The following is a 61,595-nucleotide window of genomic DNA, read 5'->3' as shown; positions in this document are numbered from 1 at the left end:
AGGTGGCATTGCCCAGGATCTTGGGGACTGGGAAGACAGAGAGAGCAGGAAGGGCAGGGCTGAGAGGCCCTTCTCCCCTCTCTGTCCTCCCAAATATAGGACAGTGGCCCTGAGATTTCATCACAGGCAAGGGCAAGCAGGGGTGAAGGCCGCCCCCCTGCCCCACCCCGGAGGTCAGGGGTGAGGGGAGGAGAGGCAACTCGGTGAACCCAGGTCAGGGGGATGGATGTTAGAAGATGTTATCTCAACCTGGGAGATAATATCCAAGGAGGTGGCCTCTGATGTGTGACCACGTGCTGGGCATGGACACGTGTGGGTCTGGCCACATGCAGGCTTGCACACGGGTGATGAAGGAGAAGGGAGACACGGAGGGAAGGAGGAGGGTCAGCTCTGGGCCTGCAGACAGCACTTTGTGGCCCCAATTATGGCAGGCTGGACAAGGCACGACTAGAGGCTGACAGGCCAGAGGGGAGGCTGCTCCAAGTCCAGATGAGAGAGAGAATGCAGGCCTGAGCCGTGAGGCTGTGGTCATGGAGGTGGAGAAGCGGAAGACATGAGGCATTTTCAGGAAGACAAGCTTGCAAACTGTCTTGGGGAGGGTTGGGTGAGACATAGTCTAAAGGAATTTCTGAGATGTTTACTCTGATTACTCAGGTCGGAGGGTCCCGACCAAGGGGAAGTGGAGGACACTCAGGACAGAGATTTGTGAGGGTCTTCAGTGTGGAGGCTAGAAAACTCCAGGGTGAATGAACTTGACCTTGCCCTCCTGCACAAATGGGCAGGCACCTGGTGTTAGTGTTAGTCACCCAGTCATCTCTGACTCTTTGAAACTCCATGGACTGTAGCCTGCCAGGCTCCTCTGTCCGTGGAAGTCTCCAGGTGAGAATACTGGAGTGGGTAGCCACTCCCTTCTCCAGATCAAACCTGGGTCTCCTGCATTGCAGGTGGATTCTTTACCATCTGAGCCACGAGGGAAGACCAGGGGCCTGGTACCCAGCTTGGGAACTCAGTCTCCTCCTGGGAGGTGGAGATGGCACAGTCAGGAAACTGACAGAGAATCAGGGAAAGGATGGCATGGCAAAGTGAGCGGTGAGGAGAGGTGGGAAGAGAGGGAACACGGGGAGATGACAGTGAATAGTCACCCAGGAGTCCTCAGAGGCCCCAGAGAGAGGCCTGCTGGGGGACAGAGTGGGGGACTGGGTAGGGGAGACATAGGAGCCAAGAGGGGGTGAGTGACGAGGGGCCTGATTCTGCTCAGTCTTCACAGCATCCCCCATCTGACCTCCATGCTGCCCAGGGATCTCACACCTGTGCTGTTTTCCCAGAAGACCCGAATATCCAGGTTCTGTGGGGCATCTGGCAGAGAAAGGAATAAAAATCCTGCTGCATTGTGATGGGGGGGTCAGGAGTAAGGGGTGAGGCAGAAGTCTCCGTGTCTTCACCCCAGCTTGTCTCTAAGAAGAGTCCCCAAGTATCCCACCCAGGACCCTTCATCTCTTTCCCCCGCATCCTCCAGGACTCAAGTTCTTGGCTCCCCACTCACGGGACGCATTGAGCCTCATGGTCGCCTCTGTGCTCACACCAGCTCCAGGGAAGGTCACATGACGCGTGAGGTTGGTGCCGTGGTCCTGGGGCCTCGGGGTGAGGGTGAGCACCGAGGAGTCGGGACTCTCGGGGTGCGGGGAGGTCAGGGTGACCCCGGTCCAGGAGAAGGTGGGGGGCGTCCCCCTCTCACAGGCCCATGGCACCGCACAGGTGAGGTGGGTGGGGCGGCCGGATGCTAGGGTCCCCTGGACGTGGATGTCAGGTGTGTCTGTCAGAGCTGAGAGGGGGAGACACAGACCCAGGCCTGGAGGGGGGACCCCTGTGTGCCCCTCAGAGCAGTCTGTTCCCCAGCATCCTGTACCCCTGGGTCCCCCCAGGATGAGAAGACAGGCTGCCCCTCCCACCCTGCCCTGTATGTGTGTCCTCCCCTTGACCCCATCCTTACCCGTCACAAGGACGGAGAGCGGATGCCGTTTATAATTATATCTCACAGTAGGCCCTCTCTCCAACCTAAAGAACTATACTCCTGTGTCCCTCCTCTGGGCGTCTCTGACCTCCAGGGAGCAGTCCTTGGTCCGGGGGTCTCCAAGGAGGAGGAATCGGCCCTGGGTCTCACTTAGCACCGCACGCCCTGGGTTGTTTGTGGCCACTGCGGGATCTCCGTAGTCACGGGCCGGTTTTTGGAACCAGTAGCTGTGAGCTGGGTCAGAGTTGTTCCAGCCTTTCTGGGAATGGGAGACAGAGCAGGCCACGTGGACACACAAGCCCTCCTGCACCGACACGGACCGCGGTGCTTTCATCTGGATCCTGAGCCAGGGACCCTGCGGGAAATCAAGGATCAGCCGAGCCCCTGCCCCGCCCCGCCGTCCACTCACCTGCCCTCAGCAGCGGCAGTGGCAGCATGTCTGAGCTGGAGGGTGTCTGGGTGTCCTGTGTGTGAAAAGAGAAGGGAAGGGAGAGGGAGGTAGGGCTGCGGGGAGACCCGAGGGAAGCTGGGGAGGAGCAAGAGACTGTTCACAGAAGAGGAACTTCAGAGCCGGAGCTCCTCCCCCTCCACACAGAGCAGACAGGACACCCCTGGGCCCAGAGACTCCGGAGACCTGCCCAGAGAGGAGCAGACAAGCAGGGGACCCCCGTCCTGACCCCCATCTGGGGCTTGTCCCTCCAGCACCAGAGCTTGGACCTGTAAAGACACCGAGGGCTGGGACTCAAGCGGCCTCCTAAGGTTCTCCCATCCGAGCTCCGCTGTCTACACCAGGGAGCTGCTCAACTCCACTCTTGACCTGGAGAGTCACAGCCTCACAGAGACCCTCAGGTGGTCATTCCTGCAAGATGCAGGGCTCTTTACGGTCTGTGGGAGCGTCTGGAGCAGAAGACAAGAAGGGGCTCCTGGGTGGAGTGAAGGCAGCAGCCAGCCACCCATTCACGCATCCACCCAGCGGTGAGCGTCTCTGGGTGGTGACCTAGATACCAGAAGGGATACGACTCACCTGGTCTTGGCTGGAGAGATGCCCGCCGCCCGGGGCCCTCACTTCCTCCCCCAACACAGCACTGCTGGGTCTCACCAGCTTTTCGCTGGTGAGACGGCCATGTGTCCTGGCAGCATTCTGGGTCTTTTTTTAAGTGAATATGATTTCTCTCACTCCAATAAAAAACTAACTCTTTTCCAGTAGAGAAACTTGAAACTCTCAACAACAAATCCTTATTCCTCTTTTTCCCATCTCCTGGCCACCCTAGTTCTAATTTTCAGTCTTTAGGAAACTGACACCTTTGATACCTCATAGATGTGGAATCATATACTATTTGGCTTTCTGTGACTGGGTTATTGAAGGTACCATAATGTCCCTAGAGTTCATCCATGTGGTGGCATGTGTCAGAGAGTCCCTCCTTGATTTCCCTGGTGGCTCAGTGGTTTAGAATCCGCCTGACAGTGCAGGGGACACGGGTTCGAGCCTCGGTCAGGAAGCATCCTACATGCTGGAGAGCACCTAAGCCCGTGCCACACAATTACCTGCCTGCCTGCCCTGGAAACCGGGCTGCACAAGGACAAAAGCCACCACAATGACAAATCCCCATGCTACAACCAGACTGTAACCCTAGCTGTCTGCAACCAGAGAAAGCCCACGTGCAGCAACAAAGACTCAGCACAGGCAGAAATGAGTAGAAACTCTTTCCTTTTCCAGGCTGAATAATTTTCCATGGTTGTTGATCCATTCATCGGCTGAGGGGTGCTTGGATTGCTTCCATTGTCTGGCTGTTGTGAACACACTACCAGAAACACGAGTGTGCTAATGTCTCCAAGAGTCCATCCTCTCAATTCTCCTTGGAGATAATCAGAGGCAGAATGGCTGGATCATGCTAATAATATATTTAATTTCCGAGGAAGTACCATTATCTTACCATCTCACCGGCCTACTGCCCCCCTGACTTAACCACGGCTGTGATCAACTTACACTAACTATACGTTTGAAGGTGTTTATCTTGGACCCCTCTCCTGATCTCCAGACATTCCTGTCCAGCTCTCTCCCTGGCATCACAGTTGCATCTCTAAGGGCTTCACAGGAAAAACATGGCATTTCAAAGTCCTACTCTGAAGCCCTCCACGTGACACAACTCCATCTGCCCAGTTGTTCAGAAGAAACATTTGAACAACATCTTTGTTCCAACATCACCTTAGCTCCTCTTTTTCCCTCACTTACCACCTCCACTAAAAAATTTCAGGTACTTCCCTGGTGGTCCAGTGGCTAAACTCCCTGCTCCCTAGACTAGTGGTCTGGGTTTGATACCCCAGTCAGAGGGAGCTAGATCCCATGGGCTACAACTAAGAGTCACACACCGTCCCTGAAGATCCCACATGCTGCAACTAAGACCTGGCTGGGCAAATAAATAAGTAAAGATTTTTAAAAAGAAAAGCAATTCCACTAGCTTGACCTCACAATAGATCCAAATATACCTCCCTGTCTACATGACCTCCCTGGGCCATCACAGCATCACCTCCTGCCTGGGGTGCCCAGCACTCTTGCCACAACTCTTTCTTGCTGCCCTGGATCTTTCTGGGGTCTCCTGGTGGTTCTGAAAGTAAAGAATCCACCTGCAATGCAGGAGACCTGGGTTCACTCCCTGGGTGGGGAAGATCCCCTGGAGAAGGGAGCGGCACCCTGCTCCAGTATTCTTGCCTGGTCAGAGGAGCATGGTGGGCTACAGTCCATGGGGTCACAAAGAGCTGGACACGACTGAGAGGCTAACACTTTAGGGTTGATTCTGTTGTAACAGCCATTGGGATTCTGCTCCTTTCCTTGTGTGATTTTCCTCCAAACATGTCAGCAGCTGATGTGGTCTAATTTTATTTTTAATATATTTTTAAAAATTCAGGTCCACATAATGACAGCACCGTGATGACAGAAGTGCTCCTCATTCCCTTTATTTCAGTAAAATATTCATAGAATAAAAATTATTTTTAAGACAGCATAGGGGACACTTTGGGGAATCCCAGATGGCTCAGTGGTAAAGAATCTGCCTGCCAAGCAGGAGACTTGGGTTGGATCTCTGGGTCAGGAAGATCCCTTGGAGGAGGGCATGGCAACCCACTGCAGCGGACAGAGGAGCCTGCATGGACAGAGGAGCCTGGCGGGCTCCAGTCCATGGTGTTGAAGAAAATGGACATGACTCAGCAACTAAACAGCAACCTGTTACACCTGAGTGGCAGTAAGTGCATCGCCATGTTAGTGCAGCCATCACCACTGTTTCCAGAACGCTGTCATCATCCCAAACAGAAACTCTGCGTGGAGAGGCAGCAGGGGAGAGCCCGCCAGGACTTCGAATCCAGCCCTTGGTGTGGGCCCCTGCGTCCCCTGCGTGGGGAGGAAACAGAGCTGCTCCGACTGTGCGGGAAGTGGACGGGAACCGTCCCTGGCGAGTCCTCTGACCCGAGGGCCGTGTTTCCCAGCGAGAGGAAGCAGGAGATGCTTGGGTTCAGGGACTCAGGGAAGAGATGAGGCTGCTGGAAGGACCAGGGTCAGGACCGGGAGGAGACCGGCTTCAAGATGAGCTGTGCTTAGGAGGAAGGTCGGGGAGCCTTCAGTGATTTGTTGAATCCGTAGAAGGGGGCGGGGATTAAAGGCGGGCAATTTCGCCTAGCACCCTCCCCCGCCTTGCCCCTTCACCCCGCCCCCCTCACCCCCCTTGCGCCCCATCCCCTTCTGGCCTTCAGATGGGGGCTGTCATCAACGGGAGAATAAACCCAGCAGAGCAACGGGTTTGAGGAAGAAAATAGCAGCTGAGTTTTGGCCGCCCCGAGTGTAGCAATCCCAGGAGCCATCCCACTGGAGGTGTGCACTGGGATGTTGGTGGTGAGATGCCCCGTCACTCACCTGAGGGGTTAAAGAGGGGGTTTCCTTTGCCTCTGACACGCCCCCTGCCGGCCTGGCTGACTTCCTTGTGCAGCGCCTCACTCTGCAGGGCAGACCAGGCTCTTGAGTCTTTTCAGATTGGGATTCAAGGGGGATTGGACTCACCCACCCCCCAGCCGTGGTTCAGGGACAGGAGGGGTGGGACAGGGCGGTTGGCCCCACAGACCTGCTGGAGCACAGCAGGGACCTCCATCCCTGACAGTGGGCGGGGGGGCGGGGGGCGGTGAAGCCGGTCCCCAAGCGGAATCCTCGGGTGCCCCTGCACACCCTCCTTCCCTTCAGCCTCCTGCCCTCCCCTCAGCCTGCTCTCCCGGGGCAGTGCTCACAGGAGGCCCAGGAGACAGAGGAGGAGGAGCAGAGTCTTGACAGCCGCTTCCCAGATGGCTACCAGGACCGCCTCTGCCGGGCGCGCTGACCGCCCTGCGGGAGAGCGGACAAGGCCGCGTCGCCCGCTGGTCCGCAGCCTCGTCCTCCCGCTCCCAGGCGGACTGCGGTCCCTGGCCTTCCAGGCTCTCCTCACTCGCCGGATGGAGGCCCCCACGTGCCCGCCTCCCCCCACCCCGCCACCCGCCCGTCCAGCAGTTGTCGTCGGGGGGGCACTCAGGGCCTGCGGGCGGGGCGGGGCCTCCGCGGCAGCCCCCGGACACTCACTCTGCAGCGAGACCCTCAGGGAGACGTGCTGGGAGCCCAGGGCGTGCTGAGCGCGGCAGGTGAACTCCCCCTCGTCTCCCATGAGCACCCGCGGCAGCTCCAGCACCTCCGGGTGGCTGGGCCGTGAGGCGCTGAGGGCCAGGCTCCCCCGGGCCCAGCTGATCCTGGCGGGGGGGTTGCTGTCGACGACGCAGACAAGGCGCAGGGACTGGCCCTCCGAGACTGAAAGAGAGGATCCGTTTCCCTGGGCTATGGCTGCTAGAGAAAAGGAGACCGAGTGTCAGAGAGACCCAGAGACGGGGAGGAAGAGGAAGATATACTTGGAAGAGGGCTGAGAGGGAGCAGCCCACAGACATTGACGGGGAGAATCTCAGGCTCCAGAGTGAGCGTGATCCCCTCAGCACTGCTGTGTGCTCAGTCCGTGCTGATGGGCTCTGCTTGGTGGATCCGGTCCCCAGGAAGCAAACAGGGAGGCTCTTGGCCTACACAGGACACCCCTAAGTGCTGTCAGCCCTGCGGTTAATCCCACATGCCCTTCGTTTAGAACCCACATGGACCCTGAAAACTCTTGTCCCTTATTCATGGTTTCACTTGACACCAATTTACTGAGTTAACAAGCTGTCTCCAAGGAGGCTCAGGCTTCCCTGGTGGCTCAGTGGTAAAGAACCCGCCTGCCAGTGCAGGAGATTCGGGTTCAATCCTTGGGTCGGGAAGATCTCCTGGAGGAGGAAATGGCAGTCCACTCAAGTATTCTTTCCTGGAGAATCCCATGAACAGTGGAGCCTGGTGGGCTAACGTCCATGGGGTCACAAAAGAGTTAAGACATGACTTAGTGATAGCAACTAAACAACAAGGATGCTCACTCTTAGAAACAGTCTGGTGAGGAACTCGGGCCCAGGAGCAGGGGCTCACAACACCACATATTACTTGTGGTGGCAGTGACTCTGGGTGGCAAGAGCCCCTGTGTATGGTAATGTGAATGCTACTGTCAGATCCAGGAGGGCATCCTGGAGAAGGCAACATCTGCAGTCAAGTGTGAAAAGGAAAGCAGGGACGGCAAGACGATGATGAAGGGTTGGAAGGGCATTAAGGGAAGGAGGAACAGAGCTTGCAGAGATGACCAAGGCCTGTGCATATCGGGAAAAAGCACATAGACTTGCAAGTCTGGAGGGAAGGGGTTGGGGTGGATGTGGGGGGCCTTCAGAAATGGGGCCACAGGACAAACAGTGGCATTTGTTTTTGTAAACTCAAAGTGGGAGAAGCAAATGTGATTGATAAATGTAGCTGCGGGTATGCATACATGCTAAGTCACTTCAGTCGTGTCCAACTCTTTGCGACTCTATGGATTAGCCAACCAGGTTCCTCTGTCCATGGGATTCTCCAGGCAAGAATACCAGAGTGGGGCTGCCATACTCTCCTCCAGGGGTCTTCCCAATCCAGAGATTGAACCCAGGTCAATGATTCCTTACCACTGAGCCACAGGCAGATTCCTTACCATCTGAGCCACCAGGGAAACCCAAGAATACTGGAATGGGTAGCCTATCCATCTAAGCACTGTAAACATCACTGTGTATGTATGCTCAGTTGTTCAGCCATGACCCCATGGACTGTAGTCTGCCAGATTCCTCTGTCCATGGAGATTCTCTAGGCAAGAATACTGGAGTGGATTGGCATTCCCTCCTCCAGGGCGTCTTCCCAACCCAGGGATCGAACCCAGGTCTTCCACATTGCAGGTGGACTCTTTACCATCTGAGCCACCAGAGACGCCCACTATATTCAATATCCCATGATAAAGAATATAAAAGAATATTACAATAGTTACAAGATTACTTGTGCAGTGTTTCAGTTAGTAAAATACAATGAACACCACAATTTTCCACTGATAGACGCACAGGGACTCAGAATTCATCCAGGCACTGGAGTACCCCCAGGTCCTGAAGAAGAATAGGGATGTCTGAACTACCGCTATCAAAGGATGCCTAAGATGCTTTAGGCAAGCAAACCAAGGCTCAGAGCAGCTCGTGGACACAGGTAACTTCCCACAAGGGGACTGGGCGTCTGAGGACAGACTCTGCTGAACATTTTGAATTTTTGATCCTGTGAAATACATATGACAAGCCTAGACAGCATATTAAAAAGCAGAGACATCACTTTGCTAACAAAGGTCCATATAGTCAAAGCTATGGTGTCTCAACTAGTCATGTACAGATGTGAGAGTTGGACCATAAAGAAGGCTGAGCGCTGAGGAATTGATGCTTTCGAACTGTGGTGCTAGAGAAGACTCTTGAGAATCCTTTAGACTGCAAGGAGATCAAACCAGTCAATCCTAAAGGAAACCAACACTGACTATTCATTGGAAGGACTGATGCTGAAGCTGAAGCTCCAATACTTTTGCCACCTGATGCAAAGAGCTGACTCAATGGAAAAGACCTGGGAATAACTGAAGGCAGGAGGAGAAGGGGGCGACAGAGGATGAGATGGTTGGATGGCATCATTGACTCAACAGACATGAGTCTGCGAAAACTCCAGGAGATAGTGAAGGACAGGGAAGCCTGGCGTGCTGCAGTTCATGGGGTTGCAAAGAGTTGGACATGACTGAGTGACTGAACAACAATACATAACCTGTCAAAATAGATGTAAATTACAAACTATTGAGAGAGCACTTCCCTGGTGGTCCAGCAGTAAAGAATCCACCTGCCAATGCAGGAAACATGAGTTTGATACCTGGTCCAGGAGGATCCCACATGCTGCAGGGCAACTACTGAGCCTGTGCTCTAGAGCCCGGGAGCTGCAACTACTGAGCCCACGCACTGCAACTACTGCAGCCTGCACACCTAGAATCTGTGCTCTGCAACAAGAGAAGCCACCGCAGTGAGAACCCCTACACCGAAAGCAGAGAGTAGCCCCTGCTTGACACAACTAGAGAAAAGCCTGTGCAGCAACGAAGACCCAGTGCAGCCAAAAATAAAATTTACAATGTAAAACTATTTAAATAAAAAATGTTTTTAAATGTAAAACTATTGGGAGAAAATAAAGAGCAGAGCTTGAGGAGTCAGGTCGTGGGTGGTGAGACACTCTGAGGGGTGGGCTCTGCCCTGTGGATGTCGCCCTGCTCTTGGGGAGCAGAGGAGGAAGTGGACAAGTCCCAGGGGAGTGAGGGGAGGTGGGGACAGCTGGGCATAGCGGCCATGGGGGCAGAGGAGGGGCAGGGACCACTGGGTTCACCCACTAGGAGGCTCTGGTCACTGGGGTGGGTCCAGAGTGAGGCAGGGACCAGCAGAGACCAGCCCAGCCCTGAGCCGGAAGCAGCCTTGCTCCTGACAGCCCAGGAGGGGACCTCCTTCCTACCTGTGTTGTTTCCTTGGAAGACAGTCACAGTCAAGTTCTGTGGAGGGTCTGGGACAGAGAGACATGGCGGATCCACGTCACTGGCGAGGCCTTTGTGGACCTGGGCCCAGTGTCCCCAGGAGCTGCAGAAATGGGGAAAAGGTGGGGGGGCAGGCATCCTCCTACCCCCTCCCAGCCTGGATTCCAGAACCCGGTGTCTGAGGCCCTGGTGCCCCCTTCCCCTCTGCCCTCCGACCCCATCAGGGACCCGGGTGTCCTGGCCCAGCTCTCACAGGACACGTTGAGGCGGACGACCCTCGCTGTGGTCACTTCAGCTCCAGGCAAGGTCACCTGACAGGTGAGCTTGGTGCCGTGGTCCTGGGGCCGTGGAGTCAGGGTGAGCACCGATGAGAGACTTGTCGTGAGAACCTGGGAAGAGACGGTGGCCCCCTTCCAGGAGAAGATGGGGGGCGTGCCCCGCTCACAGGCCCAGGGCACAGAGCAGGTCAGGTTCCCGGGGCGGCCGGACACCAGGGTCCCCGAAATGAGGATGGCAGGTGTGTGGGTGAGGGCTGATGAGAGGAGGGGGGAGACAAGGGATCAGGAAGAGGGTTTGGGGTGTGGCCCCCAGAGAAGCCTCCGACTTCGGTCCAGTCTCTCCCCCTGGGCTGCCGCTTTACCCCAGATGCCCTCCCAGGAGGAGCTCCCATCCCAGGCCTGCCCTGGGACCCTCCCTGTGACCTCTCCTGGACCTCCCCTCACAGCCCGCCTTACCTGTCACATGCAAGGAGAGCTGGTTAGACATATAATTGTTTTTCACACTTCCTCGTTCCATCCGAAAAAAGTATGAACCATTGTCCCTCCTCTTGGCGTCTCTGATCTCCAAGGAGCAGTTGTAGGCCCGGGTGTCCCCGAGGAGATGGAACCGTCCCTGGGTCTCCTCCTGCACTTCTCTGTCTGGGTTGTTTGTGGCCACAGGTGCATCCGTGGATGTCGCCGCCCCTTCCTGAAACCAGTAGCCCAGAGTTGAGGTAAAAATGGCCCAGACATCCCAGGGGTAGGAGAAGGAGCAGGGCACGTGGACACACAGGCCCTCCTCCACCGTCACCAGCTCCGGCACCTGCAGCTTGTAATTCTCCTCAGGCCCCATCTGGCCCTCGGCTCCCTCCCTCCGCCAGAGCAGGGCCACCAGCAGCCGCAGTAGCAGCATGTCTGTAGTTGGCAGCGGCAGATTCCCTCAGGGCAAGCCTCTTTCTTAAGGTTCATTCCGCAGGAAATGGAAGTTGCGAGATCTAGAGGAGGCGCCAGCAGGAAGACGAGGGTGAGGTCAGAAGGAACCTCTGTCAGAGGAGGAACTTCACACCGGAGAACGCTGGCAGCGGAAGAGCCCTGAGGGCTCCGCCACCCACCCACCACCTCACGTCCACTCCTGGGGACGCTGGGCCGAGGAAAGTGAGAGACTTGCACAGGTTCACACTCCATGTTGGGCCAGAGCCCCACCTCCCGCCTCCCTGTCAATGCCCTTCCCCTTGGGGATCATTTTCTGCAAAGCAACAAAGAGTCCCTTCTGGCCAGACCCCCTGAGTCACAGCTTGTAGGTGTTTGTGAAGATCGGTCCAGCCGGGGTGGGACCTAAGGATATGGGAGGTGGGGGCGAGGAGGTCAACTGCTTATCCTCCCTCAGTGTCACATACCCCTGAGGCACGGTCCAGTGGAGAGCCAGTAAGTGTCCCAGCATTTGTAGCTCCCTGTGAAGAGGAGTTGTAATTCTGTGAATATTTGTTTTATGGATTTTGAGGCTCCATTTGTAGATGCATACATGTTTAAAATTTTATATTTGAGGGGGAGAGTGAATTAAACCTTTGCTCTTTATGAAGTGCTCCTTCTTAATGCCTTTGGCATCAAAAACTCACCCAAGGAATTCCTTGGTGGTCCAGTGGTTGGGACTATCACTGCCCAGGACTAGGGTTCAATCCCTGGTGGGGAAACTAAGATCCCTGCAAGCTGCACAGCATGGCTAAAACAAAACAAACGAACGAACGACAACAGCAAAAAACCTTCTCCATCTTATGTTAGGATAACATCAGCTTTTCATGCTTAGTACTTGCACCATGTATCTTCTGACATCTCGTTTCAAGCTTCCTGAGTCCTTAAGTTCTAGTAATGTTTCCTGTAAATATGGGGAGACAGATTTCCTTCATTTGTCCTGTCCTTCGTTCCTCCAAAAGCACAGGGATGTGCTCTGCTTGCTCCTGAGAGGAGAGAGCACGGTGAAGTTGACACACCAAGACTTTCCCCTCATCCTCCAGCAGGGAGCTGGGCGGGGCATCAGGAGCCTAGAAAACTAGGAGTTGGCAGGAGGGGTGTGGCCAGGAGCCTCAGGGTGGGAGGTCACGAGAAGCAAGTGGGATAGTGCGCTTAATCCAGCGGAGTGTCTAGAATATGGTGAGCCCTTGGAGCTGGCTGTGATTGTTTTTGTGGGTTGGGGTTGTAGGGTTACCACAGTTGCCCCCATGACTCCGTGACTGGTTGCCACACAGCCCTTCCGCCTTTCCCCAGAGTTACTTCCTCTCACTGTTCCAGTACGACAGGCTCTGCCCTGCCTCTCCGGCTTTGCTCATGCAAACCCCTCTGCTGGGGGGGCTTTGGTGCTCAGGACACATAGAATTAGGACTGCCCGGCTGGGAACCGCCCACCACTGGGAACCATCAGAACCTATTGGGCGAGAGTCTTGCTCCTGAACACGGGGAAGAATGTTCCTCTTGTGTAGCTGGTGGGTGTGGAGGAAGTGGTGGGAAAGTAGGACAGGCACTGGCGAGGAGGCCCATTAAATGGGTTTATTGTCGGTTTCCATAATGTCTTAGGACATTCCCATTGCTTGCTTGCTTTATTTTTCTGAAACACGTTGCTTTGTCTTCTCTTGAGTTTATAATGCACAATCCTTTCCTTAGATACAGAGTCTTTTTATCCCCTCTGCCATTTTCCAAGATCCTTCTCTATTCCCTTCTCCCCAAGCCAACCAACCGTACTCCTTTCCATGAACTGCTCTTCTTAACTACAACGCAAAGAGTGAAAATAGAATTTAATCCTCAGGAAAGTATGCTGGGTATGAAGAACACATAAAGCATTCCTCTTCAATACTTGAAGTATCTGTGGTCCCCTCTCTAGGGCCTGGGACTTTGTAATACTGAGGGCACCTACGAATGAGAGGATTGTGTAAAATCGTGTTAAGCTCCTTTCCAGCTCTAATGACCTACGATGCAATGTATTCCATGTACATTTTAGAATCCAGCTCATCCAGTTCTACCAGAGCTCTCACTCAGAATTTGAGATTGCACTAAATTTATCCATCTGATCTCCTAACAATATTGAGTCTTCAAATCCATGAACATGGTACATAGCTCCATTTATTTAGGTCTTCTTTCATTTCTTTAAGCAATATTTTAATGTGCTCAGTATACAGGACTTACATACATTTTAATTCATTTCACATTTCATGTAACTGTAAACTGCATCTTTAAAAAAATATTCAATTTCTAATTGCCTTTGGCCAATACATAGAATTACAAAGGAACTTTGCAATTTGAATAAGTACCTTAACACCTGGCTGAACTCTATCCGGGCTTCCCAGGTGGCTCAGTGGCAAAGAATCTGCCTGCCAGTGCAGAAGACGCAGGTTTGATCCCTGGGTTGGTAAGATCCCCTGGAGAAGGAAATGGCAACCCACTCCAGTACTCTTGCCTGGGAAATCCCATGGACAGAGGAGCCTGGCAGGCTACAGTCCATTAGGACATAAACGAGTCAGACACAACTAAGCAACTAAACAAAAACAAACTCTATGCTTGGTGTTAGCAGTTTCTTTGTGGATAATTTTAGAATTTCTAGACACACAATTATTACATCATCTGTGAATAAAGACTGTTTTAGTTCTTTTATGAATCGGATAGCTCTTATTTCTGCTTCTTGCATTTATTGCACTGGAGAGAATCTACAATATATTGCTTAATAGAAGTTGTAAGAGCAGCCATCATTGCCTGATTTCCAGTTCTGTGACTTCTGGGGCTGGCCCCTCCAAGCCTTAGGAGAAGTTGTCAGCAAAAAATTTATGTGTTCAGAGTCCACAAAAAGCTTTGTGTCAGGATCTTCATTACCTGTTTTCTGTGTATACTTTCACTGCTCTTTCACAACAGTCTAGCTAGACAGGAATGGTGTCCCTGCTCACAGAACAGTAAAGTGAGGCACAGAGAGACAAAGTGACTCATTTGATGAGTGACATAAATGAATGTGAACTCAGTTCTTTTGGTCACAGCCCTCCACTCCTGGGCAGCAGATTGGACAAAGGTCCGTCTAGTCAAAGTTGTGGTTTTCCCAGCAGTCATGTACGGATGTGACAATTGGACCATAAAGAAGGCAGAGCACCGAAGAATGAATACTTTTGAATTGTGGTGCTGGAGAAGACTCTTGAGAGTCCCTTGGACAGCAAGGAGATCAAATCAGTCCATCCTAAAGGAAATCAACCCTGAATATTCATTGGAAGGACTGATGCTGAAGCTGAAGCTCCAATACTTTGGCCACTTGATGCGAAGAACTGACTCATTGGAAAAGACCTTGATGCTGGGAAAGATTGAGGGCAGGAGGAGAAGGGGGTGACACAGAATGAGTTGGTTGGATGGCATCAACGACTCAATGGACATGAGTTGAGCAAGCTCAAGAAGATAGTTAGGGAAGATAGCCAGGGAAGCCTGGTGTGTTGCAGTTCAAGAGATTGCAAAGAGTTGGACACGATTTTAGCAGCTGACCAACAACAACTTTTGGTTACAAGTCCTATGGTCTTCCACCCATACCAGGGGATTCTGACCACCGCCAAGAAGGCCATTTGTTTTTAAATGATTGGATACTGAGTGTTACAGGCTGAAAACTCTTGTCCTTATAAGAAGAATGAATTAGGACACAGAAACACACAGAGGGGAGGCCGTATGAGGACATGGGGGGGAAGACAACTGTCTCCAAGCCAAGGAGAGAGGGCTCGGAGGGAACCAAGCCTGCCGACACCTTGACCTCAGACTTTCAGGCTCCAGACCACGAGAAAAGAATTCCTCACTTGTGTATCTTGATCTCTGAGTACTCAGTGTGAGAGCCTTCCTGTTTCTGAGGCTTCGGCTTGTGAAATCGGAGGAAAGCATAGTGAGGCTCTTGTTCATTTCTTGAGATGGGGCCAGCCCCATCGGGGCCAGGGTGGTCTGCAGGGGTGTCTGTCCAGAACTGGGGCTGGCGTTCCTGAGAGGAAGGAGGAGAAAAGATTCAGATCCAGGCAACAGGGTCTGGGAGAACTATGGAGTCAAAGACGATGGAATGGAACTGGAACTGATGGAACTTTTATCATTTGCCCATTCATTTGTTCAAACATAGTTAATTCAGATTGACCAGCCCTGCGTGAGTGTTTACATGAACCACATTATATTGTTTAAAAATGCTAGGAGAGAATACTATTGTCATATGTGTCTTAGAAATAGTAAAACTAAGGCTAAGAGAGATTATAGACATTGTTTTCCTGAAGACACACCTCTATAGATGAACCCCTGAGCCAGGACTTGAAACCAGTTCTTTCCAACTAGGGTGCTGTCCTTTGTTCAGGCTGTGTGTGTAGGAAGTGCTGTGTGTGGAGCGATGGAAAAAGGAGACATAGTCACTCAGATTATGCAGTGTGTGGTTTTATGTGTGTGTGTGTGTTTTTTTTTTTTTTTGAGGGGGTGGTTTTGTTTTTGCCACACCACACGGCTTGCGAAATCTTAGTTCCTTGACCAAGGATCAGATGGATGCCCCGTGCCATGGAAGCTTGGAGTCTTAAGCATTGGACCACAGGGAAATCAGGGAAATCCTGCTTATGGTTTTCTAGGCGAGGCAGCTAATAGACAAATACATTTCAAGGTCTAAATTTGATAGGAGATATTTTGAAATGTAAAGCAAGGGTGGGGGTGGGCAGGTTCTAGAAGACAGAGTAGAGATCAGATCCTGCAATAAAAATGGTAACCAGATACCCTCACTCATATCAGCTCCCTGCCTGCAATACCCTCAGGCTATAGGAGCATGAACTAGAAACCCTCGAACAGCAGCAAAGAGAGGCAGACAGATCATTCTCAGATTAGGAGAAAATGGTTGCTGTTGTTGTTTAGTCACTAAGTCATGATTCTTTTGTGACCCTATGAACTGTAGCCTGCCAGGCTCCTCTGTCCACGGGATTTTCCAGGCAAGAATAGCAGAGTGGATTGCCCTTTCCTCTTCCAGGGGACCTTCCTGACCAAGGGATTGAACCTGCATCTCCTGCCCTGGCAGGCAGATTCTTTACCACTGAGCCACCTGGGAAAGTGAAAGTTGCTCAGTTGTGTCTAACTCTTTGCGACCCCATGGACTATAATCCATGGAATTCTCCAGGCCGGTATACTGGAGTGGATAGCAGTTCCCTTCTCCAGGGGATCTTCCCAAACCAGGGATTGAACCCAGGTCTCCCACATTGCAGGTGAATTCTTTACCAGCTAAGCTACCTGGGAAGTCCGAGAAAATGGTTATTTTACTTTATTTTTTTGGCCATGCCACCCGGCTTGCAGGATCTGAATTCCCCTGACCAGGGGTCAAACCCAGCCCCCCCTGCAGTGAAAGTGCCAAATCCTAACCACTGGGCCACCAGGGAATTCCCATGAAAATGGCTATTTTAGAAGATAGGGAGAAGGCTGCCCATATTAAGGAAAAGCAAGGTGAAAATAAGTAAGTTAATAGTTTAAATCTACTATAGCCAAAACACAGAAAGGAAAAAAATGTGTCTGTTAATAACTGTGACTGAAGTATCTGTATACAGATGAATCTCACCAATCAAAAGATAGAGACAGCGACTTTTATTAGCAAGTGAAATTTAACTACATAGTTAATCAATGATTTATTCCAGGAATATTGGAATCACCTACTGTGAGTTACGAGCTAGGCTTTCCTCTAGGTGTTGGGAAGACATCAGGGAATAAAGTAATAACAACAGCAACAAACTGCCTTTGGGACTTACTAGAGGAGGGAAAGGTTCTGATTGGTTATCAGGAGAACTTGCTTCATACATACCAGAGACTCTTCTAATCATGCCTCATAACTACTCTGATCTTCCCTGGTGGCTCAGATGGTAGAGAATCTGCAGGCCGTGAGGGAGACCTGGGTTTGATTCCTGGGTCAGGAAGATGCCCTGGAAAAGGGAATGGCTACCCACTCCAGTATTCTTGCCTTGTTACAATAAGTTTTAACCACTGGACCACCAGGGAAGTCCCAATATTAATAATATTCCCATGTCACAGGAAATAAATAGAGGTCAGGAAGAGGACATCATTTATCCAAGGTCACACAGCTTGTAAATAAGGATTTGAATGCAAGCAGTCCAGCTCCAGAGTACATGTTTTGAATCATGATGCTATACTGACCCAATGAGACCCTCATTTAAAAAAAGATAAAAAGAAGGTCACTGAAAAATTGAAAGCAAAATAACACAAAAGATATCTCATGATTTCTGACAAGATAGGGATTGAACACACACTAAGGATTCCATTACCCAAGATTAACCAAGAAGAAACTGCAGGGGGAAATATGTAAACTAAATTTAAAACCTGATTTTCTGTCTTCTTGTTCTGCCAGTTCCTGAGAGAGGAGCTTTGAGATAATCAACCCTAACTGTGGATGTGCCTATTTCTCCCTGCAACTCTGTCTGCATTCGTTGATTTATTTTGAGAGACAATGCTCCATTATTGGGGGCATCCACATGTAGGATTTTACATCTTTTAATAAATCACTAGAGGCCATATATAGAGAGTGAGCATTGCCTGATTCCATTTATATGACACTCGAGAATGGACAAAGTGAATCAATAATGATAGAAATCAGTGATTGCTGGAAAGGGGTGGGGGTTGAACGAGAAGGGGAATAAAAGAATTTGGGGCCCTGATGGAAATGTTCCCTATCTTGACTGGGGACATGGTTACAAGATGTATGCGTCTGTCAAAGTTTGTTTAACTTCGTACTTAAACGGTGTAAATACCTCTATATGGGCTTCCCTGGTGACTCAATGGTAAAGAATCTGCCTGCCACTGCAGGAGACCTGGGTTCGATCCCTGGGTGGGGAAGATCCTCTGGAGAGGAAATGGTAACCCACTCCAGTATTCTTGCCTGGAGAATACCATGGACAGAGGAGTCTGGCGAGCTATGGTCCATGGGGTCGCAAAAGAGTCAGACACAAGTTCATGACTACACAACGACGATATCTCATTAAAGCTGAAAGTAAATAACAGGGTGGTAGATTTGAAAGATACCCATCAGGAGTGATGAACTGTGGCGCTGGGGTGCATCAGGCTGTCTACCTACTTCCTATCCTCAGTGAGTCTGACATAGGCTAGGTTTGGGCCAATTCTCTTTCCCATAATCAACGTATGAAGAAAAGGCTAAAGCTCTAGGAGAATATGATAATCTGACATACCAAGCAAAATACCCCCCAACCAACCAACTAAAACGATCTACATATTTCATCAGAAGCAGCAGTGCTAGAGTAGTTGAATCAGTAGTTTTAAACAACCCCACGTGGAATTCCAGGGAGTGCTGGATGTTAATAGGGAAATGCCAAGGGCTCGGACCAGGGATACCACCCACAAGGGATAAACTGAATGGGACCGCCTGCCCCATTACTCACCCTGGAGCCTGAGCCCACGGCCTGGTTCGTATCATCCATGCTTTGCACTGGCTGGGTCTTTCTGCGGGTCTTCACTCTAAAGGAACAGCCCCGGGCGTTTCAGCCTGCTAATTTGGGTCACGGGGTAGGCAGCCCATCCCCTCCTCCCTACGAAGAGCAGGGAATGAGGGAGGCGCTGGCAGTGGATCCAGTGTCCAGGTCCTGCCACCTGGACAACCCAAGAGCTGGACTAGGGCTGGGGAAGAAACCTCCAGGCTTGGTCCAGTTGCTTACGGGCTGATTCATGCCATCACTCAGCCTTCTTTCTCTGTCTCGGGGCTTTCCAACCAGTCCCCCGGCCCTCCAGCTCAGGTTTTCTGAGATTCCGTGACCCTGAGCCCTTCCCACCCTGGGCTTCTCCCTCCACCATGGAGCCCCCTCTCACCTGAAGATGAGATACAGGCAGAGAGAAAGCAGGACTGTGACGCTAGCTCCCCCAACTGCTCCTAGGACCTTGCCAGCCCTGGGCTGTGGTTTACCTGTAGACAATTTGAATCTTGTTTAAACTCCAACCCCAATACATGGCATCTTCCCAACAGACCACCCCTCTCTGTGTTGTTAGTGTACCTGCCTCCCCCTTGACTTCCCATCCAAGACTCAGTCACTGGACGTTTCCATTGCCCTGTAGACCCTGGGGCCAGCCCCTTCCCCTGGACTCAGGACTGAGAACCTTCCACCACCGGCCATGCCAGCTGGGGCCCTGGGGTGCCCCTCCTCCGAGCTCCATCCCTCTGGGGCTGTTTAGGTTGACTTGCGCTTCCCTCCCGCAAGTTCATATGTTGAATTCTCCTCACCCCTAGTCACTCAGAATGTCACCTATATGGAGAGGAGATCTTTACTGAAGTAGTCAAGTTAAAATGAAGGCCCAGCAGGGCCCCCTGGTGGCTCAGTGAGAAGGAGTGTGCCAGCCAATGTGGGAGACACAGGATCGATCCCTGGTCCAGGAAGATCTCACATGCCTCAGAGCAGCTAAGCCCCTGCGCCACAACTATTGAGTCTGTCCTCTAGAGCCCGAGAGCTGTAATGACTGAAGCCCTCGCTCCCTAGAGCCCGTGCTCTGCAACAAGAGAAGCCACCTCAGCAAGCACCACAACTCGAGAGTAGCCCCCGCTCTCCACAATTAGAGAAAGCCCCCATAGCAACAAAGACCCAGCACAGCCAGAGATAAATTATTTAATTAAAAAACATGAGATCAGCAGGGGCTAATCTGATATGACTGATGTCCTAAAAAGGGGAAATTTGGACACAGACGCAGGCAGGCAGAATAATGCCATGTAAACATGAAAGCGGGGTTGGGGAGGCTTCCCAGGTGGTGCTAATGAAAAAGAACCTGCCCCCCAATGCAGGAGACCCTCATCCAGGCAGAACCTGCCCTCCAGTGGAGGAGGGGTCGAGCAGCCGTGGGGGTGCTGTGGGTTCGATCCCTGGGTCAGGAAGATTCCCCTGGAGGAGGGCATGGCAACCCATTCCAGTATTCTCGCCTGGAGAATCCCACGGACAGAGGAGCCTGGCGGGCTGCAGTCCACGGGGCCACAAAGAGTCGAACATGACTGAAGCGACTGAGCACTCACAGACACAAACACGAAAGCAGAGATGGGGGTGACGCTCCTACGAGCCAAGGAACACCAAAGGTTGCCAGCAAAACTGCCAGAAGTCGTGGGGAGAGTCCTGGAACAAATCTCACAGCCTGCAATGAAATCAACCCTGCTGACACCTCGATCCCAGGCTTCCAGCCCCCAGAACTGGGAGGTGTATCTGTTTAAGCCCCCAGTTGGAGGTGCTTTGTTCTGGCTGCCCTAGCAGACTCATATAAGGATCCAGGCTCCTCTTCTCTGGGGCATCACCCCTTGGCAGACCTCTGACCTGGCAGCAGCAGGACAGACCCGCTCCGGGCCCCGTGGACGTTCAGGGCCTCACAGCTGAGGCTCAGGCCAGAGGGGAGCCCCTCGCGGAGGCTCAGGGATCCGTTGGCCCAGGGCCCGGCGGAGCTGGAGCTGACCTCGAAGGAGGCGTTACTGAAGTTCTCCTCCAGCAACCCCTCGCCCAGCCGCCAGCGCAGGGAGGGGGCCGGCCGGGCTCGGGAGGAGCAGCTGCAGCGCAGACCCTCGTCCTCCTGGGAGCAGGAGGGGCCCAGCAGCTGCGGAGGTGCTGTGGGGAGAGATGGGAGGGATCAGGGGTGCCCCTCCCCTCCCTGGAACCCCAGCATCCTGTCCCCAGGGGACCCCACACTCACAGACCACGGAGAGGCTCAGGGAGATATTTTGGGAGCCCAGTGGGTTCTGAGCCCGGCAGGTGAACTCTTCTTCTTCTGCTGCCCCTACACAAGGCAGCTCCAGGACCCCGGTGCTCGAGACAGGGGTGGCCTCCAGGGCGGGAGACCCCCGGAACCAGCTCAGCTGTGCAGGGGGGTTGCTGTCAGCAACACAGAGCAGCTGCAGCGCCTGGCCCTCCTGGACCGGAAGGAACGAGGTGTTCTGCAGAATCTTGAGGGCTTCGGGGGAAGAGAAGGGCAGAGACAAAGAGATGGACTGGGCAAAGCTGGCACCTCTCTCCTCCTGCGATGTCCACACTAGCTCTGGGGAGAGGACTGGCAGAGTCTGAACCACAGGAATTCAGAAGAAGCCCCAGCAGTTTACCTGGAGCTGCCCAGACAGTACATCAGATGGGGCATAGAGGGTTCAGGACAAGGATGTGTGTGTTTGAGACGCTCAGTCATGTTCGACTCTTTGTGACCCCATGGACTGTGGCCCTCCAGGCTCCACTGTCCATGGGATTCTCCAGGCAAGAATACTGGAGTGGGTTGCCATGACCTCCTCCAGGGAATCTTCCTGACCCAGGGATCGAACCCGGGTCTCCCGTATTGTGAGCAGGTTCTTTACCATCTGAGCCACCAGGGAAGACCTGGTGGACAAGGATACAGTGAGCAAATGCAGTTATGGGACAAAGAAGAGAAAACAGAAGGTGGTAAAACATCAGAGAGGGATTTCCTTGGCGGTCCAGTGGTTAGGACTCCACACTTCCACTGCAGGGGACACGGGTTCAATCCCTGGTCAGGGAACTAAGATCCTGCATGCTGCATTGTGTGACCAACTGCTGACCAGCCCCCCACCCCACGCCCTCCTCCCCACCCCCCGCCAAAAAAAAAGTCAGAGAGAAAGCAAAAGGAATGTGACAGCTTCCTTTGAATTTAGCCAAAGAAAGCTGTGGGTGAGCTGAAGGTTAACTTCAGGGAGCTGAGCTTTCGGGATTCCACACCCCACCCCCCAGCTCTCCCTGTGTCTGACCTCAATAGCTGGGCCCTCAAATATATTCCACTTAGTCCTCTGAGGGGGCTTCCCAGGTGGGACTAGTGGTAAAGAATCCACCTGCTACTGCAGAAGACACAGGAGTCGTGGGTTCGGTCCCTGGGTGGGGAAAATCCCCTGGAGGAGGAAATGGCAACCTACTCTAAGCATTCTTGCCTGGGAAATCTCATGGACAGAGGAGCCTGGTGGGCTATGGTCCATGGAGTCGCAAAGACTCTAACAGAACTGAGCAAAAAGTCCTCTGAGGTCCAATGAAGCTCTGTCCTGGCAGAGACCTGGGTTCCATCCCCAGTCTGGAGGGAAGAGGTTTCTTCCTACCTGTCCTGTTTCCTTGAAAGATGCTGATGGCCACGTGCTGTGGAGCGTCTGTGACAGAAGGATAAGCAGGATCAACACTCGTGGTGAGGGAGTGGGCGGGCATTGGTGCCATGGAAACAACCAAGCGGGCGGCCCTTCCTGTTCAGCTGCAAGACCCGGATGTCAAGCCCCACCCCAGCTCCCCCTGCCCGCACACCCTCAGGCCCCTCCGGCATCCTCACCCCTCACTCACAGGTGACGTTGAGCAGGATGGTCCGCTCCACCATCGCCCCGCTTGTGGGGAACTTCACCTGACAGGTGAGCCTGGTGCCGTGGTCCTGGGGCCGTGGGGTGAGGGTGAGCACCGACGAGAAGGGGGTCCTGGGGCCCAGGGAGCTGGGGGCAGCTGACGTCCAGGAGAAGATGGGGGGCGTGGCCCGCTCACAGGCCCAGGGCACAGAGCAGGTCAGGTTCCCCGGGCGACCGGGCTCCAGGGCCCCCGGGCTGCGGACGTGGGGCTGGTGGGTGAGGGCTGGTGAGGACAGAGAGAAGGATAGGGCGGGCCCCCTTGGCATCTTGTTAGCCTGCCCCGGGGTCTTGTCGTGGTGTTCCCACCCCAGCCCTGGTTTCCCGTGCCCCTTTCTTTCCCTGAGCGCCCCTACCATACCTGTCACGTGCAGAAAGAGCATCTTGTTTAGATATGGGAGTGTCCTGAAGTGTGTCTCAACTTGAAAGAAGTATGTCCCGCTGTCCCCTGCGTTGACATCCGTGATGCTCAGGCTGCAGTTTCTGGCCTGGGGCTCCCCGGGGATGGAGAATCGCCCCTGGGTCCCCTCTGGCTTGTTCGTGGCCACCGGGGGATCGCGTTTTGTGTCTGCCCCTTCCCGGAACCAAAACATGTAGAACTTTGCAAAGGAAGCCAAGGGATGGGAAAATCTGCAGGGTACGAAGACACACAGGCCCTCCTGCACGGTCACATTCTGCCGCAGCTGCAGGTGCTGAGCTAGGGGTGCTGGGCGGAAGCAGAAAGTCAGCCTGGAGCTCCAGTGCCTCGCCCCAGTGTGTGTGTGTGTGTGTGTGTGGTGTGTGTGTGTGTGTCTCGCGTGTGTGTCTCGCGTGTGTGTGTGTGTCTCAGGGCAGGGGAGTTCCCCGCGCCCCTCAGCCCACTCACCTCCCCACAGTATTGGCGGCAGCAGCAGCAGCAACAGCGGCATCCCTTCCTGATGTCCCACGGCGCAGGATCCGCCTTCTGGATCAGTCTGAAAGAGAAGGGCAAGCTGCAGATAAGGGGCGGGCAGAGGAAGCTCAGCCAGGAAGCTGCGGTGAGGATACCAGGCCACAAGCCCCTAGGAGGAAACTTCAGGCTTAGGGTCAGCTGTGGTTGGCCCCGCTGAGATCATTCTGCCGTTTCTGCATATTGGAAGGTGACCCTGAGGATCAGAGGAGGCGAGGGGCTTGCCTGAGTGAGGCAGCAAGGAAGGATGAGAGCCCCTGAGTCCTGCCTCCTGGGCTCCTGCCCTGTTTTCTGCACTGGATAAGGGGGCTCCCCTATCAAGCTCCCCAAGAGTCATGGTCTGGGGAATCCTCATGGAGGCGGCCTGTTTGGGATGGAACTGGAGATATCCCTGTATGAGCACCAGGGGCAGAAGAAGGTGTAGATGAGGCAAAAGAAGCAGCACATGCCTATACTTCATTCATTCACAAACTAACAAAACAGGACAGATTTGGGGACTTCCCTGGTGGTCCGATGGTTAAGAATCCAGCTTGCAGCACAGGGGATGCGGGTTTGATCCCTGGTTGGGGAACTAAGATCCCACATGCCGTGGGGCAGCCAAGCCCACATGCCACAACCACTGAAGCCTGTGCGCTCTGCAGCCTGCGTGCCACAACTAGAGAGAAGCCCGTGTACCACAACGAAAGAGCCTGAGCACCGCTACTAAGACCCAGCACGGCCAAAATGTTTTTTTTTTTTCTTAAACAAAAAAGAGAGGTTTGAATCAGTTCTCACCCTCGACTAACTCAAACAGCAGGGGAAGACAAACAAACCTGAGCTTTATTTAAGGGCAACAGGGAGCCACGGAAGGTTGTTGAGTAGAAGTGGGACAGAGTCATATAGGTATAACATGATCTCGCTGAAGCCAGTGCAGGGAACAGCTGGAAGGGACAGGCTGGAGGCCAAGAGGAAGCTTCTGTGATTGGGAAGAAGAGAACCACACCTGCGGGGAGATAGCAGCCTGTGGGATGGAGAAGGGATGCCATTGAAGACACTTTGAGGAAGTGAGATTTGAGGGGAGGTGTAGGGGGCTGGGAAGAGAGAGGCATTTAGATTGACTCTCTGAGCCCTGACTCTGGCAACTGGGGGCTGGGGGATGGAAGTGCCACTGCCAAGAGCAGGATAAACGTGCAGTCTAGGCTGGGCAGACAGGGCTGAGAAGGTAGCACAGCTGCCCCTGGAGGTCACAGACACATTCACCAAGCCGGGGCAGAGGGCCCTGGGTGGGGCAGTGGGAACCCGAGCGCCTGCATGCCTGCACGCCTGCATGCCTGCACACCCCCAATTAAGCTTAACTGTGGGGTGTAGGGAGAGCCAGTGGTGGTGACCGAGATGGCCTGGTCAGGAAGAGAACAGGTGGTTATTGGCGACCCAGGTGAGAGTTTTGCCAGGGAGGGGAGAGAGGGAGCGGCAGCCAGACAGCAGGGAGCAGAGAGGTGAGGCGAATGCAGGGTGAGGGTGGGGTGTGTGGAATCCCCCTGACCGCCTTTAGCCCTCTCCCATTTAAGCTTGAAGACCCCACTTCTGCCGTAAGCAGTAGGAACCACCCCCTCCATCTCTGCCCCAGAGGAGCACTTCCTTCCTACCTGTGCCATTTCCTTGGATGGGGGCCAATAGCCCAGGCTCTTGGAGCATTTGGAATGGAGATAAGAAGGTATTTTCTCCTTCAATCATGGGGAGAGATGGTGACTTTAAGTCTGGCTGGATCTGCAGAAGGGTGGCAAGGCAAGAAAGCTGGAGTGGGTTGCCATGCCCTCTTCCAGGGGGTCTTCCTGACCCAGGGATCGAACCTGCATCTCTTACGTCTCCTGCATGGTGGTGGGGGACTATTGTGGTTTCTTCTCCCTTTTCAGGCCAGGCTTCTGGCCAAGCATCACGTCCTACAGGCACTGCGACTGGGCCCGTCCTCAGGGACCCAGGTGTCCTGACCAACACCGAGAAGGTATGTTGAACCTGACTGGGGCCAGGAGCTCAGCCGAGTGGGGAGAGACAGCCTGAGCTGCTAGCGTCAGAGGGAGCTGCTTAAAGCAGTTGAGTCAAAATGAAAATAACAATTAAGCCTTTAATCACCTATTGTGATGATATAAGCAACAGTCTAAATGGAAAAGCAGCGACTCCCCCATGTTCCGGAATGGTTGCAGGGATGTTAAAGAAAAAGATGTGATTCTAATTGTTAAGGGGAAAAAAATTATTCTTGGCACTTCTTTTTTTCACTTAAAAAAAAAATTGGAGTATAGTTGTTTTACAGTGCTGTGTCTGTTTCTGCTGTTCAGCAAAGCGAATCAACCATATGTATACATATGCCCCCTCTTTTTGAAATTTCCTTCCCATTTAGGTCACCACAGAGCAGAAAGTAGAGTTCCCTGTGCTGCACGATAAGTTCTCGTTAGTTATTTGTTTTAGACACTGTTGTTGTTTAGGTGCTCAATCACATCCGATTCTCTGCGGCCCCATGGGCCCCACCAGGCTCCTCTGTGCATGGGATTCTCCAGGCAGGAATACTGGAGTGGGTGGCCATGCCCTCCTCCAGGGGATCTTCCTGACCCAAGGATCGAACCTGCATCTCTTACATCTCCTGCGTTGGCAGGCGGGTTCTTTAGCACTAGCTCCACGAGGGAACCTGACACACTGTAGTATATATAGGTGAATCCCAATCTCCCAATTCACTCCACCACCCACCCTTCACCCCTTGGCAACCACACATTTTTTCCTTCCATTTGTGTCTCCGTTTCTGCTCATGACATTTAAGGAACCACGAAGCCGATTTCATTCAGGACCGTTGTCATAGGTTCAGGGACCCCTGCAGTGGGGGTTTTCTGCAGGGGAAAGAGACCAGGCTCAACTCTGACAACGACGAGGGATTTATTGCCAAAGAGAAGGGTGAGGGGTCAGCAGATGGAAAATTACTGAAAGAAAACATCGGGGGAAAGGGGGCTTCTGGCTAAACTGACCCACCAGGCTTCTTGCTGAAGGCAGGACAGGATGACCAGACAGCAGCTGGGGGCTGGAGGATGAGGAAGCCCATCAGATATGGAGGGTAAGGGGTGTGGGTTACACTGACTTCCCTGGTGGTGCAGTGGGTAAGAATCCACCTGCCAGTGCAGGGGACACGTGCTTGTATCCTGGTCCTGGAAGATTACACGTGCTGCAGGGCAATGAAAGTCCGTGCACCACAGCTACTGAGCTTGGACTCTGGAGCCAGTGAGCCACAGTTCCTGAAGGCTGCGTGCCTGGTGCCTGTGCTCTGCAACAAGAGAAGCCACACTGAAAGCTGGTGCACCGCGACAAGAAGTAACCCCCGCTCTCTGCAAACAGAGGAAGCCTGCACGCAGCAACGAAGACCCAGTGCGACCAAAAATAAATTAATTTTAAATATATATATATATATTTTAGGTATGGGGAGGGAGGTGGGAGGGGGGTTCAGGATTGGGAGCATGTGTACACCCGTGGCGGATTCATGTTGATGTATGGCAAAACCGATACAGTATTGTAAAGTAAAATAAAGTTAAAATATATATATACATATATATATATATTTTAAAAAAAGAACTCGAAGAGCCTGGCTAGAGTTGAGCCAAGGGGAGAATCTTTGTCAAGGGGTCTGATGGGCCAGCACAGACATGAGGGTCATTTCATGTACCAGGGACCCAGAACAAAAAGCTGCGGCGGATCTATGGATCCTGGGTTGGGGCGTGGGGGTAGGTGTGGAAAAGTACCGAGTCCTGAATCAGAGTGGGGCAAAGTGTCTTCAAGTTTTCCTCCTCCTCCCCCCACCATTAGAAGGCCTCAGAGGAGGTGCCTGAAGACCTCTGCCCAAGGCTTCAGATAAACAGACCAAGAATGAAGTCCTCTGAGCTAGGAATGCAAAAATGTGAAGAGTATGACAGGCCAGAGCAGTCTGAGTCCTTCACTGCAACTCCTTTCAGAGACTGCAGTGTGCAGACAACATCCGCGTGAGGACAGCTGAAGAAAGCTTTTGCGTTTGCTTATGATCAGATTGGAAAAATCACCTGAAGGTTTGTAGCCATAAGCTGAATCCTCGGATGGCTCTATGCATAGACCTTTCACCTCCTGTGGCTTTCCAGGTGGCTCAGCTGATAAGGAATCTGCCTGCAATGCAGGAGCCGTAGGAGATATCGGTTCGATCCCTGGGCCAGGAAGATCAGTGTTCCTGCCTGGGAAAATCCCATGGATAGAGGAGCTACCCCTGTGGGCTACATACAGTCCATGGGGTTGCAAAAGAGTTGAACACAACTTAGCAACTAAACAGCAACATCTATTACCTCCTAGGAAGGTCACCTGAAAATGTAGGGCTGGTGTCGTGATCTCTTCTTTAAAATTTATGTATTTTTAATATTTTCACCGGGGTATAGTTCATTTATGATGTTGTATTAAGTTTCAGGTGTACAGAAAAGTGAATCAGTTGTATATATGTATGTTATATATAATGTGTATATCCTGGTGTCATGTTCTTGGGACCCGAGCATATGGGTGAATAATAAGGAATGGGGAGCCTTGGGTCCCATGGAGGAGAGAAATATCTTCCTACTGGACTTTGAGCTGTTTAGACCCTAAGACAGTTGGGCTTCAGGTTAAAGGGATGTAGATTTTGGGATATTCTGGTATAAGGTGGAGAGAAGGAAAATATTCAGACCTCAAAAAGGAGATCCTGAGAGTCCACCTCAGCTTCCCCTGGGATCGTGAACACTTCTCTCCACCTTTCAGATAAGAAGCATCTGTGTTCCTGTCTCTAGGGTCCTCTGCTGGGGATCCTTGACTACTTGTCACATTCAGATATATAAGGAGTCGTGCATGCCTGCTCAGTCGCTTAGGTGTGTCTGACTCTTCTCGACCTTTGTAGCCCTTTAAAGTCCACTGTCCATGGGATTTCGCAGGCAAGAATACTGTTGTGGGTTGCCATTTCCTACTCCAGGGGAATCTTCCCTACCCAGAGGTCAATCCCATGTCTCCTGCATTAGCTGGCAGTTCTTTATCACTGGGCCACCTGGGAAGCCCCATATTGGGAGTCATTTTTCACATGATATTTCTCTACCTGAAAGTATTCTCAGTTTCCTGCATCTTGGCAAATCTAATGCTTAGAGAGCAACTGTGGGCCCCTGGGCCCCACAGAAGGTTGGACTGGCCCCAAAGAGTTTCTTCCAGATTTTGATGGGGATCTGTGGGTGGAAGGGGATTACAGAGTCTGCTGGACACCTCTGGGATCTGAAGGTGGATGTTGAGTGGGCTAAAATCAGTCCAGAAAACCCAAGGGTTGAAGTGAACAGGATGGGAAGCATGAGCCCTCCTTCACCACCCTCAGTGAAGGCTACACCTGCACCACCCTCCAGGGACCACTGCAGGAAACAGAGCCTCTGACTGCAGCCCCACCCGGAAACCTCCTCCTCACATCTGCTGCCCTCTCAGCTGCAGCCACAGTGGCAGCAACACCTCTGGGCTCCAGAGGCTAATCTGGATTCACCTGGCACCATCTGATTAGTCTCTCCTAGCTTAGAGGTGGGGGCGACCATGGGGTGGCAAGAGAGCTGGGACACTTCTTGGGTTGAAGTGTGTGACTTCTGTATCAGCCTTCTCTCTTCAGCAGAAATACCCCTCTCTCCCTTGAGCCACCGGTGGGCAGGGGAAGTGAAAGCCGAGCTCTTCTCTCTTGGGGCCACAGCTGTCTTGTACCCTGAAACTCTTTCACCTCCTGAAGACCAACTCCCACTTCCCTTAAGTGAGATGTGGAGTTTCGGGGTCTATTTTCCCCACATAGGTTTCTCGGAGCCTGGTTAGAACCTAGACAGGGAGGCCTTTATCCTGTTCATTACCAGTCCCCAAGCCCGTCCCACTTCTTCCCATCAGAACGTACCCACAGCGGGATCGCTCTTTCCAGCCAAAGAGAGCATGTGGTCCCCAGAAGCGGGTGTAGCGCTGTCCGTGGTGCTGAAGCGGGGTCGGGTTTGGAGCTTGGGAATCATTGGATTATGCAGAAAGGTCTGACTAGATACGAATCAGATCTGGACCTCAGGCCAGGAAGGCTGCTGAGTCCGAAGGGTTTGGCAGAAGATCAGGGAGGGACCGACCCTCTGGTCTGGGGGCTTGTCTTTCCCCGAGGCTCTCCCTCTCCCTTCTTCTTTACACTCTAAAATCCTCTGGGTTCTGCCAGGCCACTGGATTAAAGTCAGCTGCAGCTCCCACCCCCTCACCTCCCGCTGACTTCTTGTTTTGAGAGAAAAATGAAGCCCTATTAGTTAAGGTTCCTGAAAGTCAGCTTTTTTTTTTTTTTAAACTTAGAGTGAAATGCATTTCTAATTGATACAGTCTGTGGAGATGATTCCTCCAATTTCATTTAAAGCCAACACGACATTTTCCAAAAGTGCCCTACTCTCATGAGAGTGCGTGGTATGCCTGACATTTTTCACTTTGGCTAATTCTAGAGTAGAGAAACAGTATTATATCTTTTCTTTGCATTGATGTGATTATAAATAACTTTTCTCATCTTTTAAAATTAACTGTAACCCCTGTTTGTGAATTTTCTATTCAGAGGGGGACTTCCCTGGTGGTGCAGTGGATAAGAATCCACCTGCCAGTGCAGGGGACATGGGTCCGATCCCTGGTGCAGAAAGATTACATATGCCTCAGAGCAACTAAGCCCTTGCGTCACAACTACTGAGCCCACATGCTGCAAGGACTAAAGCCTGCACACTTAGAGCCTGTGTCCACAACAAGAGAAGGCACTGCCATGAGACGCCACGCACCGCAACAAAGAGTAGCCCCCTCTCCCGGCAACTAGAGAAAGCCCGAGCAAAGCAGTGAAGATTCAGTGAGCCAAAAATTTAAAAAATAATAAAAAGAAAAAATTTTTTAATCTACTCAAAGGGTTTACACAGAAGGACTGTGGAGTTTTCCTGATCAACCTCTCTAGAGACTCTGATCTCATTCCTATTACTAACCTTGTGTGCTATGCTATGTTGCTTCGGTTGTGTCCGACTCTATGCAACGCTATGGACTGTACCCACGAGGCTCCTGTGTCCATGGAATTTTTCAGGCAAGAATACTAGAGTGGGTTGCCATGCCCTCCTCCAGGGTATCCTCACAGGGATCAAACCCACCTCTCTTGTGTCTCCTGCATTGGCAGGTGGGTTCTTTACCACTAGCCCCACCTGGAAATCCCATTATTAACCTTAGAGGATAATATCTTTACCAATGAAATACACACCCCTAAATTTCAAAGTTACTGTTTTATAAATACTGTTTTTAATGTTTATGTGATTGGCATCCTACAGTACACATTTTCTTTCCTGGCTATTTCCACTTGATGTCAGATGAAAAATTTTTATATGTTGAAGTGTATAATGTTCAGAAGATAAATGGGTAAGTGTGCACTGCAGTGATTTACCACACAGCAAATGCAGTTAGTTCACAAAATATCTCCAGTTCAAAATATCAAGTATGGCCAGTTCCCCAAATAGCTCAACAGTCTACACTCCCACCATACAGCATGAAGTTCCTATTTGCTCACATCTCTGCAACACTTGCTGTTATCTGCCTTTTGGGTTTTCCAATCTGACGTGTGTAGAGCAGTATCTGGTTTCTGTGTGGTGTTTTTCCATTACCAGTGTGTTTGAGCATCTCAGTGTGGACTTGTTTTCCATTCATATTTCCACATTTCTGAAATAAATATTCATATTCTTTGCTATTTTTATATTGGTTTGTTTTTCTTCTTGTTGATTTTTGGAAATTTTGGTGCATTCTAAATAATTAAAATGCTCTTGTGAGCTTAAATGAAGGAAATAAATGCTCCCATTCTGCCATTTCTCAATTAAATTTATCTCCATTGTCCTTCATTTTGATGTGATCAAATCTATGCGTTGCTGGTCACAGCACTGTGGGATGCAACGCTGTGTACTCTTGCTAAAAGTATCCATGATCTTGGCTTTTACATTAACCATTTCCATGTTTTCTTTATAGTTTTATCACCAATGTATCCCTAGAAAGTACAGTTCACATAAACCTATTTTTGAACTTTTTATAAGTATAATAATATTATATGTCATTGCCTGTGTCTTGCTTCATTTTTTTAATTGTGGTATAATTTACATATAATGAATATATATTTAAGCACATTTGTAAATAATGGATTTATACCCAACAAGTAATTTTTAAAATAAGTAATAGACTTTATTTTCTTGGACAGTTTTAGGTTTACAGAAAAATTGAGCAGATACTACAGACAGCTCCCATATGTACCTCGACCCCCTCACATTCTTCCATCGTGCATTAGTGTAGAATATTCGTTACAGTTAATGAACCAATACTGACACATTACCATCAACTGAAGTCCATAGTTTTCATTGAAGTTCTCTCTTTGTGTTATCCAGTTCTATGGATTTTGACAAAAGCATAATGTCATATCCACCATTACAGTACCTTACATATTTTATCATATATGGATGATATACACTTTATATGACATACAGATCTATATATATAATAAGGAATTTTTATATTATGTATTTATATATAGTGCACATGTTTTAATGAGTTTTGATAAATGGATACATCCACCCCAACCAAGATGTGGAATATTTCCATCACTGCTCAAATTTTCCTTATACTAGCCCTCACCTGTGGCAGCCTTCCTATCACCATAGCGTAGTTTTAGCCATATTAGAACTTCAGAGAAATGGAATCGTAATCACATACTCTTTCACGGCTGGCTTCTTGGGATTCTTGCATGAGGTTGGCCCCTGCGTTGGCAGTTCATTTCATTTCATTGCTGAGTAGACTCTCCAGAACAGGAGGTCCAGAATCGTCTGCTTCCCATGCCTGCCCTCAAGTTCTGGAGAACTGTCCCTGGGGTGGAGGTCACTCCTGCTTATCTCACATGCTCCATCGAAGACCTGGGGCCTCTGAGGCAAACTCACATCAGCAGGCAGGTCCTCTCTGGGCTTCTGCTCTGACAACTCCAGGAGCCCAAAGATGGTGGGCATCAGGAGGCTCCAACCAGAGCCACAGGAGAGAGTGGGGCTGGGTTGGGAAGGAGAATCCTGTAGCCTTGACAATGTGGCCTGACCCAGGGGCTCTGCAGAGGCACCAAGAAGCCCTTGAAAGGCAGTGACCATATGGCCATTCATCCACCATTCTCTCTACATCAATTTATGGGGACCCATGGAGAAGGTCACGGGGCTAGGCACTGATGGTAGACAAAGATCAGGAAAACTGAACAGCAATAAAACAAACAAACAAAAAAAGCCCACAAGAGATTTGGACTACACTTAATGAAACTTAATTACAGCTCTGCCACCCTATAACTGTGAGAATATGAAGCTATGACTTTAGTTGTAGTTTCCAAAATGTGGAGGAAGGTACTAATCACAGGTGTGAAAGTGACATTTGATGAAGCTTGTGAAACCCTGAGCATCTGCTTTGCACTTGACAAACACTGAACCCTAAATAATCCCTAATTTGGGGTTTCAAGTAACTCATTCCAACAGGAAACCATCATCAATCTGCTCAACAGCCCATCACTGACCCTTACCATGTCCTCAGGGACCCAAGGAGACACCAACACTGACCCACTCATCCATTCACAAGGATCTCAACACTCACTGCCCAACATCTCTAGTTGAATGGCTCCCATATGCTTCCCTTAGTCCTCCATTTTACTGACTTCATAGGTCCTCAATCACTGGCCCCCTGAATGTATTACAATGTAAACCTCAAAGCCCTCTGATTCCTGAAGCTCCCGCTCCCAATCAGTCCCTGCTTCCTATAGTCCCCCAAGCAGTGGATCACTTCCCCAAATGTCCCCCGGCCCCAGGGATGGGTCTCAAGAACCAGGGGACAGACACAGGAGGAGCAGATCTGGACTCCCTGTTCCTGAGACAAGCTGGATCCTCCTGCTGAAAGCAAACCACAAGGGGCCTTCTTTCCTTGTCCACAGGCCTTCTGTATTACCAAGGAAACCATGGTCTGGCTGATGAAGAAGTGTGTGTCTGTTAGAATAGATGTGCTGGGGAGAGTGATTGGGAATCTGTGGGATGAGTATTGGGGGTGGGTCCAGGGTGAGTGATGGAGGAGATTTACAGTGGGTCATAGGGGGCGGGGCCTTTGAGGAGAGTGATCTCTTCCAGGGCATTGGGGAGGGGGGTGAATGATGGAGGCTGTGTAAGGTGAGTGATGAGAGGGTCTTTGGGGTGTGTGACAGGGAGTCTGTGGGGTGAATGATGAGGTTCTGAGTGTTGGGGGCAAGTTGGATGTATGGTTCATGAAGTTTAACCCTCTCCTTTTGTTTTTCTGTACATATGTGCATCAGTACTTTTGTAACCATTAAACTCCAAGTGTAGTTTTACTGTTGGGTTTTATATCATTGGTTCATGAGACCCGCTCATTTGAGGACAGTGAACATGCATCTGAGGAGGGACTTAAGTTTTGAAACTTACAGGAGATGAAGCTGGTTGAGCTCTTAGCACCTTCCTGGCATGTAGTAAACAGTGAATAAAATACAAGTCAGGTATCAGGTACCATGTTTAATTCCCACATAATCCTGTCAGCTAACTATTACATTCATTATTATACTCCTTCTGTGGATGAGGAAATGGAGGCTGAGTGCTGTTACATAACTTGCCTTAAGGCCAAAAAGGAAGTAAAAGGATGTACAGGGAATCAGTCCAACATCTGCCTCATTCTAAACTGCACAAAATCGCCACTATCCCATGTGGTTCCCTACATGACCACCATTTCCATTTCCTGTTGCCTTCGGATAGCTTAAGTTTCAGAGTGGCCATGCTGTTGTGCCTACTCTGAGCTACTGGACATTTCACTGCCTATCCATGACACCCTACATAGCCCAGCCTTTCCAACAAAGATAAAAGTTAAATTCACCATACCCAACCTCACACCATGACCTGGAAAACCCACAGATCTGTATCATATCAAGACACTGAATCACTGATTATCTCCCATCTGAAGATAAGGCAACCCAAGGAGCGGTGGCTGCGCAGGCACAGGAGGGACTAGGGGAGCTATCCCACGTTGAAGGTCAGGAACGGTGCCGGTAAGAAGATACCCCTCATCCAAGGTAAGGAGCAGCAGCTGTGCTTTGCTGGAGCAGCTGTGAAGAGATACCCCACGTCCAAGGTAAAAGAAGCCCAAGTAAGATGGTAGGTGTTGCAAGAGGGCGTCAGAGGGCAGACACACTGAAACCATACTCACAGAAAAATAGTCAATCTAATCACACTAGGACCACAGCCTTGTCTAACTCAATGAAACCAAGCCATGCCCACGGGGCAACCCAAGACAGGCGGGTCATGGTGGAGAGGTCTGACAGAATGTGGTCCACTGGAGAAGGGAATGGCAAGCCACTTCAGTATTCTTGCCTTGAGAACCCCATGAACAGTATGAAAAGGCAAAATGATAGGATACCAAAAGAGGAATTCTCCAAGTCATTAGGTGCCCAATATGCTACTGGAGATCAGTGGAGAAATAACTCCAGAAAGAATGAAGGGATGGAGCCAAAGCAAAAACAATACCCAGTTGTAGATGTGACTGGTGATAGAAGCAAGATCTGATGCTGTAAAGAGCAATATTGCATAGGAACCTGGAATGTCAGGTCCATGAATCAAGGCAAATTGGAAGTGGTCAAACAAGAGATGGCAAGGGTGAACGTTGACATTCTAGGAATCAGTGAACTAAAATGGACTGGAATGGGTGAATTTAACTCAGATGACCATTATATCTACTACTGCGGGCAGGAATCCCTCAGAAGAAATGGAGTAGCCATCATGGTCAACAAAAGAGTCCAAAATGCAGTACTTGGATGTAATCTCAAAAACGACAGAATGATCTCTGTTGGTCTCCAAGGCAAACCATTCAATATCACAGTTATCCAAGTCTATGCCCCAACCAGTAATGCTGAAGAAACTGAAGTTGAACGGTTTTATGAAGACCTACAAGACCTTTTAGAACTAACACCCAAAAAAGATGTCCTTTTCATTATAGGGGACTGGAATGCAAAAGTAGGAAGTCAAGAAACACCTGGAGTAACAGGCAAATTTGGCCTTGGAATGCGGAATGAAGCATGGCAAAGACTAATAGAGTTTTGCCAAGAAAATGCACTGGTCATAGCAAACACCCTCTGCCAACAACACAAGAGAAGACTCTACACATGGACATCACCACATGGTCAACACCGAAATCAGATTGATTATATTCTTTGCAGCCAAAGATGGAGAAGCTCTATACAGTCAACAAAAACAAGACCAGGAGCTGACTGTGGCTCAGATCATGAACTCCTTCTTACCAAATTCAGACTCAAATTGAAGAAAGTAGGGAAAACCACTAGACCATTCAGGTATGACCTAAATCAAATTCCTTATGATTATACAGTGGAAGTGAGAAATAGATTTAAGAGCCTAGATCTGATAGATAGAGTGCCTGATGAATTATGGAATGAGGTTTGTGACATTGTACAGGAGACAGGGATCAAGACCATCCCCATGGAAAAGAAATGCAAAAAAAGCAAAATGGCTCTCTGGGGAGGCCTTACAAATAGCTGTGAAAAGAAGAGAGGTGAAAAGCAAAGGAGAAAAGGAAAGATATAAGCATCTGAATGCAGAGTTCCAAAGAATAGCAAGAAGAGATAAGAAAGCCTTCTTCAGTGATCAATGCAGAGAAAGAGAGGAAAACAACAGAATGGGAAAGACTAGATATCTCTTCAAGAAAATTAGAGATACCAAGGGAACATTTCATGCAAAGATGGGCTCGATAAAGGACAGAAATGGTCTGGACCTAACAGAAACAGAAGATATTAAGAAGAGGTGGCAAGAATACACGGAAGAAGTGTACAAAAAAGATCTTCACGACCCAGATAATCATGATGATGTGATCACTCATCTAGAGCCAGACATCTTGGAATGTGAAGTCAAGTGTGCCTTAGAAAGCATCACTATGAACAAAGCTAGTGGAGGTGATGGAATTCCAGTTGAGCTGTTTCAAATCCTGAAAGATGATGCTGTGAAAGTGCTGCACTCAATATGCCAGCAAATTTGGAAAACTCAGCAGTGGCCACAGGACTGGAAAAGGTCAGTTTTCATTCCAACTCCAAAGAAAGGCAATGCCAAAGAATGCTCAAACTACTGCACAATTGCACTCATCTCAAATGCTAGTAAAGTAATGCTCAAAATTCTCCAAGCCAGGCTTCAGCAATACGTGAACTGTGAACTCCCTGATGTTCAAGCTGGTTTTAGAAAAGGCAGAGGAAGCAGAGATCAAATTGCCAACATCTGCTGGATCATGGAAAAAGCAAGAGAGTTCCAGAAAAACATCTATTTCTGCTTTCTTGACTATGCCAAAGCCTTTGACTGTGTGGATCACAATAAAAGGTGGAAAATTCTGAAAGAGATGGGAATACCAGACCACCTAACCTGCCTCTTGAGAAATCTGTATGCAGGTCAGGAAGCAACAGTTAGAACTGGACATGGAACAACAGACTGGTTCCAAATAGGAAAAGGAGACGTCAAGGCTGTATATTGTCACCCTGCTTATTTAACTTATATGCAGAGTACATCATGAGAAACGCTGGACTGGAAGAAACACAAGCTGGAATCAAGATTGCCAGGAGAAATATCAATAACCTCAGATATGCAGATAATACCACCTTATGGCAGAAAGTGAAGAGGAACTAAAAAGCCTCTTGATGAAAGTGAAAGAGGAGAGTGAAAAAGTTGGCTTAAAGCTCAACATTCAGAAAACGAAGATCATGGCATCCGGTCCCATCACTTCATGGGAAATAGATGGGGAAACAGTAGAAACAGTGTCAGACTTTATTTTGGGGGGCTCCAAAATCACTGCAGATGGTGACTGCAGCCATGAAATTAAAAGACACTTACTCCTTGGAAGAAAAGTTATGACCAACCTAGATAGTATATTCAAAAGCAGAAACATTACTTTGTCGACTAAGGTCCGTCTAGTCAAGGCTATGGTTTTTCCAGTGGTCATGTATGGATGTGAGAGTTGGACTGTGAAGAAGGCTGAGCGCCGAAGAACTGATGCGTTTGAACTGTGGTGTTGGAGAAGACTCTTGAGAGTCCCTTGGACTGCAAGGAGATCCAACCAGTCCATTCTGAAGGAGGTCACCCTGGGATTTCTTTGGAAGGAATGATGCTAAAGCTGAAGATCCAGTACTTTGGCCACTTCATGTGAAGAATTGACTCATTGGAAAAGACTCTGAGGGGGAGGGATTGAGGGCAGGAGGAGAAGGGGACAACTAAGGATGAGATGGCTGGATGGCATCATGGACTCAATGGACATGAGTCTGAGTGAGCTCTGGGAGATGGTGATGGACAGGGAGGCCTGGCGTGCTGCAATTCATGGGGTCGCAAAGAGTCGGACACGACTGAGCGACTGAACTGAACTGAACTGAAGATAAGGTTGCCAGAGGATCCTGAAATGCACCTGAGTCACTGACATGGCCCAAGCTCTGACATCATTAATCTATCTGATTGCTACTAATTTCACACATCTTCAAATAATCCCCCAAACAAGGCTCAAAATATGGCATTCCAATGGAAACCCATCAAGAATCTGTTCAACTGCCAGTCAGTGACTTTTAACACATGCACTGGGACCCAAAGAAGAGCCAACAATGACCATTTCCCCAAAGACTGTCAACACTCACCATCCGGAAGCAATGCAGTCAGAAAGTCCCATCACTGTCTCCTATACCTCCAGTCAACTGGCCTCAACATGCTCACAATTTCAGCTCTCCTCAGCATCCCATGCTACCAACTCCTGTTACCACTCACTGCCCCCCCGCCCCCCGGTGTGCTACAACATGACCCTCAAGTTCTGCAGTCCCTGAAGCTCCCAGACTCTCAGTCAATTCCCAAACCCTACAGTCTCCCAAGCCATGAATCACTTCCCCACATGTCCTCTAATACCATCCACTAAGGTGGAAGGAGAAGGGTATGACAGAGGATGAGATGGTTGAATGGCATCACTGACTCAATGGACATGAGTTTGAGCAAGCTCTGGGAGTTGGTGATGGACAGGGAAGCCTGATATGTCCATGGGGTCACAAAAAGTAGGACATGACTGAGCAACTGAACTGAACTGAACTGAAGGTCCTCTTAAGATACATGTTCACTGTCCTCAAATGAGCAAGCCCCTAGGAAAAGAACAGTTAGAACTGGACATGGAACAACAGACTGGTTCCAAATAGGAAAAGGAGTACGTCAAGGCTGTATATTGTCACCTTGCTTATTTAACTTATATGCAGAGTACATCATGAGAAACGCTAGGCTGGAGGAAGCAAAGGCTGGAATCAAGATTGCCGGGAGAAATATCAATAACCTCAGATATGCAGATGATACTACCCTTATGGCAGAAAGTGAAGAATTAAAGAGCCTCTCAATGAAGGTGAAAGAGGAGAGTGAAAAAGGTGGCTTAAAGCTCAACATTCAGAAAACTAAGATCATGGCATCCGGTCCCATCACTTCATGGGAAATAGATGGGGAAACAGTGAAAACAGTGGTGGACTTTATTTTTCTGGGCTCCAAAATCACTGCAGATGGTGATTGCAGCCATGAAACTAAAAGATGCTTACTCCTTGGAAGGAAAGTTATGACCAACCTAGACAGCATATTAAAAAGCAGAGATATTACTTTGTCAACAAAGGTCCATCTAGTCAAGGCTATGATTTTTCCAGTGGTCATGTATGGATGTGAGAGTTGGACTTTAAAGAAGGCTGAGCACTGAAGAATTGATGCTTTTGAATTGTGGTGTTGGAGAAGACTCTTGAGAGTCCCTTGGACTGCAAGGATATCCAACCAGTCCATCCTAAAGGAAATCACTCCTGAATATTCACTGGAAGAACTGATACTGAAGCTGAAACTCTAATACTTTGGCCACCTGATGTGAAGAGCAGACTCATTTGAAAAGACCCTGATGCTGGGAAAGATTGGGAAAAGGAGAAGGGGATGACAGAGGATGAGATGGTTAGATGGCATCAGCGACTCAATGGACATGGGTTTGTGTGCACTTCGGGAGTTGGTGATGGACAGGGAGGCCTGGCGTGCTGCAGTTCATGGGGTCGCAGAGTCAGACACGACTGAGTGACTGAACTGAATTAGGAAAAGACAAAATAAAAACTTATATTAAGGTACATCTGGAATTTTAAAATTACAAAAACACCATATATGACAATTACCAAAAGTAAATTAAAAAATATACAACGCTGAAAAGTAATGAACTTATCATCCAATTTAAGCTACAAAAAACACCCCCTTCACACGCGTCACAGATCCTCCATCATTCATCCTGCAAATGACCCCAGCTGACCTCCTATCACTACCCCACAGAACTCCCATCACTCACTCTAGAGACGCACCCATTATTCAACTCTCAGACTCCTTTCCCCATTATTCTCCCCACAGAATCGTCACCACTTGCCACAGACAGACATCCCACACAAACAGACATCCCATCACTGATCCCACAAAAGACCCCAACCACGCTATATCACCTCAGCTTCCCTCAAGCACTGTATGGGTGAAAAATTCGTGGCAACATCAGTGAAACCATCTCTCTAGGCCACTTCCAGTTTGTGTCAGAGTCCTAGCTTGACCTTTCTGACCACCATATATCAAAACACATGTTCACTAGCATTTTTGAAGTTACTCGCTGCCAGTAGTTATCATGGTGAATGACAAGGTTTCTCTATTTCCTTTGTTCATGTATATTCAATAGTTTCATCAGGCAAACAACTTGATCCCATCCATTTGAACTAGTTACTGGAGGCTGCCATCTTCAAGTGTTATTCCCTACACCAGGGGAGGAGTTTGGAATCTCACAGAGGATGCAGTCTTCGGGATTCTTTATTTAACTTCTATGTAGAGTACATCAAGAGAAATGTTGGGCTGGATGCGTCACAAGCTGGAATCAAGATCACAGGAAGAAATAGCAACAACCTCAGATATGCAGATGGTACCAGTCTAATGGCAGAAAGCCAAGAGGAACTAAAGAGCCTCCTGCTGAGGGTGAAAGAGGAGAGTGGAAAAGCTGGCTTAAAACTCAACATTCAGAAAATGTAAATCATGGCATCCATTCCCATCACTTTATGGCAAATAGATGGGAAAAAAATAGAAACAATGAGAAACTTTATTTTCTTGGGCTCCAGAATCACTGTAGATGGGGACTGCAGCCATGAAATTAAAAGACACTTGCTCTTTGGAAGAAAAGCTATGACAAACCTAGACAGTATATTAAAAAGCAAAGACATCACTTTGCCAACAAAGGTCCATATAGTCAAAGCTGGTCTTTCCAGTAGTAAAGAACGCCCAAGAATTGATGCTTTTGAACTGTGGTGTTGGAGAAGACTCTTGAGAGTCCTTTGGACTGCAAGAAGATCAATCAGTCAACCCTAAAGGAAATCAGTCCTGAATATTCATTAGAAGGACTGATGCTGAAGCTGAAGCGCCAATACTTTGGCCACCTGATGTGAAGAGCCGACTCACTGGAAAAGACCCTGATGCTGGGAAAAGCTGAGAGTGGGAGGAGAAGGGGGCAACAGAGGATCAGATGGTTGGATGGCATCATCAACTCAATGAGTTTGCAAAAACTCCAGGAGACAGTGAAGGACAGGGAAGCCTGGCGTGCTGCAGTCCATGGGTTGCAAGGTTGTACATGAATTAGTAACTGAACAATAACAACAAAGGGGAAAATATAGTTACTTGGGAAAATGCCAGCAACTCCAGTTGGGCGGAATTTTCAGGTGATTTTTCCATCATCAGAAACGTAACCTAGAAAAGTGGGCAATAGTGGCCATAAAGTCACAATGAGGCAGATTTCAGGAAATGGAAAGAGGGTCAGAGTGAGGATCTGAAGCAAAAGATCTGAAATGACCCTCCTCATTTATGATAACATGAAGCATTTCAGGGTCATGGGAAGGATAGGAGTTAGAAAGGAACTGCAAGGAGCAGGAATAACACAAAAATAACATCAAAATAACTCAGGTCTACAAATTGACGATTGCACAAGGAAATACATTTCAGACTAAAGGGGAATGGGGATGCTTGGGAAGTGAAACAAGAATGAAAGATCTGGGATGAACCCCAAGACTGGTAATGAGGCAGGAGATAAATAGACCCCAGGATGAGCAGCTGGAGTTTGTCTCCTGTGAATAGATACTCCAAAACCATGGCACGTCTTCTCTCTTGGGAGAAGCTCAGAGGTGGGGTGCAGTCACTGTCGGAGAGGTTGCACAATGCAAAGAGAGAGGAAGAAATAAATACCCTGGATTTTACATTTTCTTCCTTGATGTATTTTTTAAAGAGAAAGCAGGATGGTTTAATTTGTAGAGCCTAGTTATTTGTTCTTGATTACAGCATTCAACATGTAAATTCAAGTCACCTCTTGGTACAGAAAGGGCCCTCTTCTACTTTCTTGGGACAGTTAATCCAAAATATACGAAATGTTTCATGAGTTTGTGTGTCATTCTTGCATGGGGCCATGCTAATCTTCTCTGTATCATTCCAATTTTAATATCTGTGCTGCTGAATCGTGAGCACGTCTTCCTTGATTTTAATCTCCAGCATTTGACTAACTAACTGAAACTAGTGGGAGGCCAGCTAATAAAGATATCTGGAAAATGTAGCCTGCAGGGGCAAATCCCATTAGGTCAGAGCAGTGTAGGGGAGGGACCAGGACACTAGCCAAGGACTGATCTGTACATCCACCCATCCTCTCCCATGGGTCCAGTTCAGGAGACCAGACATGAAACTGGACAGAGGTTATTTCTGGCTGAGAAAAGTCAGCAAGTATGACCTGATACACAGACGTGAGGTGTAGTGAGGGAAGTACCTAGGAGACACTCTGTCCCTCTGAGCTTCTGTGTTCTGCCTCTTGCCATGGTCAGAAGAGAGAGAGTGTTTCAGTCCACAAACCCAACCATGCAACTCTTGCTGTTCAGTCTCTCAGTCATGTCCAACTCTTTGCAACCCCATGGACTGTAGCATGACAGGCTTCCCTGTCCTTCACTATCTCCTGGAGTTTTTGCAAACTCATTTCTATTGAGTTGGTGATGCCATCCAACCATCTCATCCTCTGTTGTCCCCTTCTCCTCCTGCCTTCAGTCGTTCCCAGGTCTTTTCCAATGAGTTGGCTCTTCACATCAGGTGGCCAAAGTATTGGAGCTTCAGCATCAGTCCTTCCAATAAATGTTTAGGGTTGATTTTCTTTAGAATTGACTGGTTTGATTTTCTTGCTGTCCAAGGAACTCTCAAGAGTCTTCTCCAACACCACAGTTCTAAAGTCTCAATTCTTCGGCGCTCAGCCTTCTTTATGGTCCAACGCTCACATCTGTACATGACTAATGGAAAAACCATAGCTTTGACTACAGCTCCTCCAGGACCCTCCAATTCTGTGGGGAATTGTAAGAGGAGGTTATGGGCTAGGACTACAGAGAATTCACCCTAGGGAAGACAGACAAGGCCAGCCTCCCTTGGGATTTGGGAGCTTAGGTGTAGATCATCTGAGGAAGAGCTTGCTCACCTAGATTCAGATGATCCACAGGTGAGTATGAAGCTGGCCCCAAGAGGATCCCTTTAAGCAGAGTCAAACCCAGGGGCTATAAAACACCTTGCTCCACAGATATAATAGTCATCTGAGCAAGAAGAGAGAATGAAATGGAAGAAACAACTGTGTTGAGAAGTGGCCTTGGATTTTCAAGGCACAGACAATAATCCTAAAAAGCAAAAGGAAAGGAGCGGGTATGGAAGTGTGGAGGGCAGAGGCGAAGAGAGGAAACCTTGGCAAGATTTCATGTAAATATAAATCCAATTAAATATAAACATAAATATAATTGTGTTTGTGTGCATACGTGTATACATTATAGTACATACATACATCATCGATCTAAATAAACCTAGGAAGCAATGAGCAGGCAGAAAGCACTTATTTGGGATCAAAGACTTGCAATTTGGGGCACACAAATTCAGGGAGCAACCAAACTGTGTCCCACATGGGAGTAAAAGTCAGGGGGTTTTAAAAGCAAAGAAGGGAGATTTGCATTACAAAGAATTTTCACTGGAGTTGGAGGCAGGATCTAGTGTTGGCTGAACATGTTTGACTGCTAAGGCTATAACTAGAGGGTGGAAAAAGTTCGTTGTTGTGACAAGTCACAGGTGTTCTTGCAGAGTTCTTGAAATATCTGTGGTTGGCCCAGTTGAAAGGTTCAAGATTCCACCTGGTGGGGATGTATGTAAGGTCCACCCCATTAATGGCTTCCTAGCTCCATTAAGGAAAAAACACCCTTGACATAAGTGACTCCATTTTATTTCACATTTCACAACATCATATATATTCTCAGAGTTGGAAATGCCAGCTGCTAAGTCACGTCAGTCGTGTCCGACTCTGTGTGACCCCATAGATGGCAGCCCACCAGGCTCTGCCATCCCTAGGATTCTCCAGGCAAGAACACTGGAGTGGGTTGCCATTTCCTTCTCCAATGCATGAAAGTGGAAAGTGAAAGTGAAGTCGCTCAGTTGTGTCCGACTCCTAGCGACCCCATGGACTGCAGCCTACCAGGCTCCTCTGTCCATGGGATTTTCCAAGCAAGAGTACTGGAATGGGGTGCCATTGCCTTCTCCTGGAAATGCCAGAGTGATAAGCAAATAGTTAAAAGCTTTAAAGACATAAGTTCAACTTTATTTATATAAGTAAACAAACTTATTTATACATTTAAATTTATTTTTTATATTTATATATTTATATGAACTATATTTATATAGTTCAACTATATAAAACAAAAAACATTTACCTTGGATAGGTAAATGAAATCAGAAGACAAGAATAAGCCAGGAGAATATATTTACCTTGGATAGCAAATCCAAGGTAAATGAAATCAGAAGACAAGGACAAGCCAGGAGAATATATTCATAATCCTACTATAGACTAATGATTGTAGTTCCTATATAAAAGAATTATCCAAATTTTTAAGAAAGAAATATACACTAATAATGATGAGACAGATATGAACAGCCATTGAATGGCAGAATGGTGGAAAAGATTGTTGTTGCTCAGTCATGTCCGACTCTTCGTGATCCCATGAACTACAGCACGCCAGGCTTTTCTATCCTTCACTATCTCCCAAAGTTTACTCATACTCATGTCCATTGAGTCAGTGATGCCACCCAACTATCTCATTCTCTGTCATCCCTTTCTCCTCCCGCCCTCAATCTTTCCCAGCATCAGGGTCTTTCCAATGAATAGGCTCTTCACATCAGGTGGCCAAAATATTGGAACTTCAGCATCACCATCAGTCCTTCCAATGAATATTCAGGGTTGGCAGAACAGATTAGAATGGAAAGTAGTAATCATTATGAAACCTACTTAAAAATACTTCACTTTCATGTCTATAATGAGAAATTCTAGTTAAAACTATAATGGGTACATTTTTCATCGGTAAGATAGAAAGATCCAAATCAGTGCTAATGCACACTGCTGTTGAGGTTGGAGAGAAGCAGAGATGAGTCACATTATAGGGGAGGGTGATGCAAATTGGTACAAACTCGTGGAGAGTTATTTGGCCATACTCTGTTCTGTCAACACTGGTAATGTATGTGCCCTCTGCCTGAGGAATTCAAATTCACACAGACATTTTAGCAGACAGGCATACCTTGGGGATAGTTCAAGTTCACAATAAAGCAAATACCTCAATAAAGTGAGGCAAACAATATTTTTTATTTTTCTGGTGCATGAAAGTTATGATTACACTATATTTTTACATCACACGGTGCAGTGAGTGTGCCATAGCAATATGTCTCTGAAAAAAAATAAAAAATGTACGGGGCTTCTCTGGTGGCTTGGCGGGAAAGAATCCCCCTGCCAGCACAGAAAACGTGGGTTCTTATCTCTAGTTTAGGAAGATCCCACATGTCACAGAGCAACTAAGCCTGAGCACCACAACTACTATGACTGTGCTCTAGAGCCCGGCAGCTGCAATTACTAAGCCCATATGCCACAACTACTTAAGTCCACACACCAAGAGCCCATGCTCCGCAAGAAGAGAAGCCATTGCAATGAGAGAAGTGCAAACATCACAATGAGAAAATAGCCCTTGCTCACCTCAACACCTCAAGGGCTGTTGCTGCAAAGACCCAGTAGTGCCAAAAATAAATGAAAATAAATATTTTTTAATGTACAAAGCTTAATTCAAAAATACTTTTTTGCTAAAATATGCTAACCATCATTTGAGCCTTCAGAGATTCGTAATCTTTTTAATAGTAACATCAAAGATCACTATCACAGATCACGATAAAAATATAATAATAGTAAAAATTGAAATACTGCAAGAAATACCCAAATGTGACTCAGAGACATGAAGTGAGCAAATGCTGTTGGAAAAATGGCGCTAACAGACTTGCTCTAAACTGGGCTGCCCCAAACCTTCAACTTGTTTTTTAAAAATAAGCGGGGAGCAATATCTGTGAAGCACAATGAAGTCAAGAACAGTAAAATAAGAAATGCCTTAGGCCTCTAAAAAATCACCTCATTAACGTCACACAAGGTTCTTTAAAGGCTCTCATTACTAAGGAAATCACGAAGCTTTTAGGAGTTCTCTGCCAAGTTCTGCACCTTTGGGCTCGCGACAGATCTCTGACTCTCTGGGCAGTCTTGACAGGGAAGAGGCCAGATAGTGAGAAAGGGGCTTTAAATCAGTGTGAAAAGTACAGAGAAAGGATATTTTTCAGAATATGCAATGCTATTTTTCTCCTAGAACTATATCTACACACCTCTTTAACTGGTCCCACGCCAATGGGAAACAACACCAAGACTTCAACTCTATAATTTTGCCTAGCGCGTTCCCTGGCTGTACGGAATGGAGAGTCTTTGAAAATGGCGTCCTCCTTAATATAATCCTTATGGACGCGGCCATGTTGTTCTCTGCATACCGTCCCTGAAGGAAAATGAACCGCGGAATAGACCAACGGACTTCATACGCCATGATAACTATTGGCAGACAGTGGCTTCCAAGGTGCTAGTAAGCATGAGCAACGGTCACAAACACAGCCTCCCAAATCCTGACAGGAATTCGAATCGGAAGTGGCCCAGAGCGGCCATTTCGCTTCTGTTGTCAACTCTTCTAACCTGTGAATCGCCTGTGGGATGCTGAGGTGATTTGGAACCTTAGCAATGGGGAATCTGCGGGGTCGATGAGGGAGAATCCGCTTGGTGTGAGTGATGTTGGGAATTGGGGGCCGAGTGATGAGGATCTGTGGAATGAGTGATGTCGGGTCCGCGGAGTGAGTGGTGGGGTTCTTAGGATGGGAACTGTACAGTAAGTGGGGTTTTCTAATTTAAGTTTAATGCTTGGCTCGTTGATTTTCACTCTTTCTTGCCTTATTTCTGTATGTATATAAGTATTTTTGTAACTTCAATTCCAAGTGTACTTTAAGACCAGACTTCATATTGTTGGCCCATGAAATTTGTTTATATGATAGTGAACAGGGGTCTTAAGAGGGCCTTGGTATGGTACTGGGAGCCGCTTGGGGAAGTGATCCACTGCTTGGGGGACTGTAGGAGGCAATGACTGACGGAGCAGGAGCTTTGACGGTCACATTGTAACACACTCAAGGGAGACAGCGATTGAGGGTGGGTCTGTGAAATCAGTAAAGTGTTTGGGGTGCTAAGGGCAGCATTTGGGAACCAGTTGATGGGAGACCTAGTGGGCCAGTGATGGAGGTTTGTGAAGCTGATTGATTTGCTTTCTGGGCAGTGAGTGTTGTCCTTTGGAAATGAACGAGTGGGTCAGTGTCGGTCTCAACTTGGGTCTCTGTGGACATGGTTAAGGATAAGTGATTGGGTGTTGAGCAAATCAATGATAGTTTCTTCCTGGGGTGCATTATTTGGAACCCTATATTGGGGGTTATCTAATGGTGATTGGGAGTCCTAGTACATGTCTGCAGGTTCTCCAAGTGAAGGTGGGATTCCATACATTGAATTTGAATTTTGTCAGAAAAGGTTGAGCTGTCTGTACTATGGATGGGCACTGAAATGTCCAGAACCTCAGTTCCAGACATGGGCTACTTGAAGCCTAAGCTTTCTGAAGGCAACAGGAAATGTAAACAGTGTTTCTGGAAATTGACTGTGTGGAAGACCACATGGGATAGTGGCAACTGTGTGCAGTTTAAAATGAGGCAGACCTGGGATGCCTCATAATTCCCTTTGGAGACTGAGTGACCTTAAGGCAAATTAGGTAACAGCAGTCAGCTTCAGTTTTCCTCATCCACAAAATGGGTATGAAAGTGAAAGTCGCTCAGTTCGACTCTTTGCCACCCCATGAATTATACAGTCCATGGAATTCTCTAGGCCAGAATACTGGAATGAGTAGCCTTTCCCTTCTCCGGGGGATCTTCCAACCCAGGAGTTGAACCAGGGTCTCCTGCATTGCAGGCAGATTCTTTACCAACTGAGCTATCAGGGAAGCCCCAAATGGGTATAATAATGATATTTAGCTGACAGGGTGGTGTGAGAATTACTCAAGGTATCTGATACCTGACTCAGCAACTTGCTGATTTTTATTCAGCAAGTAATAAAATAATTTTTATTTTATTTTTTATTGTTTATCATGTGCCTGGCAGGTTCTGAGGACTTGAAAAACCTCATCTCATGGAAGTTTCTCAGTGCCTATGATAAATACCTTCCTCTTCATTTTGGAAACTGCCAGTAAAATAATCTCTCTTCTCATAGTTAAAAGGTGTGTCAGAGCTGCAGTTAAACCTTCATGAACTTTAATCCAAATCTTTTCCATCTTTTCTTATTTTTTACCCCAATAGATAGATTCCTGAGTTTTGTTTACCCTCATGTTGTGAACACAGTGACTTTCACCTAATGGCCCTCAGAAATTCCTGTGGCATGGATATTAGATGAGTAATGATGTGGTTACTGCCTTTCCAGGATTTCCAGTGTCCCTCCAGAGCCCCTGGGTCAGGCCACATCACGGAGACTGCAGGATCTCCCTACACAGCTCAGGTTGACTCTTCCCAGCAGCTCTGATTGGAGCCTTCTGATGCCCACCCAGCTGCAGGCTCCTGGGAAGAGTGGAGTTGTCAGCAAGAGAGACCAAGAATTGAAGCCCAGAAGGGACATGCTTGCTGATGCGAATTTGCCCCAGAGGCCCCAGGTCTTGGGTTTAGAGGAGCAGGATGTATCGTGTGAGGTAAGCAGGAGCCATCCCCACCCCAGGGGCAGTTCTCCGGAACTTGAGGGCAGACACAGGAAGCAGCAGACTCTGGACTCCCTGTGTCAAGACAATGTGGATTCTCCTGCGGAGAGCAGAGCACTGACAGCTCATGTTTCCTCATCTATAGGCACTGTGTCTTATGGAGGAAACTGAACTGACCGATGCAGGAGGATGTGTAGGAGAAGAGGGTTGGCCCTGGGGCAAAGGAAGAAGAAACCGTAGCTCCAGCCACAGGCCAGGAAATGCTGACTCCTTCCTGCTCAGCACAGGCATCCTTCACCCATATGTTCATCCTCCATCCACTGCTGGGTCTTTGCATTGTTTCAGCTGATTCCCACCTGACTCCTCCTCACTGGAGATTGGCTGGTTTCTCCTCTGTCCTCAGAATTTACAGTCACAGAGCAAGAACTAGCTTTTAAGGACTGTGTGGTTTTCCCTCTTTTAAAAGATGAATAAAAGTGCCCAGGAATAATGTAGATATTGATATTTGATATTTTAGAGTGAAGAAGCAGGGTTCTTGGTTATACTTAAGATTTCCTGAAATTCCAAGTTGTTCTGTGTTTTTCATGACCTTTCATATGTTTTTAAAATAACAATGACCCACTCTAAGGACCTCCACTCTCCAAATACAGACACATTTTGAGGTTCTGGGGGTTAGGACTTCAGCATGTGAATGAGTGCAGGGGGTGGGAGGGTGGGGCACATTTCAGCCCATAAGAGTGGCAAACACTGCCTTGTAGAAAAATGTATTTCATGTTGGAGTTGGCTGAATTTTAAGAGCACTTTATTGTTCAGCTAAGGTGTTAAGATGCATGATATTGGGTTGGCCAAAAATTTGTTAAGCAACACATAGAAACCACAAACTTTTTGGCCAACCTAATGCTTATTAGCTTTGTTCTTATTTTAGTATTTAAAATATTGTTTTCTTGCCCTGATTCTGATTTCATACAATATGAAACAGGTAGGTAGTGGGAAGCCATATATATCATGGTGAAGTCATTAAGAACACACCCCTGTATGTCAGTTCACCAATGATGACTAATTCTCATTGAGCTTGGGTATGTTGTTCTAGGGGTTAGTGTCTTTTGAGGATGTGACCATGGACTTCAGCAGGGAGGAGTGGCAGCAACTGGACCTTGCCCAGAGACACCTGTATCAGGATGTGATGCTGGAGATCTACAGCCACTTTTTCTCTGTGGGTGAGCACACCGGACCTGGGACTCTTGGACGGGCCTCCATGAGATGTCCCTCCTTCTTGTGGCATGAAGTGGGACATCTGAAGAATGTAATCAATTTGTCCTGGGCTTGTCCCAAATTGTTCATTCCTCTTGGTCATCTTTGAATGTTACTTTGTTCCTAATGAAAGATGTGTCAATGAAAGAAAGCTTCATTGAATGACCCCTGAAGCCCAATGTATGTCTGCACGCTAAGTCACTTTAGTTGTGTCAGACTCTTTTTGACCCCATGAACTATAGCCCATCAGGCTCCTTTGTCCATGGGATTCTCCAGGCAGAATACTAGAGTGGGTTGCCATGCCTTTCTCTGAAGCCCAATACCACAATATCCTTTCTTATTCACAGGGTATCACATTCCCAACCCAGAGATCATTTTCAGGACTGAAGAAGGAAGGGAACCATGGATGAGGGAGATTGAAGTCTCATGTCAGAGGTATCACGGTGAGTGACTGTCAAGTCGTGTAGATCCATGAGGGGCCATATTCAACCTACCACACTTATCCATTCCCCAGTGGTGGACACACGTTATTTCCTACTCCTTAAAACTAATGCTGCTATACATTATTGTGTAATGTATGGCATTAAGGCTAATGCTGCCATACATTATTTTGTAAATGTTCCATAGGGGCCAACATAAGAATTAATCAGAGGTGAATAGTCAAGGGGGATTGCCTGATCACTGGATATGACTACACTTAATCCAGCTAAGTTAATCATTTTTACATCTTGCTTGCCAACATATATAATATTTATCAAATTTCTCACTTATGGCCCATGTTATGATAGAGCTATTTTCATTTTTCTGGGAACAGAGCATCTCATCTTATCTGTTATCTGATTGGATTTTCCATCTGTATGTTGCTTTTGTCATCTCATTTTATCCCTTTGTGGAATTTCCTGAAGGCCTTTTTTTAAAAAATTTGTCCTCTGAACTCATTTTTTTTCTGCACTGAATCCTTCTTCCTTATCCCTGATTGTGGTGCCTCCAACCTGGGCCCATGTACTTCCCTCTGGTCCTCCCTTCATAGAGGAATTACTTTAAAGGACCCTTCTATTCTGAACACTTAAGGCCTAAATTTTTTCCCCTGATGATCCTTTATCAGTGCCTCCAGTCCCCATGCCTAAACCATGTTCTCTTATTTAGCTTCATAGTGGACAGTTCCTGTGGGGTGTCTCATTTCCTTTAAGGAAATCAGAAATTGGAATCATTACGCACATCAGAAATTCTTCTCACCTTATACATTTTGTCCAGAAGATTCTTCTGTTTCTTGGCTCTCCCATCTAACTTGTTATTTTAGAAATTCTAAAATATATATATTCTAAAATATATATATTTTTAAAAGCACAGTTTAGTTGACTCTTTTTCTTAATTCCAGGGGTATCACCATAAACCGTCTATTTTCTCATGCTTGGGTTATTTTGTTCCTAATGGGATTTGTGGATTCCCAGTCATCATGAGTTTAGTCAAGATGACATTGATAGATTACCCCAAAGATTTTGATTTTTTTCTCAGATTTTAATGCTATATATATATATATATATATATACACACACACACACCTACACATACATACCTACTAAAAATGGTAAAAATAAAGAGCATTTTCATTTTTTAAAAAAAGTGATAGATGACTGAGCTTTGGGAACAGGACAAGGGTCTAGGATACAGTTTATCCAAGTGATTGAAAGGGAAAAGAAGACAAGATGTGATGGTCTTAACCATACTCAGTATTTAAATCTGTGATAGGATAAAGTAATAGTAAAATTCAGCCACCTTTTTTAAAAGAATCTGTTGTGTCTTATGTTCTTACTAGTAAACTGGATGATCAGTGACTCCTGTTCTTAACCAAAAAATGGTATATTGAGTAGCATAAAGCTGAAAGTTATAACAGAGACCAAGGTCCAGTATAATAATTTCCAGAATAATTCTCCCCCTATAAAACACTTCTAAAAGTCAGTTCAGCAGGACACCTTATGTTTTGTATTCATTCAGGTGTTGAAGTTTTTCTCTTGTCATTGCAGTACCATCTTTTATGATGCTGTCAATCTTTGGGAATGAGCATATTGCAACCAAAGCCAGGTTCTCCTAGGCAGAAAAGGGGTGGAGGGTACTGAGAAACTGTGATGTGTTTCTCTGGCTAGAAGTGGTGCACAATGTTGTATGCCCATTTCATCAGCAAAAACAGTCTCACCGTCACATATCACTGCAAAGGAAACTGTGAGTCATTACATGGCTTGGCTGCCATGTGCCTGGCCACAGTTAACCTCTGTGGAAGAGGGTGAAACAGATTCTAGGGGACAGCCTGTTTGTCCAGTCTTCCAGTTTACTTCAGTTTCATAGAATTGAGAGTTTGAGTATAGGTATTCTTTCACTGCTTGGCTATGTCAGGATTGATGCTTTAATAGTCTATCAGAGGATGTCTAGGGCTGAATGATCTTGGTATTGTTTCCAACAAGTAGGAGAAAGCCGGGCGATTAATCACAATGTAGATCTTTAATGAAAACCTATACAGATGGTCCCAGACTTGTGATGGTTCAATTTACAAGTTTTCAGCTTTACAATGTTGCACAAGTCATACACATTTAGTACAAACTATACTTTGAATTGTAAGTTTTGATCTTTTCCCAGGCTAGTGATATACAGTACTATACTCTCATGATGCCAGGCTCCCAGTCAGCCACATGATCATAAGGGGAATCAACCAATACACTTACTACCCTTCTGTACCCAGATAACCACTTTTTTTTTTTCACTTTCAGTACAGTATTCAATAAACTGCATGAGATATTCAACACTGTATTATAAAATAGGTCTTTTGTTAGATGCCTTGGCCCAACCTTAGGCTAACACTGGAGAAGGAAATGGCAACCCACTCCTGGAGAATCCCATGGTCATGGACAGAGGAGCTTGGTGGGCTACAATCCACAGGTCACAAAGAGTCGGACACGACTGAGTGACTTCACTTTGACTTTCACTTAGACTAACGTAAGTCTTCTAAGCACATTTAAAGTAGGCTGGGTTAAGCTTTGTTTAGTAGATTAGGTGTATTCAATTCATTTCTGATTTATGATATTTTAAACTTATGATGGACTTATCAGGACATAACCTCATTGTAAGTTGAGAAAACTCTGCACTCTGAACCCCTCCTTCAAGCGCTGGCTGTGCACAGATGCTGCCGTATGACACTCTTGTCTCTTTTATCCTGTAGTCATTCCACTAGGTCTGGGTATCTAGACCACCTGCATGAGTGGGGTCAGGTTGCTTTTGTTAAAATCTTAACTTTCCCCACGGCTGAGCAAAGTGATTTTGGTTAATTATTTAACCATTGTATTTCCTTTGTTTCATGTGGAAAACCAGGATAATAAGTAGTTACCTCCTGGGATTGTTTTGGGGATTGAATGAGTTTATGTGTGCATCACATAGAACATTGCCTAGCCAATGCTAAGTGCTATACTGCTAAGTGCCTGACATATAGTAAGGGCTGTGTAACTGTTTTCTCCCATGATCACCATCAGCACGACCATTGGTATATGACTCAGCAGTTTCTCCATGCATAATCTCAGTCAGCTCCATGTGACTTCTCCTCTATCCTTTGCTAATTGTTCACTGTATCTATTTCATCTTGTTCTCCTTCTAGAAGGGGAGTTTGGGCTTGAAACCCCACAATGGGAAATTTCTGAAGAAGCTTCATTTCACAGTGAGATGATGGGTGGAGTCACAAGAGATGGTTCATGGTGTTCCATTTTAGAAGAACTGTGGAAACAAGCTGACCAAACAGAGAGGGATCTGAAAAATCAAAATAAACCTTCACATCAGGGGGCTTTCTTCAATAAGAAAACACTGAACACAGAGAGGGACTGTGATTACAAGTACCCAGGAAAAGTCATTCAGGCAAGGCCCCATGTTATTTCTTCACAAAAGGGACCTCATAAACGTTGCTCAGTTGCAAAAAGGTTGAAGCCTAACCTAGAAGCAACTCGTCAAAATCAAAGCACTACCACAAAACACCTTGATGATATGGTTGGATCTGGTCAGCCAGTTATCCATAGCTCTTCCAGTGCCAGCTGCAAGAATACTCACACAGGAGAGAACTTCCGTGAAGGTAATATATGTACAAAAGCCTTCAGCCAGAAACAGTTACTCACACAACATCAAGTTCATACTCAGGAAAAACCAGATAAGTGTACTGAATGTGGGAGGGACTTCACCCACAAGTCACACCTCCTTGAGCAACAGAGATTCCATAGTGTAGAAAACCTCCAGGAATGTGGTAAATGTGGGAAGGCCTTCACCTCACAACCAAAACTCGGGTTCTGTGTGACAGATCATACAGGAAACATACCGTATATATGTAAGGAATGTGGAAAAGTCTTCATTCAGAGGCCAGAATTGGTTACACACCAGAAAACTCATACTAGAAAAAAGCCCCATAAATGCCATGAATGTGGAAAAACTTTCTTCCAGATGTTATCTCTCTTCAGACATCAAAGAACTCATACAAGAGAAAAACTCTATGAATGCAGTGAATGTGGGAAAGGCTTCTCCCAGAATTCAACTCTCAGTATACATCAGAAAATCCACACTGGCGAGCGACAGTATGTATGCAGTGAATGTGGGAAGGCCTTTACCCAGAAATCAACACTCAGCTTGCACCAGAGAATCCATTCAGGGGAGAAGTCTTATGTGTGTATTGAATGTGGCCAGGCCTTTATCCAGAAGGCGCACCTGATTGTACATCAGAGAAGTCACACTGGAGAGAAGCCTTATCAGTGTCACAGCTGTGGGAAATCCTTCATTTCCAAGTCACAACTTGATATACATCATCGAATCCACACTGGGGAGAAACCTTATGAATGCAGTGACTGTGGGAAGACCTTTACCCAAAAGTCACACCTCAACATACACCAGAAAATTCACACTGGAGAAAGACACCATGTGTGCAGTGAATGCGGGAAGGCCTTCAACCAGAAGTCAATCCTCAGCATGCATCAGCGAATTCACACCGGAGAGAAGCCTTACAAATGCAGTGACTGTGGGAAGGCCTTTACTTCCAAGTCACAGTTCAGAGAGCATCAGCGTATCCACACAGGAGAGAAACCCTACGTATGTGCTGCATGTGGGAAGGCTTTCAATGGTAGATCAAATTTCCATAAACATCAGATGACTCACAGTAGAGAGAGAACCTTTGCCTGTTACAAGTGTGGGACCACTTTCGTCGAGAAATCAGAGTTAGTCACACATCAGAGAACACATATTGGAGAGAAACCTTATGAATGCTGTGACTGCGGGAAATCCTTCAGTAGGAAACCACAACTCAAAGTGCATCAACGAATTCACACAGGAGAGAGACCTTATGTGTGTTCCAAGTGTGGGAAGAGCTTCAACAACAGGTCAAATTTTAATAAACACCAGACAACTCACACCAGAGATAAATGTTATAAAAGCAGTTAACCTGTGCAAGGCTTTACCCAGAAGTCAATTCCTAGTATGCATAAACATCATAAACATCAATGAAACTAACTGAATTTCTTGAAGAAAAAACATGAGGCAGATATAATCATGTATTATAGAATTGATGCTTCAGAAAAACTCTAGGGAAGCACTGCATGTCTTCAAGTTACACATATTTTATGTGAGGGAAATAACTCAGGAAAGAACTTTAAAGAATGAGTGGAAATGTCTATATTTGTACTAGCTTCATTAAAAGTTATAAAATTCATTTGAGGAAGAAACCCTAATACATTGAGAAAAGAGTTTCTGTAGAGTAAGACAGATTGTTACCAGATTATTTATAGGAAAATTTGTGGGAATTTAATGATAACCCTGTTTAATGTGGAATATAATTATTTTTAGGCTGCCAGCAAACTAAATGATGACTTGGCAATATTATGTATATGTGTGTGTATCTGTATACTTATGTATGTATGTATATTTATATCTGCAGGTCAGTGTATACACATACACACACATATACTCAATTCTGTAGTTTTTGCTACAGAATTCACTGTGTAACCAGAGGTGTTGATTATATTTTTTAAAAAGGAACCTAACAATTGTTTAATCATATTTACTCCCTATTGAATTTACATCCTGAAGTTTCACAATAATTATTAATTTCTTTATGTACACAGATGAATGTACTTTTTTTTGGTAAATGCATAAATGTGATTCTGATATTCATAGTGTAGTGTTTCTCTTCTTTCATGATTAATTCAGCTCTACTCCCCTTTCCACCTCCACCATCTATGGCGAACCTTTTAGTATGGAGTCTTTTATATGTTTATACAGGCTCCTAATCATCTATGTCAGGAGTCAGCAAACTGTCCATCAGCCAAATCTGGTTGGCCACATGTTTTTTAAATAAAGTTTTATTAGAACACAGCCATGTTCATTTGTTTGTGTGATGTCTGTGGCTGCTTTTGTGCTCCAGTGGCAGAGCTGAGTAGTTGTGGCAAAGGCCATATGGCCTGCAAACTGAAAGTATTTACCCTCCAGCTCAGAGAGAAGTCTGCCAACACTTGTTATTCCCACACACTCATTACTATGCTCATAAGCGTACACCTATATAGGTACTCTTCCCTCTTTGTTTTGTAAATATCAAGTCATATCACATACCTTGTGCAGTTTTCTTTTCAGTCTACAACACAGCTGTTCAGTGACTGCATCAGTATTCTATCAGTATGAGGACATGCTGTAATTTATTCAACTACCCTCATTTTTTTTTTTTGCCATACCCAGGTTCTTAGTTCTCTGACCAGGGATCAAACCTGTATCCTCTGCATTGGGAATTCAGAGTCTTAACTGCTGGACTGCCAGGGAAGACTCCATGTATTTTATTTTTCTTTCCTACTCCCCTCCTTTTTTTTTTCTGCTATAAGAAAGAAGTAGAACAGCAGACTTTGTAAGTATAGACAGGCCCAGAAGCCAGGTTCCTGTGCATCGGTGCCTGCTCAGTCATGTCTGCCTCTTTGCAACCCCATGGACTGTAGCCCATCAGGCTCTTCTGTCCTTGGGATTTCTCAAGCAAGAATACTGCAGTGGGTTGCCATTTCCTCCTCCAGGAGATCTCCCTGACCCAGAGGTCAAACCTGCACCTCCTGTGTCTCCTGCATTGGTAGGTGGGTTCTTTATTTATTTTCAATTGAAGAAGAATTGATTTGCAATATTGTGTTGTATTCTGCCATACATCAACATGAATCGGCTATAGGTATACATATGCCCACTCCCTCTTAAATCTCCCTCCCACCTCTCACCCCATCCCACTGCTCTAGGTTGTCACGGAGCACAGGTTTGAGCTTCCTGAGTCATACAGCAAATTCCCACTGGCTATCTGTTTCACATATGGTAATATATATGTTTCCACACTGCTCTCTCCATTTGTCCCACCCACTCCTTCCCCCATTGTGTCTACAAGTCTGTTTATGTCTGCAACTTCATTGCTGCCCTGCAAATGGGTTCATCAGTACCATCTTTCTCAGTTCAGTTCAGTCGCTCAGTTGTGTCCGACTCTTTGCGACCCCATGAATTGCAGCACGCCAGGCCTCCCTGTCCATCACCATCTCCCGGATTCCATATATATGCATTAATGTACGAAGTTTGTTTTTCTCTTACTTCACTCTGTGTAATAGGCTCTAGGTTCACCCACCTCATTAGAATGGACTCAAATACATTCCTTTTTATGGATGAATATTCTACTGTATATATGAATCACAGCTTTTTTTATCCATTCATCACATCTAGGTCACTCCCATGTCCTAGCTATTGTAAATAGTGCTGCAATGAACACTGGGATACATGTATCTTTTTCAATTATGGTTTCTCGGCATATATGCCCAGTAGTGGGATTGTTGGGTCATGTAGTAGTTTCATTCCTAGTTTTTTGTATTTTTTTAAGGAATCTCCATACTATCTTCCATAATGGCTGTATCAATTTACATTCTGGCAGGTGGATTCTTTACCACTGAGCCACCTGGGAAGCCCTTGGGTTCCTTACTTGATTCTATATCAATCAAGCAAGATGTTTATCTGCCCCTGGTTTTCAAAAGGAAGATGACAGTAGTGCTACCCAACAAGTCCCTGTGAGAAATAAACAGGTGAATAAGCATTAAGCACTTTAATTGTGTGGAAAGAACCACAGCATGGTCAATTTGAGTGGGGACCTGTGTGACCAAATGAATGGCAATGAAAGGATGGGGATTAGGGATGGCAGAGAGAAGCCAGTAAAAAAAGCCTCCTTTAACAAGAAACTAGGTGGGATGGTTGAGGGAATTCTTTCCAGGCTCCAGAAACCCATCAGCCTGGGGGCTTCTGGAATTAAGGGGTCGATGTCCATGGTGAGGTTGGTGTAGAGGGGCCACAGCTCCTTGGAGAGCAGCCTGTATCCTGGTGAGTTTGCAGCATTGTGCCGCCACTTCCGGCGGATCTAGGCCAGAAGGCCAGGACTGGAGGGACTGAGGGGGCAGCCATGCAAGCTTAGGGCTTGGGAACAGGTCCAGGACTGGCCACCCCTGCCCCACACCCTGACTCACCCCTGGCAGTCTGCTTGCAGCTGGGGTCCTGCCCCTCCTCCAGCATGTGGTATTGGCCAAAGAGCAGATGAAGCCATAAGAAGAGTGTCCCGCTGAGTTGCACCCTTACAGGGGAGGGGGCGTGAGGCCAGATGCCTGTCTCCTTTGATAAGGTCCCCATCCACACCCGGCTCCTCAGGCCAGAGTGGCTTGTGTCCCCCGCAATCCAACACAGCTCACATTCCCACTCAGTCTTGGGCACCCCGTGGCCCCCACACCCGAGCGAGGCTCCCCACAGCAGTGCCCCCTACGTGGCAGTGAGGTCGCTGTCCTCCTGATTCCCGCCCCAGCTGGTGTTGGGGAAGCCACTGATCCTCAGGTAGTGAATGGGGTGCAGGGCAAACACCCCTCCATGGTAGCCTCGGTAGGGCAGCCTACAGAGGCAGGGAGAGTTGGAAGCACAGGGCATTTCAGGCAACGGGCCCTGGCCCTTTGCTAGCCAGGAGCACAGGGTTTATTTCTGGGTTAGCCGTTCCCCACTCTCTCCCTTGGTAACCTCTCCCTGACCCCTAGGATGTCCCTGTGCCTGATCCTGATCCCCTCCCTGAATCATCTGACAGGCCCATCTTGTGACCCCAAGATGGTCCTTCCTGTTATAAGTTCTCCTCTGACCTCTGTTACAACTTCTCTGCCTACCACTTTATTAAATGCATCCTGACCCCCACTGATAACTAATCCCACTCTCATTTGATACCCACACCCAGGAGGAAGCTTCTCCCCATCTATAAGGCCTTTCCCCAGGCCTCTTCATCCTCTCCATCATCGGCCCCAGGGATCAGGGCCTGGACTGTACAGATGGACAGGGCCTGGCCAAGAGTTCCCCCCACAGGAGGTCCCCTCTCTCCACCTACTTGTTGTTGAACCTGTCGATGGCCATGGAACAGGGGCAGGGAAGACATCGCAGATGCAGAAGTTGTGGTCACCCTCTGGGAGCAGATTCACATTGTGGAAAAAGACATGGTCCCAGTCCTCCTCCTGCATGGCCTCCCAGAACCCCACATTGCACAGCTTGCCCCGGTTGAAGGTGGTGCTGTTCACCTGGGGTGGATGGAGATACTCACCACAGGTAGTGGTGTCCCTGCCACCTCGCCAGGCCCATCCTCTCTCACCTTTCCAAGTGCCATTCTCCTGCCTGGAACCCCTTCTTATTCCCAGACTTGTCCAGGAAGGCTCAGTTCAAAGGTTACCCCCCCCCCTCCCAGGAAACTTTCCTTGGATCCCCACCCCCATCCTCGGCAGACTCAGCATCTTCAGTTTCTCAGCTCTCCCTTATTGGCCATTTTCAAAGTTCTCAAGGATCATCACCTTCAAGGGGTCATCTGAGGGAGGCAGAGGTCAGGAGAGACGGGGGACCGCCTGTGTTTCTCTTTCTGCTCCTGCCAGACAAAGACTAGGTCTGATGCTCAGGATAAGATCTGCCATTCCTCCTTGTCCTCCTCTATCATCATCTTCATCACCATCTTAACTATAACCATCATCACTTATCATTACCATGATATTCATCATCAGCATCACCACCATTACCACTATCACTATCTTCATCATCGTTAGCAGTCACCTAACCTCCATCATCACTATTACCAACATCACCATCATGACCATCACCACCATCAAAACCATCACCACCACCACCACCATCATGATCACTGTCACTTATTAAGCACCTACAATGTGCCAGGCACTGGCCTCATTGCTTTACACTCATTATCTCAATGAACCTTTGACTCACGAATGAGAAAACAGTAGCACAGAGAGCAGATTCCCCGTTTACACATAGTAATACTGAAGAACAGTGTTGAATGAATGGATATATGGATGGAGAGATGAAGACTGGTCCCAACCTCACACCACACAAGTAGTAATGGGCAAGGCCAAGATTCAAACAGGCATCTAACAGACTTCAGACCCAGTGCTTTACTTTACCCCTTGGGTTGCTGCTCAATCCAACAAGCCTTGGTCTCACAGACCCAGACTCAGTGGGATGAGCCCTTCCCTTAGTCAGCTACTCAAGCAGATCGCAGACTAAGCCAGTCTAGACCAAACATATAGCCCTTGGTTCTGGTCTTCACCAGTCCAAGTTCTTGACTCATCAATCCTACCCCCTGGATACTCTCTGGCCCAGACACTCTCAGCTCAGACACTGACGACTCCAGCCCTGACTCTTCAAGGCCAGGCTCAGAGCCCTCTGGCCTCTTGCTCTTGTGCCTCCTCATTCTTGCTGTACCTGGTTCACCTAGATGGCACAGTGCAGTCGCTGGTACCGTAGGAAGGGGTGCAGGTGGTAGAGCAGCTGGGCTTGCCCATGGTAGGGCACCACTACTGCCACGTGGGGCCACGCCCAGCAGGGACCTATCCCAGAAACCCCCACTACTCAGGTGTACTGGGTTAAATCATGTCCCCCCACAAATTCACTCCCACCTGGAACTTCAGTACATGATCTTGTTAGAAACAGAGGTTTTGCAGATGTCACTGGTTAAAATGCAGGAAGGTGAGGCTGCAGCAGTGGTGTTTCTGGTAGAGGAGTGCCCCCACCAGCAGCAACTGCACCCCCGGAAATAAGAGCAGCATCCCCCCTGCTGTACCATCTGGGGAAGAAAGCGAGAGGTCATTCCTCCCGTCTTGTAAACCCTTTACCTCAGCCCCGGGGGGCTCCATCCCTGTCTCCTGCTCCCATCTTTCCCCACTTGGCTCTGAACACTGCACAGAGGCAGAACAAGAGACTTGCCAAAGCCACTCAAGGTCACACCACCTGCTCTGAGGACCTGCTGTGCACCCACCTCCAGCCTCATCACTCCTACCTTCTGGGCACACTGGACGCTGGCTTGGTGCTCCTTTGGCTAAGTGATTAATGTCTCTCGGGCTCAATGTCCTTGTCTGTAAAAAGGGGCTTACAGCTTGTTATTCAAGGACCTGCAATGTGAATAAATCAAGGGGTTGGACTGGACTCAGCATTTTCCCAGGACAGAGCCAGGTTCTCTCACATCTCCAGCATC

At 48.0% G+C, this 61,595-nt stretch overlaps 4 protein-coding genes, 1 non-coding gene and 2 pseudogenes across 12 annotated transcripts in view; 2 read left to right on the top strand and 5 right to left on the bottom strand.

Moving 5' to 3' along the window:
* Positions 1-1,490: 1,490 nt before the first annotated feature.
* LOC120873074 lies at positions 1,491-2,345 on the bottom strand (annotated as a pseudogene).
* Positions 2,346-5,215: 2,870 nt separating this feature from the next.
* LOC120871999 (sialic acid-binding Ig-like lectin 8) lies at positions 5,216-11,225 on the bottom strand. Of its 4 annotated transcripts, none has more exons than XM_040252136.1 (7): positions 10,707-11,225; positions 10,226-10,504; positions 9,954-10,001; positions 6,606-6,863; positions 6,281-6,374; positions 5,916-5,997; positions 5,216-5,598 (listed from the first exon to the last, which is right to left on the bottom strand). In XM_040252136.1, the coding sequence occupies exons 1-7, from the start codon at positions 11,140-11,142 to the stop codon at positions 5,584-5,586; spliced, it is 1,212 nt and encodes a 403-aa protein (XP_040108070.1). In that variant the 5' UTR covers positions 11,143-11,225; the 3' UTR covers positions 5,216-5,583. The 4 variants fall into 4 exon arrangements, with proteins under 4 accessions (XP_040108070.1, XP_040108069.1, XP_040108071.1 ...); XM_040252135.1 differs by having other exon boundaries at positions 5,216-5,593; XM_040252137.1 differs by having other exon boundaries at positions 5,216-5,593; positions 6,606-6,827.
* A 3,349-nt stretch (positions 11,226-14,574) lies between these two features.
* Positions 14,575-19,368, bottom strand: LOC120873073 (sialic acid-binding Ig-like lectin 6). The gene is made up of 4 exons (XM_040253812.1): positions 19,352-19,368; positions 19,067-19,177; positions 18,643-18,718; positions 14,575-15,209 (listed from the first exon to the last, which is right to left on the bottom strand). Exons 1-4 carry the CDS (start codon positions 19,366-19,368, stop codon positions 15,030-15,032), a joined length of 384 nt encoding a protein of 127 aa, XP_040109746.1. The 3' UTR covers positions 14,575-15,029.
* An 898-nt stretch (positions 19,369-20,266) lies between these two features.
* LOC120873072 (sialic acid-binding Ig-like lectin 5) lies at positions 20,267-23,497 on the bottom strand. Its single transcript, XM_040253810.1, has 6 exons — positions 23,455-23,497; positions 22,951-23,295; positions 22,537-22,815; positions 22,305-22,352; positions 20,915-21,172; positions 20,267-20,829 (listed from the first exon to the last, which is right to left on the bottom strand). Exons 1-6 carry the CDS (start codon positions 23,495-23,497, stop codon positions 20,522-20,524), a joined length of 1,281 nt encoding a protein of 426 aa, XP_040109744.1. The 3' UTR covers positions 20,267-20,521.
* Positions 23,498-23,506: 9 nt separating this feature from the next.
* Positions 23,507-38,419, top strand: LOC120873071 (annotated as a pseudogene).
* Positions 38,420-42,017: 3,598 nt separating this feature from the next.
* Positions 42,018-42,125, bottom strand: LOC120873380. The gene has a single exon (XR_005723453.1). It is a non-coding gene; the product is annotated as a U6 spliceosomal RNA (small nuclear RNA).
* A 4,520-nt stretch (positions 42,126-46,645) lies between these two features.
* The window catches only part of ZNF175 (zinc finger protein 175), a 20,602-nt gene continuing 5,652 nt past the window's right edge, over positions 46,646-61,595 (top strand). Inside the window, exons 1-6 of one of the 5 annotated variants that reach the window (XM_040252003.1) lie at positions 46,658-46,730; positions 48,198-48,313; positions 48,514-48,775; positions 49,872-49,998; positions 50,380-50,475; positions 53,673-56,416. In XM_040252003.1, coding sequence (XP_040107937.1) covers positions 48,246-48,313; positions 48,514-48,775; positions 49,872-49,998; positions 50,380-50,475; positions 53,673-55,486 — 2,367 coding nt within the window. In that variant the 5' untranslated portion in view covers positions 46,658-46,730; positions 48,198-48,245 and the 3' untranslated portion in view covers positions 55,487-56,416. Of the gene's footprint in view, positions 46,731-48,197; positions 48,314-48,513; positions 48,776-48,926; positions 49,999-50,379; positions 50,476-53,672; positions 56,417-61,595 lie in introns of those variants that run through there. The other 4 variants (XM_040252006.1, XM_040252004.1, XM_040252007.1 and 1 more) reach the window with 4 other exon arrangements.

Source organism: Oryx dammah, unplaced genomic scaffold (genome assembly GCF_014754425.2).
Source record: "Oryx dammah isolate SB20612 unplaced genomic scaffold, SCBI_Odam_1.1 HiC_scaffold_13, whole genome shotgun sequence".
In the NCBI taxonomy this organism is placed as follows: Eukaryota; Metazoa; Chordata; class Mammalia; order Artiodactyla; family Bovidae; genus Oryx; species Oryx dammah.
This window is presented reverse-complemented; position numbering and strand designations above follow the sequence as displayed.

Coding starts and splice junctions, on each gene's coding strand:
- LOC120871999 (XM_040252135.1), bottom strand. CDS start 11,142: ATGCTGCTACTGCGGCTGCTGGTGGCCCTGCTCTGGCGGAGGGAGGGA. Junction 10,002..10,225: donor CGTCCGCCTCAACGTGTCCT/GTGAGAGCTGGG, acceptor TCTCTGTCCCAG/ACCCTCCACAGAACTTGACT. Junction 6,864..9,953: donor CTTCCAAGGAAACAACACAG/GTAGGAAGGAGG, acceptor CCTTTTCTCTAG/CAGCCATAGCCCAGGGAAAC.
- LOC120873073 (XM_040253812.1), bottom strand. Junction 18,719..19,066: donor TGCCTGTATCTCATCTTCAG/GTGAGAGGGGGC, acceptor CTGTTCCTTTAG/AGTGAAGACCCGCAGAAAGA. Junction 15,210..18,642: donor CCGTGGGCTCAGGCTCCAGG/GTGAGTAATGGG, acceptor CCTTCCTCTCAG/GAACGCCAGCCCCAGTTCTG.
- LOC120873072 (XM_040253810.1), bottom strand. CDS start 23,497: ATGCCGCTGTTGCTGCTGCTGCTGCCGCCAATACTGTGGGGAG. Junction 22,816..22,950: donor GCTCTTTCTGCACGTGACAG/GTATGGTAGGGG, acceptor TGTCCTCACCAG/CCCTCACCCACCAGCCCCAC. Junction 20,830..20,914: donor CCTGAGCCTCTCCGTGGTCT/GTGAGTGTGGGG, acceptor CTCTCCCCACAG/CACCTCCGCAGCTGCTGGGC.